The following is a 72,089-nucleotide window of genomic DNA, read 5'->3' as shown; positions in this document are numbered from 1 at the left end:
AAAATGCGATATGATAGTGCAGAATTTGGAATAAAGTGAAGGAAAAATACAACCCCCAAATTTACGTTGTTGCTCGCATTGTTTGTTGACGCATCCTGCTTTGCGGCGATCTACTGTCTTTAGATTGCGGTGACAGAATAAAGTAATTGCGTCTTCGTGTAACGCCTCCGCAATCGTTCACCTCGATCATTGCAAGAAAAAAATTGAGAGGGTCAAATAATATTAAAAAAAAATAGAGTTAACAAAATCTTTCACCGCAATCGTTCAGTGCGATCACATTTTTTTTAAAAGAAGTAAATATACGATAACAGATAACAACAAGGTGATGAAAGTTCATGAAGTATCGATGTAGAAAAAGGATATTCAAAAGGATTGCGTCCCTGATGAGGTTGAATAGCATAGTAACTCAAGGCCTGCTTATTTTTCGGTACAAGCTGGACTTTTTATGTCCATGACGGATTTTTCTTCTTTTCTATGTCCTCTGGAATCTTGATTTCCTTAATCCAGAGTTTTTCCCCATTAATGTTCATCACAATCTCCCCCTTGCGCACATTAATTTGAGCGCGACCGATCAAGAGGAATGGTCGTCCCAATATGATGGGTGCATCTTATTCCTCTTTATAATCCAAAATGATGAAGTCTGTCGGCAAGATGAATTTATCAATTGAGATTGCAGCATCTTTCAACTCTCCTTCAGGATGAATTCGGGATCTGTCCGTAAACAGGAGAGTCTCTGTCGTGGGCGTGAGTTTGCCCATATTCAATCGTTTGAAGATTGATAGCGGCATTACGTTTATACTCGCCCCAAGATCGCATAGTGCTTGGCCACTGTAGACCCCTCCAATGGAGCATGGTATCGTGAAGATTCCTGGGTCGCACATTTTTTGTGGGATCATAGCATTTTACGTTACTACCACTGTCGCAATCTTGTCTTCATTATTTTGTTTCTCTTTCAATCCTTGTAGGAATGGTGGTGGTTGGACTTCTTTTGTCTCATGATCTAAAGGCTTGAGTGTGGACGCAACTTCAGGGTTCATCTTCTCGAGCTCTTCTGAATTGTTAGTCAACGAGTCCTCGGTTGTTACTGCATTCGAGTTGGTCTTGATGGGTTTCTTCCCTACTTCCACAGTCATTTTGTCGCTTAGCAAGGAGACTGCTTTGTTCCTTCCCAGTACCCCCAACATTGCGAGGAAGCTCAATTGAGCTCGACAAAGCTCCTTACGGTCTATTTTTGAGCTCGCTTGCAATTTGTCCTTGTTGAATTTCGAGATTTTGGATGGATGATGCTTGATTTTGAAGCATTGATTCGTTCTTCTCAATGTACTGCTTCAACAAGTTCTCTAAGGACGAAGATTGCAGTGTCTACGAGCTGCTGGCTTGGTTATGCGTTGGACCGTCGGTTCGCGGGAAAAATCCGGGTGGCACTTTTTTTTGTGCCACTGGTTGAAAGCTTTGTTGTTGATTTTTCCACGTGAAATTTGGGTGGTTTCTCCACCTGGGGTTGTACGTATCAGAATAGGGATTATTCTTTATGAAGCATACTGACTGCGGATTTTCTGGGCATTTTTCCATCGAATGAGCATTTCCACAAATGACACAACTTGTGGTCATTTGAGCAATTGCGTTGACCTGCCTTTCTTCACTCCCGTGCTATTAATTGCGATGCCTTGTATCAAACTCATCATCGCAGTCATTTGATTCTGAAGGGATGCGATGGCCCTGTTATTTATGTCACTATCTTTAATTCTTAATCTTTGATCGCTTTCCCGCCAGTCCTCGTGATTTTTGGAAATGCGATCAAGTATACTTTTGGCCTCCTCATATGTTTTGTCAAGCAGACCACCAGTTGCTGCCGCATTGGCAGCGGTCTGCGAAGCAGGGTTCAGTCTTTGGTAAAAAATCTCCATCTGCAAGCAGTATGATAAGCCGTTATGTGGACAGTCTCTTACCAGCCTCTCAAACCTCTCCCAAGCATCGCTGAGGGATTCGTCAGTTTCTTGTTCAAAATTTGTTATTAATTTCCTTTTCCTGGCATTCTCGGTTGGTGGGAAATATTTCTTCATGAAATTTCCACGACTTGTTCCCACGTAGTTATCTCTCCCGGTTCGAGAGAATACGCCCAATTTCTTGCTTGATCGCATAAGGAAAATGGGAACAAAGTGAGTCGAACTTTCTCGGTGGAGATATTTGGGAACACAAAAGTGTTGCAGATTTCTATGAAGCTCTAGAGGTGGGCGTGTGGGTCTTCGCCACGCCTCACTCCAAATCGCCCAACAGTCTGGATCATCTGCAGCATTACCGGTTTCATTTCAAACCTCGATCCATCTAACGCTGGCCTCATGATTCCTAGAGAGAAATCATGGAGGTTGGCGACACATAGTCCCGAATGGGTCTATTGCGGTCATTCGCCAGAAGGATGGGGTTGGCCATTATATTGTTTGTGTTTGCGGCCCTTTCTTCCAGTTGTTCTGCTATTCTTGGGGTTCTGTCTTGTTGCCGTCAGTTGTCTTTTAATCGTCGTCGAAACATTCTTTCAATCTCCGGGTCGTAATTCACCAGAGATTGAGAGCTGGAAAGAAATCAGAAAATTACCGTTAGCACACTGAATTGTCGAAATCCTCGACAACGGTGCAAAAAATTTGCTACGTTATTTTATGTGATGAAGTTATGGAATGAAATGCGGTGATATAAATGCATTGAGCAATAAGTTTTCTCAGTGGAATCCAAGTATAAACCCTACTGAGTTACCTGGTAAGTCCAAGGTTGAACTCAGGGACTAGGGAAAAACAGTATGCAGTGATAATTTCTAAGAAGACTTTGCAGTAACCAAATAATCAAATAGTTGTTTTGGGTTGTTGTTTGCGGTATAAAATAAATGTATGCAACGGATTTGAGAAAAGGTCGATTATGGGATAGATACACTGAGTATGCAGAGGAATGGGTTGAGAAAGTCTTTAGCTAGCCTTTCCCGAGAATGCGTTCAAACTATGCGATCACGCTACACTCATGCGATAGCAAATCATTTTTCAATGCAAATGCGGTGCTCCTAGTTCTAGGACGAATGTGTTGAATGCAATAATGTCCATAGAGCTTATTCCTAAGTCTCTACTCTTTTACTATGCAATGATGCAAGATGCACACAAAGACAAGGTGACCACACATAATCATATCCCATCTCTAGGATGCATGCGATGCGTTAATAGCAAACAGTGCTTATTCCTAAGCTTCTATCTCTTAATTATGCATTCTGATCTGACTCTCCTGAGCCTAGATTCTAACCTAACTTTTCCAAGCCTAGATCCTGTCCTTAGACTACCCTCCCGAGTATCTTTAATGTACGAATGATGCATACATAATACAAGATAATCGCATAGAGTGAAGATCCCCAGTTATGCTAGCTAAGTGCTTCTCAACCCATTCGACAGATTTAGCTACTCATGCGTAACAAACAAAGAGTGAACAGATATAAAGAAGTAAATTCCATTTCTATAGATGAGTTTAAGTACAAAATGACAATGGAAGATAAGAATAGAGAGCCTGGTAGCAATCCCTTGCTTCCGAAGGCTTTTACACTGTCAACTCTACTCTGTTCAAAAGATATTCCTGCTTCCGCAGAAGCTGGCCCTCTCTCTGAGCTTGATGCTTTCGGCACTCTTCCAAGTTCACCAGAATGATCTCTCGGCACAATCTCGCTTCTCTCGCTTCCGCCTTAAATAAAAAAAAAAAATCTAAGAACAAGGCTATTCTATCTAAAGGAAAATTCTCTAACTATCCGAATTCATTTACTTAAGGTTGCTCTTGGTATTTATAGAACTTCGGGGTGAAAGGTGTCTTCTCTCTTATGATTGCACTGATGGGATGGCATTAATTTTCTGTCTGATGCACCGAAAAGTTAAGTGTACTTGCTACAGTAGTTCGTTAGCGACTTGTCAACTTAATTCGGACTCGACCGTCATCAACTTTCTGTCCCATCGTGATTTATTATGCCTTTCACCCAGATGCACCCACCAAGTTGTGGCGGCTTTATGCGGCAATCCTTCTTAAGCAGATGTTTACGAGAACAAATCACCACAAAGCCTTTCGGTAACGCTGCATCCGACCGTTGCATTCTTGTGATCGCATTTTATGCTATGCGTCAACGCATATTCTACACAAAAATACAAAAGTTAACTGTTTTTATGCGATGAACGCATGCAACCGCAATGTCATGAACTTAATGCTTTTTGGACACAATCTTATATATTTTATCAACGCAAACCTGCATTGTTTAATAACTTAGTACAGTAATACTGTGCATTTCTGCCCGTTATCAGTTACGCTTACACAGAATTGTTAAGGATGTTAACAAATTCTGAACCGAATAATGGTGACTGTTAGTTATAGTGACGTCACTGTCTAATAGTTAAGAATGTCTCATTTCAGTGAAGGGGCACTTGATCACCCTACATGACTTTTGTCCTGCCTCACTGAAATATCATTGCAAAATAGATGTAACTTAGGGTACACTGAACTATTTTGCTAAAAACTTATTGGTTTTCATAAGTAGTTTAATGTAAGTAGACTAAAATAGTTTGTTCTTTTCTAGCAAATTCTTTACATGGCTATTGCAACTTTAAGTTTATTCTCCACGGATAAGCTAATGGGAGAAAACTACGCTAGTTGAAAAAACACAATCAATGCTATTTTGATCATCGATGATCTTTGATTTGTCCTGATGAAGGAGGATCCCATTCCATCTGCCAATGCTTCTCAAAATATTCGGAAAGCATATGAGTGTTGGACACGGGCAAACGAAAAGGCCCGAGCGTACATCTTGGCAAGCCTTAATGAATTCTTGGCCAAGAAGCATGAGCCCATTCTCACAGCTCGTAAGATCATGGAGTCCCTGAGAGGAATGTTCGGACAACCGTCGCAGAGCTTAGGCATGACGCTTTGAAATACATCTTCAATGCTCGTATGCAAGAAGGGGTATCTGTTCGAGAACATGTTCTTAACATGATCGTCCACTTCAATGTGGCAGAGATGAATGGGTCAAGCATCAATGAAGTCAGTCAGGTTAGCTTCATACTGGAATCTTTCCTAAAAGTTTCCTACATTTCCATAGCAATGCTGTTCTGAATAGAATTGACTACAACCTGACCATTCTACTCAATGAGCTACAGACTTTCCAATCCTTGTTGAAAAGTAAGAAGCAGAAGAGTGAAGCAAATGTTACTTCATCTTCTAAAAAGTTCCATAAAGGTTCTACCTCTAGAACTAAGTCTATACCTTCTTCCTCCGGCACCAAAAAGTGGAAGAAAAAAAGGGTGAAAAGGGGAAGGCTAACCCCGTAGTTGCTACTAATAGGGGTAGACAACCCATCAAGGCTAAAAAAGAAAAATGTTTCCACTGCAATCAAGATGGGCATTGGAAGAGGAACTACCTCAAATATTTGGCAGAAAAGTAGAAGGTCAAGCAAGGTAAATATGATTTTCTTGTATTGGAAACTTGTTTAGTGAAGAATGATGATTCTGCCTAGATTATTGACTTTGGGGCCACTAACCATGTTTGTTCTTCATTTCATGGAATTAGTTCCTAGCGGCAACTAGATGCTAGTGAGATGACGATGCGAGTTGGTACTGGGTACGTCGTCTCGACTGTGGCAGTGGGAGGTCTCCGGTTGACTCTACAGAACAATTTTTTTATTTTAAAAGATGTATAAAAAGTTCCTGACTTAAAAAGGAACTTAGTTTCTATAAAATGTTTGCTTGAACATTATTATAATATCAACTTTCTTTCCAATAAAGCGTTTATTTCTAAGAATGGTGTTGATATTTATTCTGCAAAACTGGAAAATAATCTTTATGTGCTAAGAGTGTTAGCAACTAATGTCCTCCATAACATTGAGTTGATCGTTAGCAACTAATGCCCTCCATAACATTATTATTTTCCTCTGTTAGAAAATAATCTTTATTTTATAAAACCGTAAGCAAATCAAAGGACTGCCTTCATGAGAAAGAGTTCACAACTGACTCAAGAGTCAGGTCATGTCACCTATGGTCATCCTAGTGAAATGTAAGTTTCTATTATTAACGATGTTATATAAAGAGGCTAATCATTTCGTGGTCCGATCTTATACAAACTCTTTGTATAGGATACACCTGCTCACATGTCTCCATATGAATGATCAAGATCAGATTATTTGTAGCACTTTACAATACTTGTAACACCTACAAAGTGGGTCATATCCGTAGTGTCACCAGGATAAGGTATCTAACCTTATCCATCTACTAAAGACCATTTAGGTTATTATTTAAACAAGATCCACTTGTATATCTCTACGAAATAGTCTCAGATCTTAGTTTATTAGATTGAGTATATGCTTATAAAATAACACTTATTTTATTAACAACAATATGTTTATACGGAGTTTACAAACTACGAGATTACAAGGAGATTTAGGACACCATTCCCAACACTTTGTATTTTGACTATATTGTACACTTCACTAGCTTTAGGTCAAGTGGAAGATTGTTGAGGTTGATGTCCTAAATCTCGCAGGGTCCTATTGTTTGTAAACATTATTGAACAAACTCATTGTGTATTTAATAAAAAAAATATATTTTATTCATTGTCTATAAAATATATGATATTTTAGTTGCATTAACCACAAACCAATAAACTAACATCCAAGATTATCTTTATAACTTAAACATATATGTAGAGACATACGAATGGATCATGTTTAAGTGATAACCTAAATGGTCTATAGTAGATGGATAAGGCTGAGTACTTTATCCTGGTGACACTACGAGTATGGCAGCTTTGTAGGTGTTACAATTGTTGTAAAGTGCTACAAATGATCTGATCCAGAACATTCATGTATAGACATGTGAGCAGGGATATTTTATACAAAGGAGTTTGTATAAGACCGGACCACAAAATGTTTAGTCTCATTATATAACGTCGTTCATAATAGAGACTTACATTTAACCAGGATGACCATAGTTAACATGACCTGAATCTTAAGTGAGTTGTGAACTCTTGCCTATGAGAGGGGTCCTTTGATTTGTATAGGTGAGAGGGGACTCAACAAGTCTACCATTTTGGGGATTCGTCTGATTGAGGAGCTGGAAATACAACTACACAAGTGGAATTCACTCCTTTCCCGATATAGGGATAAGTAGATAAATTACTCCCATAAGGGTTGATTTCGGGTCTTGAACAATATGACACCATACCCTCTCCTTGCCCGAGAGGGGTTTAGTCATAGTTTAGACATACGGGTGGATCATGTTTAAGTGATAACCTAAATGGTCTATAGTAGATGGATAAGGCTGAGTACCATATCTTGGTGACACTACGAGTATGGCCCGCTTTGTAGGTGTTACAATTGTTATAAAGTGCTACAAATGATCTGATCCTAATCATTCATGTATAGACATGTGCATGGGGATATTATATACAAAGGAGTTTGTATAAGACCAGACCACGAAATGTTTAGTCTCATTATATAACGCCGTTCATAATAGAGACTTACATTTCACAAGGATGACCATAGATAACATGACTTGAATCTTGAGTGAGTTGGGAACTCCTGCCTATGAGGGCGGTCCTTTGATTTGTATGGGTGAGAATGGCCAGATCGCTGACTCAAAAAGCCTACCATTTTGGGGATTCGTCTGATTGGAGAATTGGGAATACAACTACACAAGATGGAATTCACTTCTTCCCGGGTGTAGGGATAAGTAGATAAATTGCTCTCATAAGGGCTAATTCTGGTCTTGAACAATGTGGTACCATACCCTTTCCTTGCCCGAGGGGGGTTTAGTCATAGTTGGACTATGATCTATTATTCATTAGAGGGATCAGTGGTACTTAAGGAGTTAGATGTAACTACAGAGGCAAAACGGTAATTTGGCCTAGCTGTACTTACGAGCAATTTGTGAAGAGTCATTGTACTGTTGATTGGTTATATCCAATGGACACAAAAATATATCGTAGTGTAAAAAGTGCAGCTGTCGGTCTTTAGTAGAGTGACCGACAGTTAACAGATGGTGAATAATTTAATTAAAGAGTTTAATTAATTGCTCATGTACTATTGGAGCTTCAAGCTACAGGTTCATGAGGTCCCCTTGGTAGCTCAATGGGATTAATTGAAAATCAGTTTTTGGATTAATTTGAATTGTTCAAATTAGTAGAGGGATTTAATTATATACGATATAATTAAGTTATTTCAATTTTATGTGATATAATTGTTATAATGTATTTGATACATTATAGCTTAATGGGAGGAAATAAATATTTGAATGAGATTCAAATATATTTTCTACGAATTGGATTCATAGTTATTAAATTTAATATAAATATGATTTATATATGTTATATTTGATATAACATATAATTTAATATATATATATATATATATATATATAATAGATAAGTTAGTTATCATATTTGTATTTATATTATTATTATTTTCATAATAAGGGAGGGAGTTACAATTCCCTTCTCCTTCTTTTATTTCCACCCACGTAAGTGGTAGGTGGTTATTTTTGGCAAGTAGAAAAGAACTCCTCAAAATTAAGTTTTCCCTCAAAACCAAAATAGCCAGAGCCCACCACTCCTGGGTTCTCACCCTGAGAATACCAAGGAAACATTCGTGGTATTGTTCGTTCTTGTTCGAGGTTATTCTTAAAGAAAATCTTCAAGGAGTTTCTTCGTTGGATTCGTGATGCGAGCTTAGGAGTGTATTGTATGAGGTAATTGGAAAAATAGAGTGCAAATGTAATTGATGCGTTGATGTGTTAGTGATGCGTTAGTGATGCGTGAAGGGACGCGTGACACTCCTCTTTATGCATTCAAGTTTTTCTGAATCAGATCTAAGTATAAATCCAACTCAGGTTCCTGGTAAGTCCAGGTCAAACTCAGGGATTTAGATTAAAGGTAACACAGAGCTTGCATTGTAGCTGATGTACAAGTATCCTAAGTGAATGTGGAATGAGTTATCTACACTAAGTTTTCTAATACGTGCAAGAATATACAAAAAGGTCGAGTAGAAAACAGGGGGTCGTGTGAAAATGGTGCAGTGCAAGTGGTATGCATCGATCTAATTGAAATGTACACGTACAAGAATGCGATGCGGATGGAAATGACTTTACTTGTTTATCTCTGTAAATGCGTTAGATTTCTGCTTACTTTCTGTTCAGCACTTCTCAATGCGAATGCCATACAATTTCCTATCTCTAGGATGTATGCGATAGTCACATAATGCAATAAAACACTAGTGTGTCTATCTCTAGAAGTACTAAGCGTTTCTAACTTAATGCTTGCTTGCTTATTCTCTCGAATAATTCAAGCTAAAGTAGCTTTTACCAAATGACTCAGTTGGCTTAGGTGTTTAGAAATGGATTTTGCATGAAGTTATAAATGCATCTAACGTAAAGCAAGAAATAAATAGTAGCGAAGTGTAGTAGATCAAATATGTGAATTCATAAAGAAACTGATTGTCTTTATAAGATTAATACTCAATCAAATGAGAAGAAGAGAATTAGAATTCGGATGAAAAGAAAGGAGTCAAGCCGCAGAGTACAATCTCTTGTCCTCTTTGGCTCAATTTAAATTCATGTACAACCAACTTGTAGAAGAAATGGAAGAAAATTCTCTCTCGAGCTAAGCTTTCTCCACTCCTTGATCGACGGTGGGGGTGGTTCTCTTCCTTCTCGTGTTCTTCTTGTCACCGCAGCACAACTCTAAGTCTCTAATTTTAAAAATTATAAAAATTGAGCTAATCCTTTCATCTGGTGAGATTTCTTCTATTTATAGGCGTTGTTCTTCATCAGCTTGATGATGGGGCAATATTAAATTCCATACCTTGGTCAGCCGCTTGACACTCAGACACTTTTCAGATGCCGCCAACTGTAGATGCCCATGCTTGCAAGTGGTGATTTGACACAAACAGCCCGAATCAATGAACCTTTCTTGCGTTGAAACCCCTCCGATGCATGCTTATGCGTTGACGTTGCCTGTGCCACTTAGAATCTTTGTTGAAATCTTGCAATATTATGCGTTAGTGCCGCAGTTTTTTAGTAATAAACACTCTTTTGTATGAGTTTGGTAGTGTTTGAGTAATTCTATGTGTTTTCTCTAAGAATGATAAGATTTTATCATTAAAAACCCTAATTGTTCCAACTTTTGAGAGACAATAACTTGTATTTCTACAAGTTATCAAAGTTCGTGAATTATTCAAGGGAAATTGTGAAGAAAGGTCTTCAAAGGTGAGGTTTCTGAAACCACTACTTTTGCATGCTGTAATTTATAATTAAATGCATATCTCATTTCTTATTTACTGTAAAATTTGTATCCAATGAAAAATGGAATTTGGTCGATTCGCTTCTGCTCAAGGTTCTCTTCCCCCAAAGAGTTCCTTCAGGGGGTGCGTGGGAGAGAAGGTGAATTTGGGGGATACAAAAAAAATTGGTTTAATCAAAATATTTGAAAAAATATTTTGTATTAATTAAAAAATGTGCATGAATTGAGGAACATTTGAGTTTTCTTTGATAGCAGGTTGAAGATAATCGGACACTAATACTTGTTTAATTAAGAAATCTACTCAAGCATTCTTGTAAATAACGAAAAAGTTAAACATAAATTGTAATATAGAGCCCTTATTAGAGAGTTTTATGTATTGTTATCCCTAAATTTAATTGTTTACCATCTAATAAAGCTCAATTGGGATTTTTCGAGTATGAAATAGAATCAGATTGGAGAATTGTTGTTTTTAACCTAAAAATGTTTTTACATTACAAAACTAACCTCTTTTCTAAAAATTACTTTTTCTAACTTCTTTTCTACTTTTTCAAATTTTAAATGGATGGCCTCACATAGTAAAAATATCATTTTGTCCCTTCTTCAATGCCTTTAATACATTCCATGCTACATTTTTTATGCACAATTTTAAGTTTCAACTTCAAGGTTAAATTTGAAACTTTATTTTTCCATCATCATCAATGTTCTTCCATAAGACAAGATCTGAAAGTTACATTTTGAAATTATTGTTTTTTTCCCTATAAGATTTGGAAGTTATTATTATTCTTTTTCCAAAAAAAAAAAAAAAAAACAATTGTAACATTAGAATGAAGGGTTTTGGAAGCAATGGCCAAGTATTGTTTATTTGAAAATTTCTTGGTAAGAATTAGAGACTCCAAACTAATTTAAGTTTAGTGGGGGAAAACTAATTAGCTTAGAAAAACAAACTGGAATCGAGTAAAAAAGAATTAAACTAACTTAAGTTTCAGGGGGAATGGAGATCGCTTGAAAAAAAACATTCTAGTCAACTTTCTAGGTAACTATGGGAAGCTACGTAGTGATCAAAATTACCTAAAAATTGGACAGAAACATTTTTTTAAAAAAAAAATAAAAAGTCAATTGTAATAGTAGAATGAAGGACTTGGAAAGCAAATGACCAAATATGGAAAATTTCTTGATAAGAATTAGGAGCTCCAAACAAATTTAAATTTAACTGGAAAAAAAAATTGGCTAGGAAAAACTTAAGGAGTTGGGTAAAAAAGAATTAAACTTTACTTAATTTTCAGGAAAAATGAAGATGGCTTAAAAAAAACATTATGTCCAATTTCTAGGTACTTTGGGAAGTTACCTAGAAATCAAAATTATCTAGAAATTGAACAAAATCCATATAATGGTTTTTAACCTTTTTTAATTAATTTTTATTAGTTAACTATTAATTATTAATTTTCATAATTAAAAGTAAAATTAAAAAGAGACATTCGGTTCAATTTCTAGATAACTTTGGGAAGTTACTTAGAAATTAGACAGAATCCATATAATGGTTTTTATTTTATTATTTTATTTTTTTTTATAATAATTAATTATTAATTATTAATTTTAATAAAATAAAAAAACATTATGTTCAATTTTTCGGTAACTTTGGGAAATCAACATTCCGTTCAATTTCTAGGTAACTATGAAATCGAGCAGATTCCATATAATGGTTTTTACTTTTTTTTTTTTTTTTTTTTAAAATATTTTTAATCATTAATAATTAATTATTAATTTTAATAATTAAAATTATTTTACAAAAAAGAAATAAAAACAAAAGCTTAATGGTTTCTGTCCACTTTCTTGATAATTTTTATCGAGAAAATGGACATAAGTTAGTTTTTTTTATATAATTTTAATTATAATTATTAAAATAATTAATTATTAATTATTACATTAAAATCGAATTTTTTTTTTATTAATTAAATTTTAATAATACTAAAATTAATGATAAATTATTACAACTAAAAAAATATATGTATGCATGCTGTCCATTTTTCTTGTAGGACTTACTTGAAAAATGGACGAAAAGTCTTTCTTTTTTAAATTTTAATATAAATTACAATCAATATTAAAAAAAATCTTTTACATCTTCCTTCCAATAGGTAAGATATCTTCTTCCCCTTCATATACAAACTTTTTTTACCAGAAAATTTTCAAATCCTTACTAGAAATCCCAACGACTTCTTTCCATAAAATATAAATTTGAAGTTGGGTTTGAAAAATTGTAATAGAAAAATATAAATGGAAAATACTTGAATGAAGGACAAAATAATATTTTCACCATGTAAGACTCTCCACTTAAAATCTCAAAAAATAAAAAAGTAAGAAAAAATAAAAAAGTAAGAAAGATGTTAGAAAAAGTGGTTTTTAAAAAAGAGGATAATCTTACAAGATGAAAACATTTTTGGGTTAAAAATAGCAACTTCCCAATCAGATTCTCTCTCTATCTTGTGAGTTGTCAAACTTGTTCATGAAATTAGAAATCTAATGAGGTGTGTTCACATTAAGAGCTTTCATTTTATCTCTAGATCTTTAAATTTTGAAGCCCATAGTACTGCTAGTTGGGCTTGGGCTAATAGGGAGAAGAGAGAGTGAGCCTCTAGTCCTCCCTCCTTGGTTAGCTTCGTAAGAATTTGGATGTTTCTTGTGGTTCTTTTGTTTGGGAGAATTGTGTTGATTTGTTTCTTTCGTCACAAAATAATAATAATAATAATAATAATAATTGTGATTTCAAATACTCTTTTAACTTTAATAACTAAACAAAATAAAGTGACCTAGACATTAGCTTTAGCTTATGTATAAAAATCTTTTAACTTCATTTCATACCATTTTTTTTAACCCGGGGTTAGTCCGTCTCATTTGCCCACCTACTGTCTTAGATTAAAAATCACTTTTAGTCTCTAAATTTTCATAGCAAAATTTATAATAATTTAATTTATATAATAAGTGTTAAGATTTAATAAACCTTCTTGCATAAATAAACCGTATTTTTATAAAATACAATAATTGTTATAGAACTGAAAGTACAAAGAACTAAATCCATGAAGATGAGGGACCAAAAGTATTTTTTAACTACAAAGAAGAGAGAAACTCGAGAAGTACCCAATGGCTGTGGCTTTTTGCATCAGATACTCTCTTCTGATATCTCAACTTTAATGGTTGGTCACAACTGCACAGAAGACAATCCCCAGTCAAACACTGTGTTCCTCATATTTATTTACTGAGCTCATCCTTCAAAGATCCTCTCCCTTGCTTCATCTGCCTGTAAGAATAACATGACAGGAAGAAATTCCCAGCACATCAGCTCAAAATAACTTGGCAAAGCTATAACAGAAGGCCATCTTATTTCACATTTTCTCTCTTTTGAAGTTGGAAATTAAATATGCTTGAGCCATTGTTAAAAAGTTCATCTTTAAAGGGACAAAATACCGCCATCCGTTTTATAGAACAAAAAAGACCAACAAATAAATTATTGTTTTAACCGTTTTCTTGCGTTTGTGACTTGACCCGCCTAATAGCCATTGTCAAGGGAAAAAAGTGTAGGCATTGTTATTCTTCTATACATGTTTTTCTTTACTTCCTAGTTTCCTCGACTTTTCATCAAACAAGAAAAGTATAAAATGGGATTAAAAAAAATTATAAGAATCTGAAATGGAAGATTTAGACCTGGTTTTTCCAATTAACATGGCTCATGACAATGGCAAGTAGAAGTGTCTGCACGAAAGCTCCGATTTGGATGCCAATCCACAGGCCCTTCCCTCTCATATTTGCCCAGAAACCAAGTGCTACAGCAGCTGGATTTCCACAGAGATAGAAAGCCGCTAAGTTCATATAAGCCACTATACGCTGCCAGCCACATCCTCTTGCAATACCTGATTCAACACAAAACAGATCAACTCTGCAGCATCCAACTGTGTGAAAAAAGTCATTGCCAATCGACATTAAACACACAAGTTTAACTACCTGAAAGGACCCCTTGAATGGCATCCAATATGATTGATATACAAACTAAGGGAGCCATGATAGCAACATAATCTACAACTTCCTTTTCACTGCTGAAAGCATAACCGAAAACATAACGAAGAGTGAAGAGAACCATGCTCACTATGATGATCCCCACAATTGCAAGAAATATTGCTGCCCCAGCAGCTAAACGAGCAGCTTGTGGATTCCCAGCTCCTAGCTCATTTGAAACTCTGGTACTGTAGCACCAATTACAAGAACAAAAGCAATTCTTTCAAAATGTGATGCAAATTTAACTGATTTACGCATGATAACAAGAAAATTTACAAAGGTCTTAGCACATACCTGCCTGCACTGCCGATCCCACATGCTAATGTAAATACCGTTGTCAAGGTATTGAAACTGTTAACAAAAGCTGTCAATTGAAAGAATCGTATTTCCTTTTTCACTCTTTTGTGGGTGATATCTTTCTTGTTAAAACTTCATGGTGTAACGTGAGTGATCTTTTTGTATTCAATATCTGATAGGTTAGGCTAATTGGAGGCTTTGTTTTTAAATTTCTAAGCCGTGAGGTTGGCTCTCCTCTCTAATGAAAGATTTGATTCTAACAAAAATTTAAAGAAAAAGTCATATTTTCAATCATTTTCCATGTAATTCAAAAGAAACTCATTTTTTTTTCACTTGAGGAGGGTAATAGAAGATTACCAAACAGATAGAACTGAAGATTCAAGCTCTGGATTTGGTAGAAGTCCAGACAGTAAGATAATCAGCTCAAACGACCACCAACTAAGGCTGCAAAATCACCAGAATTAAGAATAAACCAAAAACTCCATATTGATTATTTTATTTGAGATGAGAACCCAGAGAAAAGTGAAAGTAGATTACCAAGTCATTACTGCAGAAGGGATAGCAAAGTGAAGGAAGACCCTAATTCCTTTGAACAGTTCCATAGAAATTACACCACGAGTTTTTGCACACTTGGGAGAAAAATTCATATATAACGCAAGAAAAATCACATTCAACCAATATGAAATACTCATGGCTAAAGCTCCACCGAGGTTTTTGAGTCCTGCTTTAAACACCAAAACCCAACAGAGGGGTATGTGCAGACAAAAGGTGACCCAACTAAATATGAGCATGGGAATCACAAAAACTTGCATCTGAAAATATTTCATTAGTGGTTGCAGAAATGCATAAGCAATGAGCCCAGGAATAAGCCAAATCATGAAGTTCCCAGCTTCACGTGATATCAAAGGATCTTGGCCAATCAAAACAAGTAGCTTCCCCATGTTGATCCATAACAGAGTAATAGGGAGGCAAACTACTAGCAGACAAAATATAGCAGTGTAAATATGATTTCTAAATTTTTGATATTGTCCAGCCCCATAAGCTTGCCCACATAGAGTTTCAAGGGCAGTACCCATACCTATCTGCAAGTTTAGTTTAAAAGACAGTCAGGCATCTAGAGAATGAATTGCAGATGATAACTTTGCAAACCAAATAGACCATAGACTCATAACTTCTCATGAATGATAAAACATGGAAATCATCTTAATCACGGAAATGCAGTATACATATAATGTTAAGATCACATGTCTGTGGGGAAGTATTCTGAAAATTGGGACTGATGAGATTCTTTATCATGTGTAATTTGCATCATTTGGCATCTACAGAACTTATAACAGGTAAGTAACACCAAAGTTAATACCACTTCAACTTGTTGAGAAGTTCTCGTGCACAAATTATAACTATGAAAAACGTCCTCAATGATCTCTCTCTTTTAAACTTTTTTGGGGAATGGCTAATAAAGAAGTAGCATGGAATCCAAGTGAGTGCAATGTCGCATGGTCCTATTAGGTATCCATTACTTAACATTTGACAAGATGTCATCGCCTGGCTAATCTGTTACCAACTCCAGCTTTGGCTACAGAGAAAATCATCTTAACTTAGGAATGTGAGCAATGTCTTACATTTATTGAAACGGGGTTGTTACATATATATCGTTAAATCACCAATCGACCAAAAGCTTAAACTCATGAGTTATGATAAATTTAATCTTTTATATCAATACTCTATCCTTCTCTCCACTTGTGGGCTTAAAATTTAGTTGAAGGCCCAAGAGGTGGAAATCTTATTAATGAGTAGGAAATGACTTTATAGGAGTTGAATTCAACATCTCTTGCTTTGATACCATGTCAAATCATCAATCAACCTAAAAATTTAAATTTATGAATTAGGGTAATTTAATATTATATAATATTTTAATATATGTATATGTACACCATATCTCCTTTGGGTTTGAGTAGAAAAGTAAACTCAATTGTGCAAAAAGTCAAAGTGAATACCATCCTATAGTAGAGATATAAAGATAGGCATCGTAAAGATTGCTCAAATTACTTGTAAGGAGATAGTCAAGCAGGGGTTTGACACTCCCTCAATCTACTGGCTCCTAGCATTCAATCAAATAAAAACAGCGCCAAAAGATATGCATAAAACCTTCCTATTCCCTGATAGAGAACACCCTTCTTGACTTTTTAGTATCAATGTTATAATCTAAGATGAACCAAGAGGGAGACAGACCCAACTAAAAACTCTCAATCATCAAAGGGAGAATTCAAGTCATTATTTCAAAGCTAGTGAATATATAAGGAATCCATTTACACCCCATAACTGATAACCCACATATTACATGAAACTTGCAAATGAATCCATTTGCAAATCCAACATTGATGTGAAAAGGGCGGGAACTTACAATCACACTGAATCCTGTAACAGCAGCTAAAGAGACGGCTATGGCTGTGCTGGAGAGAGAGAGTTCATCGAGATGACCCACGATCATCAAAGAACCAGTCTGTATCAAGAACTGAGACAGATTGATAGCAGCCAATGGAGCCGCTAAGAACCCAACAACTTTCACCTCTCCAAAGAAAGCAACCCATGTCGTTTCTCTGCGATTATCGACACGTTCAAGCAATGGGAAGTCGGCCATGGTTAAAGCTAGACTAGAATAGAAAGCAAAAATCGAAAAGAACAAGAAGAAGAAATTCACAGAAATCAATGCGGTGGCGAGGAAACTTTTGAAGGTAAACAAATAATAAAATACAGGTGTGAGCAAAGCGTTGCACAACCAGGACACGTTTTGGCCGCCATTAAAATCTGCCCAACTTGCTTCTAGTTCATTCCATCTCTCTCTCTCGCTTGAAATATAAAGTAAAAGAGAAACCTAAGCCCCCATTTTCTTTTTCGCCATGAACAATGAGAGAGTATTATGCGCAGACAGAGAGCAACTCCATGCGGTTTCTTCAGAACAATCTACAGTGAAAAAGAAAAACTCAAAAAATTTGAGAAAAACATCCTTTTGTGCCGGCTATTTCAAGATGTTTTTAAATACATACAAATGAATCAAAATCTTTATAAATATGATAAAATTTTATTATCTATCACAAATAGAATAATAATCTAGGATGATATATTTTGGTATTATTTATAAATATTTTTAATAATTTCTCTTTAAATTAATTATTTTCCTATTTAGATTTTTAAAAATAAATTAAAAAGGTCTCAATACTAAAATAACTATTAAATTCAAAAAAATAATATATATTACAAAATATATTTTTGACCAAATTATTTTGTCATATCAATCTATTTTTTTATAAACATGAAGGGGACGTTTGGAGCAAAAATTATCATAAGATTATAATAACCATTTCTTGTTACGGTAAATACTATTTCAAAACTCCCCATTAGCTACAATAAATACTATTTCAAAATTCTCATTTGCTATCATTTTTACTATTTACTACAATTTTTACTATTTTACATTCATCATTTTCTTTATTCTTTACTGCAGTGTTTATTATTTCCTTCTCAAACTAAAATATTTTACACCTCAAATACATACTATATAACCCAAACTAAAATAATCTATATCCCAACTACACTCTCTTAAAACTCAACTATAATAACCTAGGAGTATAATAACCAACTCCTTGTCCCAAACGCCCCCTAATAGATATCTTAGTAAAGGGGTACGCCCCCTAATAGATATCTTAGTAAAGGGGTTTTTCTTAACCTATTTTTGAAAATTCTCAATGGTCAGTTTGAAACATCATAGGATTAGTATTTATTCTTTCAAATTTAAGGATTTTAAAAAGATATTTTTGTAATAAATAAAGATTAGATTCTCTCATTCTTCTAGTTCACATATTGTTAAAAAAATATTAAAAAATATATATATTAAAATTAATAGTTTAGTGCATAACATATTGTAGTTTTTGATTTGGTAAATAGTATGGAAATATAAATATAAATAGTCAAAACATAAAAAAGGAGATGGTAAATATTAAAGTTTTTCTACTTCACACCTTGTTAGAAAAAAGAAACTCTGAAAAATATATTGAAATTAAAAGTTTGATACATCTATCATATTCGTAAAATAAGTTTATAATTTGTCAAATAGGATATAAATATAAATAGTCAAACATAGAGAAAGAGATAGTAAACATTAAATAACTCCAAAATAAAGTATGAAAATATTAACCAACTCCAAAACGGTCCAAGAAAGAGAATATCAATGGTATGGGAAGGCATTAAAAACAATAAGTATGAAAAGCATTCGAATTAGATAAATCCACTTGAATTTCCAAAATGAAAAATTAACTTTACATGATACACGTTTATGAAAGGAAAAATAAAGTCGTCTCTCCCAGTTTTGGATTTAATTTCTATTTAAATTTTAAATTTCAAAATATTACATATTTATTCTTTAAATTTTAAATTTGATTTCAATTTAATCTTTAGATTTCAAAATACTATAATTTTATCATTTATATTTGAATTTTGCTTCAATTTGTCTCCTATGTTTAAAGATTTACATTTTTAACTTCAATTTTCTTTTTACTAATACTCACTTCCGTTTTTTTGAGTTAATTTATGTTAATAAATTAAATCGTTGAAAGAATTATAATTAATTAAGTTTCACGATTTTTATCACTTTTAAAATTAAATTTAAATTTTCACTTCATAATTATTTTTAATTAATTAATAGAAATTGATGTATATGATTGAAAGTGAATATTTAATGAAAAATTGAAGTTAAAAATGTAAAAATTTGAAACCTAGGGGACCAAATTGAAACAAAACTCAAATCTTTTTGGGTAAAATTGTTACATTTTGGAACTTAAGGACTAAATTGAAATAAAACTCAAATCTTAAGAATTTAAATATGTAATATTTTAAAATATAGGGACTAAAAAGAAACTAGAGTCAAAATTTAAAGACAAAAAGTATTTATTTTAAATAAATGACTTTAAAAATCTTTGAGAAAAAGAAAAAGAAAAAAAAAAAAAAAAGAAATGAAAGACTTTAAAAAGTTGCAAAAAACACGATGGAAAGAAAATGAAATGTCGTCTTGTCTCACTGTCTTCATAATCACTAGGATTAAGGGTTTGTTGCGGTGGTTTTCTGAGCTGTTGCAGCAATTTTAAACCGTTGGATGATATGTCGCAGTAGTTAACGATCCGGGTAGAGACTGTGTTGACAACATCCATTGCAGCAGTTTTAAGCACCACTCAAATCAAGTTAAAAAACTGTTTGCAGTTAGAGGTGAGCATGATAGATCGAAAAATCGAACTGATTGAAACAAAGCGAAGTTGGTCGGTCGAAGAAGAAGAGGAATCGGTCGATGCCGGTTTGAAAAAAATCCCAAATCGACAAATTTAAAAAAAAAAATTAAAGAATAAAACCTACCAAACTGATTGACCAACTTTTATTCCTCAATGGTCGAGATCGGTTTGAACATTTACTAAATCGACCATATTCGATTCGGTGGTGGTTTGATTGAAAAACTGACTCTGACCGACCAATGCTCACTCTTAGCTGCAATAGGTACCTCAATTGTAGTTGCTCTTTACATCAAAATGTAACGTTTTAGCAACTGTTGTTTCAGGTGCAATAGTTTAATAACTGTTGCAATCATATGTGAACTGCTGCAATTACAATTTTGATAGCAACATTTCTTTAAATAATTTTGCAGAGGTGAATAACCTCTGCTAATTTGAATCGATTAAAAAAACAGTAGTAACACTTCGTAATCGCTACAATATTATCCTATTGCAACAATTTATTATCGCTTCAATAGTTTGGCCATCTGCAACGATATTTTTTTTTTCTCTATTTCAATAGTTATATCCTATTCCAACAATTTATTATCGCTTCAACAATTTGTGTAACCATCAAAATTCTTTTATAGTTCTTAATCGCTAACATGTAGTTGTTATAGCCTTTTTGCCAGCAAATTTCTATTTTCCAAATTTCATTCACACTTCCAAAAATTATAATAAGTAAAATTGCAAAGGCAAGTAATAAATACTAATTAAGTATTAACAAAAAGAGTATACATTCAAATTCCTATGAAGTATTGTCGAAGAGTAATATCAAATTGTTATAAAATATGTCCAACAGCCCAACATCAATAAAACAAAACGAAAACAAACTACTTTACCACTGTTCCATTTTAAGTTTGAAACAGTTCGTTAAAGAGATTCGTATAAACTTGATCTACATCTTTTGTAATTTTTAAATACATTTTTCTTGTGGTCCTATTAAGAAATAAAGAATATTGAAATAATAAATAATAATATTAAAATAAACTAACTTATATTTCGTACCTCTCTAAAATGTTCCATTATTGCTACCAACTTGTGTAGAATTCATTCGTCCCAATGATAAAATTAGGAGTGTTCATGGGTTGGTTGAAACACTTTTTAGACCAACCCAATTATTCAAGTGGTAAATTTCTTCAACTTAAATGACTCTTCTTAAGTCATGAATCTAACCCAACCCAACTCAACCATGAAACATTTGTGTTAGATTGATTCGGGTTACTTTGGTCATTTATTTGAACTTTTGTTTTAAAATAAATAAAATGTTAATATATAAAAATTTTATTTGATACATTTCATATACTTAATTAAGATTAACAACTCAATTTCGATTCACCTAAATAACACATTTCAATTATTTTTAGGAGTAGTTGGAGAATAAATCATCTAAAAAATAATGAAATTAGATAAAATTAAACTAGATATATGTATATATAATATAACATAAGTAAAAAAAACATACTTTCTAAAATTAATAGTAAGTTTAGGTTGGTTTAGATTATTTTAGATGAAGTCATGAATCAACTCAACCTAATCTATAAAATTTTTCATTTATTTGAACCGAACCCAACCAAAACCAATTTAAGTTAGGTTGATCAGGTTTTTTAGGCATCGAGTTTTCTGAACCCAATAAATTGGAATAGAATCAATTATGTAAAGTAATATAGATGGTGAATAGGAAAGAAGAGAAAAAGTGTATATATAAATAAATAAAATATATTTAATGACCTATTGACTCAAAAATTAAGTTAATAGATGAATGTCAATTTAATATTATATTATTTCACAATATGCTTTATGAAAGTGACGTAAAGTTTGGTTGCTTTCCACACACAAATAAATAAAAAGAATTCACATAGGGCATTAAAAACAGAAGAATATTGCAAATCTAGCGATTATTCTTTAGATTTGTAAATATAGTAAAAAAAAAAAAATTAGTCCACTTTCCATTTTTTATTATAGTAATTATACCCTCATTTGTGTATCAGTATGTATATCAACAACATATTTGTTATATTTTATATTTTGTATATCAATTAATATATAAAATATGAAGTATATGAGTTATACAACAATATATCAAAACTTTAAGAGCAAATTGCAAAAACCATCCTTAAAGTAATGTAGCAGTTGCAATTACACTCTTAAATTTCTAATTTAAAAAATTGAGCCATCAAACTTATATGAATGCTAAAATTGGATCAAAATGAACCTTCAAACTTACATAATTATATAAACTATAACATTTGTATAAGTTTAAGAGTTCAAATTTTATTATTTGTGAGTTTAATTTCTACAATTATTATAAATTTGGTTAAATTTTAATATTTGTAGAAGTTTAGAGCCTGTTTGATAACGTTTCCGTTTTCTATTTATGTTTTTCATTTTTCAAGAAACGGACTTATTTGATAATTGTTACCATTTTTTATTTCTAAAATTTGAGGAACGTTTCTAAAAAATATGAGCAAATTTTGAAAATCTAGGAGAAGTAGTTTCTACCCGTTTTATTTTTGTGTTATATTAAACTATTTCATTTTTCTAACAAAATGCATTCTTGGCTTATTGATAGTTTTGTATGTAAATAATTTCTTTCTACCCTCTAGTTGTGTGTTATATTAAACTATTTCATTTTGTTTTGTTTTCTTTTATGTTTACATCCATCTTTCATATTTTATTTATTAATTTTATATTTACAAAAAAAAAAAAAAAACTGCTATATTTATATTTTATTTTAATTTTGGATTTTAAAATTCTCCAACGTTTAGATTTACATATTATTCTAATTTTCAATATATATATATTAATCTTTTTATATTTCAAAGTTCAACTCTCAACACTTTTATTTATTCTTTATTTTTTAAAAATTTATTTTCATCTTTTATATTTTTGTAATTAATTTTGCTATTTATAAAAATAATTCTGCTATATTTATATTTTATTTTAATTTTGAATCTTAAAATTCTTCAATATTTAGATTCATATATTACTTGTATACTAATTTTTTTATGTATATATTTCAACTTTTGATTATTAAATTTTGTAATATGCATGTTTATATATTATCTTAATTTTAATATTTTAGTATATTTGAAATTGAGTAGATTTTTACAATATATATAAATTTTATCGATTAAGACATTCATTTAACTTAATATTTTACAACCATGATATTTACGTAATAATATAATTAAGTTGGATTTGACTTGACATCATTTAAGAAAAATGGCTCAAGTTAGAGATGACAATGCCAATCAAATTTGGGCAACATATGAAGAATATGATGCAATTTGTTATTATATTAGTTTTAATCAAGACTTGTATTAGATAACACAAAATTTTGATAATATTTTTTTCGATGAAGCAGCCAGCTGACTGCCCCCTTCCATTCGGCCTTTCTTCGCTACCCAGTCTTCTCCCATAGGCGATGAAGAGGGTCAATACGATCCTTTAATGTATGACATATCTTCTCTTTTTATGTTATATTGTTAAAAAAATAATTAAAAAAAATCAAGAAACAAGAAATAATTGTTTAATGTATGACACATCTTCTCTTTTTATGTTATATTGTTAAAAAAATAATTAAAAAAAATCAAGAAACAAGAAATAATTATCAAACAAGTTTCTGTTTCTGGTTTTTTAATAAACGAGAAACAAGAATAGTTATCAAACATATTCCTATTCTTGTTCTAAAAAAAGAAGAAATAGGAAACAAGAAACGGAAAACAGAAAAAGGGAAATGAGAACGTTATCAAATAGGCCTTTAGGGCACGACTTTTATTATAAAAATTTAAAGGTGTTATTGCAACTACCATCATAATTCAGAGTGGATTTTGCAATTTGTTCAAACTTTAATTACGTTTGTGGGAGATATTGTTTGTTCGATTATGACAAATATTATTTTAGAGTTTTTTTCTTTTTTTTCATTAATTTGATTTTGATACTCTAATTTAAGAAAATTATTAAATAGCTTCAAAATAAGTATGAAATCATTAATTACGTCCGAGAAAAAAGAAAAACATCAATGGTATGTGGTAGGACATTAAAAGCAACAAGTATGAAAAGCATTGAAACAAAGAAAAATCCACATCAATGGTATGTGGTAGGACGTTAAAAGCAATAAGTAAAGAAAAATCCACATCAATGGTACGTGGTAGGACATTAAAAGCAATAAGTATGGAAAGCATTGAAATGAAGAAAAATCCGCTTGAATTTCCAAAGTGAAAAATTAATTTGATGTGATACATTACGACAGAAAAAAGAAATGGCTTTCAAAAATGTTGCAATAATCAATTGAAAGAAAGTGAAATGAATGGCATATAGAACTATTCACTGTCCTCGAGAATCCTGTTAGGCGGTGGAAAAGAATCGATTTAACAAAAGAAAATAGAGAAGAAAATGGAAAAAAGAGAAAAATATTTATGGATAACATAGTTCCATTGAAGTCACTGATGCTTGATTGCTTTCTGTCAACATGATTGTAATTCAATTGACATGAACTTGTTATTTCGTTCTTTGTTTGTCGAGTGACATCAAAAAAAAAAAAAAAAAAAGATGAGCGACACAAACCGAAATGAGGAACCTCACTTAAGCTTACCGAGACCCCTCGGGTAATAGCTTAACGACATTTTCAAATCCCATAACATAAGAAAGTCGTGGAGTGCATGACCTACATCTAGATGCTAGGTATATATATCTTGACTTATCTCAAGTAATGTCCAAAGACTCTCATGTGAGCTTCAAAGTGAATCTTCTTATTAAAGAAAGGAGAAAGGGCCTCATCATTGAAAGCGACTTCCAATTGCTTGAAAATTTTAAGTACTATCAATCTCGAGTCTTGAGATTCAAACTACACAGTAGGGTTTTGAAAAGAAAGAAAAGAGAGTAAAATTTAAGGAAAAAGTGAAACTTCTTCGAGTAGCCTTCGAAAGAAAGATAAAAAAAAATGGAGAAGAAAATGTTAGAACCATCTCAAAGTGGAGAGAAAGAAAAGAAAAGAAGAAGAAAGACACTGGAGCAAAGAAGAGTTCAAAACTTAATGAAAGTTATTGAAATGGTCGTGGCAACACCAGAATCCATTGAAAAATCATGGGTAAAACAAAAAATGGATCATAAAGGCCATAAGAAAAGTTTTAATCTTGGTAAGCTTGTTTTTCTTAAGAGAATTGTGAAAGTGATGATATACTGAATTTACCACAATCTGTTAAATTAATCTTTTGAGCCAATCAGTAATTTAACATGATATCAGAAGATCACATATTCAAACTTATTTAATGTCATTTCCTCCCCGATTAATATTGATTTCCACTTATTAGATCTTTTATAGATTTTCAAATTCACAAAGGAGAGTACTAAAGCATTGATATAATTAAATTTGTCATAACTTATTTTCTTAAGTTTTTGGAACAACAAGTGATTTAACAAAGAATACTTAGAAATGGATGGTTTATCTCATGGGTGTCATTATTTCATTATTTATGAGATTTTGATTGTTGTGTTAGCGTTGGGATGTATGTCCTAAAGTCTCATAGTTCATAAGTTATATAAAATAATTGTTGATTATTTTATATATGCAATTATCTATTAAGGAAAAATCCAAGGTTATTTTATGTGACTTGAATAATATGTGGTAGACATAAAGGTGAATCATGTTCAAGTAATAACCTAAATGGTCTGTAGTTTATGAATAATATTGGGTGTCTTATTTTGGTGACACTACTGATACGTTACACTTTGTAAATGTTACAAGAGTTATAAGTATTACAAATTATTTGATTAAAATTGTTCATGTGGAGGTATGCAAATAGAGGTATCCTATACAAAGCGTTTGTATAAGACCAGACTGTGAAATGATTAATCTATCTTTATAACACTGTTAACTGAAGAGATTAACATTTCATAGATGACCATAGATGACCATAGATAACTTGACTTTAATCCTAAGTAAGTTATGAACTACTGTCTATGAGGGTAGTCTTTTGATTTGTATGGGTGAGACGAAGGAATTGAATTACTTGTGAAAGCATGTGAATGCTATGCATTTGGTTTTCAATTTTGAAAACACAAAAAATATAGAGACGTTTCATACATAATATGAAATGCAAGATAAACGTACAAACTTCATAAGCATGTTGCTCTAAAGAGGCTGGGAAGAAGTAGACTTATCCTGGTAAAAATCTCTTATTCACTAAGTCTCCTCAACTGAAATCACAGCACGAACACTACTTTCTTCCCCAAAGATTAAGACATCACCACTTGGAGTCTTTGCTATTCCTAGGACAAGAGATGAGAGTGTGGTCCTTTAGTGTTTTTCAAAGAAGGGAAAGACAAAGAGTTTTAAGAGAGTAAGTGAGAATTCTTGGGAGAGAGACCTTTTCTCTAATGTTTCACGTTGTTTTTCATGCACTTTCTAAATTCTCAATTCAAATTATAAAAATTAAAAAAAAAAATTTTAAAAAAAAAACAAGAGGGAAGAGATGGGAGTTACTCTAACTCTCACCAATAATGAAGAATAACTCCCCTGTAGTGGAGAATTATTTTATTATAACATTAATATTATATTCATAATATAATATTAATTTTATAATATAGTTGATTAATTAGCCATTAATAAAAAAAATCATATAATATGCATCTTAATCATATTAAAATGCAACTCTCCTATAGTCTTAATATGAATCTTATTGATATTAATGTTAACCTAAAGTATTTATATGTATCACATTCATATAATTAATATTTGAATTTTATTCAAATATATCACTCTCATATATTATATAATAATAATAAATCATATTTACAATTAACTATATATTATAATGTATCGATATACATTATATTAATTCCCTTATACATAGTATTAATTAAAATTACATTCATAATTAACAATATTTTATAATGTATCAATATACATCATGCTGTTGGAGTTAGGAGCATGCAAGCGGAAGTAATTAGGATCTAAAACACTCTAATTTCATTAATTTAAGGTTCAAGCATGCTAGTTCAAAATTGTAAAAGGTAGAGTTCTTTGAGCAAACCTTGATATAGATCGAAATTGAAGCTGTCCATTGGTTGTTTTTTTTTATCACGAATATTTCGTAGACTTGCTAGAGTCTTCCCCGCTATTCTCCAACCTTAGAACGGATTGTGAGATCCAAACTTGTGATGAATTTGAATGGAAATTGGAATTGGAGATAATTTGGGGCTAAGCAATTTGAGAGGAAAATCGTAGCTTCAAAAGCCAAAATTTCCAATCCAATTTCAACATTTATTTCTTCTATTTAAAGGAGAAATCATGCACCATGAATTCATCTCCAATTGATAATAAATTAAGCACTAATATAATGGGATTTGAGGTGTTGATGAGGGGCAAAAATTGGAAAAAACCACTAACCCAAATTTCAAAAATTAAATTAATTCAAACAATTAATTTTAATTAATTGAAAACCAATTTTAAATAAAATTAATTATAATAATTAATTCTAAATAAAATTAGTTTTAAATAATCAATTAAATACTTTAATATCAAATATTAAATTATTTAAAATTAATTTTGAATAATTAATTAAAAAATTTAATCAATAGTATTAATTTAATATCAAACATTAAATTAATTATAAACACCAATTCCAATCATGAATCTCTATTCATGTGTACAATATTTAAATCATATTTAAATATTTTTTTTACTCTCCAAATTGTTTAATTCATAATTAGTACGTCGATCCTTCACAGGTTTTTTGTAATTATAGTTGGGTCAAAATTATCATTTTACTCCTGTAACTACATCTTGTTCCTTAAGTTTCATTGATTCTCTAATGAACAATTGGTTTGTAGTCCAACCACCAAATCAAGTCCCTCTCGGGCCAATGAGAGGGTGGGCACTTAAAAGAACAACCTATCTACTATTCCTAGAATCAGGTAGGAGCGAGTTCCATCTTGTAAGACTATGTCCTCAACTATCTATCTGGTCTTGTCTCGGGCCAACCGTTTTGGCTATTACTCGAACTCGATCCACTTTTATGTCTCCACATATAGTTCAAGTATTCATGCTATAGTCGGGGTTCTTAGTTTATTGGTCCTCAACTATCTATAGTCGGGGTTCAATAACATCTTTACTGAATAAACCTCAATAACAACTTTATTGAGAAATAGAATTCGTTTATTATTTACAAACCACGAGTTTTAGGACATAAAACCCAACAAACACCCACTTGGACTAAAACTCCAATGGGGTGATTTACATATCATGTTGAGTGTGAGAGAAAAAAACATAAATACGATAAACTATGGCATTATATACCTATGACTTCTCCCACTTGCCCTAGATTTACATAACTTATATTCCTAGACTCAATAGGTGACTCTCAAACACTTTAGCTGTGAGGGCCTTTGTAGACGGATCAACAATGTTGTGCTCCGAGGCTATCGATTTGACGATCACGTCTTCTTGTTGCACAATCTCCCTGATGAGACGATATTTTCGCTCAATGTGCTTTCTACGCTTATGGCTTATAGGTTTCTTAGAATTTTCAACTGGGCCACTGTTATCACAATAGAGGGTGATAGGTAGATGCATATTTGGAACTACTTCCAAATCTCTCAAGAACTTATTAAGCCATACAACTTCCTTTGTTGTTTCACATGCAGCTACGTACTTAATTTCCATGGTGGAGTCAGCAATACAACTTTGCTTTATACTCCTCCAATCTACTGCTTCTTTGTTTAGAGTGAACATTAATCCTGATATAGATTTCTTGGAATCTTTATTGGTTTGAAAATCAGAGTCAGTGCATCTTGTAAGGATCAGATCCTTAGCACTATACACGAGCATATAGTCCCTCGTTCTCCTAAGATGCTCGAAGAAATTTTTAACGACAGTCCAATGATCATATCTTGGATTGGACTGATACCTGTTGACTATTCTCACTACGTAACATATGTCAGGTCATGTACATAACATAACATACATTAGACTACCAACTACTTATGCATAGAGAATACGTCTCATATTCTCAACTTCTTGAGGTGTCTTAGGATACTGTTCTTCTAACAGATGAACTCTATGCATGAAAGGTAACAAACCCCTTTTGGAATTCTTCATCTTATATCTAGACAGCATCTCGTCTATATATGATGCTTGAGACAGGGCTAACATTCTGTTGGTAGCCATTGCTTAACATCAGTTAGGAATCTTATATCATTCCCAATGAGTAGGATGTCATCAACATAGAATACTAGGAAAGCTACAGTGATTTTGACAATTTTCTCGTAGACACAATGTTTGTCAATATTTTGTTCAAAGTCATAAGATTTGATTGCAGCACCAAATATTATATTCCAAGATCTACGTGCTTGTTTTAATCCATAAATGGATCGTTTACGCTTGCAAACCTTTTGCTCTTAACCCTGTTTAATGAACCTTTCTAGTTGAATTATATAGATACTCTCTGCAAGATTGTCATTTAGAAACATTGTCTTGACATTTATTTGTCAAATTTCATAATCATAAAATATGACAATGAACAAGAGTATTCTAATGGACTTCAATATGGCAACAGGGGAGAAGGTTTCTTCATAGTCCACCCTCTCTCTCTGGGTATAACCCTTTGCCACTAGTCAAGCCTTAAAGGTCTGTACCTTACTGGCTTGGTCTCTTTTCCTTTTGTGATCCATTTACAACAAATAGGTTTTACCCCATCCGACTGATCTATAACTTCCTAGATCAAATTGAAGTACATAAACTCCATTTCGAATCCATGACTTTCATCCACTGATCTCGGTCTACATCATTCATTGTCTGTTCATAGGTCAATGGATCTTCAATGCTATCATCGGGTATGACGACCTGAGTTTCTGTTAAACCCATGTAACGATCGGGCTGATGGGCAACCCTCCCACTACATTGAGGCACTCTCGACTTTGAGAAGGATGTGGCTGATCAAAAGTGCTAGCTTCATCAACAACTCTTGTTGAAGGACTGACTTGATCAACAACTCTTGTTGGTTTATCTATAGCTTCTTTTGAAATTTCACTCAATACTAGTTTATTACGAGGTTGATGATCTCTCATATGGTCTTCCTCTAAGAATGTAGCATTTGTTGATACAAACACTTTATTATCTTGAGGATCATAAAACATACCATCGTCCATCTTTTTGGGGTATCCTATGAATAGACACAATTTTGACCGACGTTCCAATTTCTTTGGATTTTTCACCAACACATGTGCAAGGCATCCCCAAATTTTGAAGTGATGCAAACTATATTTATGCTCTATCTACAATTCATATGGTGTTTCAAAAACACTTTTTGAAGGAACCATGTTCAAAATATATACAAGAGTTTTTGCTGCATACCCCCCAAAAATGAATCAGGCAATTGAGCATAGTTCATTATTGAACGAACCATGTCTAACAGGGTTTTGTTTCTCTTTTCTGATACACCATTTTGCTGAGGTAAATCAGGTGCTGAGAGTTGATACTGGATTCCATTTTCTATCAAATAGTTTTGAAATCTCAAGTCCATATACTCCCCACCTCGATTTGATTGAAGTGCTTCAATTATTTTACCTAACAGGTACTCAACCCTTACCTTGTACTCCTTTTTCAAGAGCTTTGAACTTGTGATGCATTAGGTAAACATAGTCATACCTCAAATAATTATCAATAAAACTGATGAAATATACATACCCATCTCATGCTTTGACATTTATTGGACCACAAATATCCTAATGCACGAGTTCTAAGGGTTCTTTGGCTCTAAGATCTTTTCCAGTAAAAGATCTTTTGGTCAACTTATATGGAGGTAAAATGCTATCCTCTAACTGACTTAGGAGGCTACTTTTGGCCAATCTCTCAATCCTATTGAGATTGATGTGGCCAAGTCTCAAATGCCAAAGATAGGCATTAGGAGAAACTTTTTGCCTTTTATTTTAAATTTCAATTGTTTTAAATATCTCAATATTTAAAATAGCTTTTGCCTTGGTTGATCTTAACACATATAAGTTGTTTTCAAGTTTTGCAGGACAAATTTGAACATCCCTCGAGCTAACAAACACTTCATTAACTTCAAAAGATACTTTGTACATTTGTTCTAACAGACAAGAGATTTTCCCTTGCTTTTTCAAGTTGCAGGAGCCTTAGCTTTCCCTCTTCCATTCTTTTTCATTTGAATACTTTTATTCTTTGAAGTGGAAAGTCCAGACTTAGTTCCTGAGGATGATCCCTTTTGGAACTTCTTTAAGGTAGCAACATCTGCTTCCCATTCTTGTCCCTTAGTCTTTATAAGAGACTGATATGTCTGAAGCTCGTCAAGAGAATAGTCAGATTGTACTCAATCTTGTTCATCATCTCGTATGTGCGAAATTGTAGGAAACTTCCTGACTTTTCTCATAAATGACAACATCGTTTACCTTCACTATGTTGAAGTGGACCATCATATGTAGAACATGTTCTCTAACAGAGGTTTCTTCCTTCATGCAAGAGTTGTAAACATATTTGAGAGAATCGTGCCTAACAAATAAGGACAGTTGTCCAAACATTGCGTGCAATGAATCCATGATCCCCTTAGTAGTGACCATGCTCTCGTGTTTCTTAGCTAGAACATCAGATATGCTTGCTAAGATATAGACTCGGACCTTATCAATGGTTCTAATCCGTCTGTCTTAGGATTCTCGAACTTTTTGGTTTGTTGGCGAGCCGAGATTCGGACATTTCTTTGTTAGAACAAATCTAAGATCATTGATTACTAGTATTGTGTTTAAATTTGATTTCCAAGTTGCATATTATCGTAGTTTAATTTTTCAAAAGCGAGTAATTTAACTAATGATCTAGTCATGCTGGAAAATAAATAAGTTCTTTTAGTGAATTGCTAATAAAGCCAATCAAGTTTTAGCAAAAGTAATAATGTACCCTTATAATTAATTTTTCAATGATACTTTAATGCGTAAGAATAACCGCTACCGAGGGACAGTCAATTACTCCTTCACTAAACTAAGACATTTTTTACTAAATACTAATATCAGAATAACTATTATTCCTATAGCATTAAATTACCGCTTGTTTGGTCAAGAACATACTACCACTTAGTAATTCTTGTAAATGTAACTCTTCATTTTTAGATCCCAGAGATCGGTCCCAACAAGCTACCAACTGGAAAACAATGTTGAGGACAGACTTAAGAGACCTTATTCATTTATGAAGTTTGTAGTGTTCCAACCCCCATGTCACAGCCCTCTGAATGGGTAGCCGCTCTAGGACAACACACAGGTAGAGTATGGGAATCTCATAATGCAACCTAATGGAGGTGACCATAGGATGTGTTAACATACTTCCTTCTCCCACTTACTATGAACAACTTCTTCTATTCACCTTGTTATTGACCTATACAAACACTTTTCGAAAGGAGGTCACACCTAGGGTGATCTAAAGTCGAGCATGGATTTCATGGTATGAACTTTTAGAGATGTGAGAGCTAAAAATAATATATTATATATATCACTTTTCTCCCGCTGAAGTGTTCTAAACGATTTGGATATATTTTTACTTAGATATATTTTTGCTAATTAAATACAACCTAAGTTTAGCTGTTTATCCAAGTATAACTTTTATATTGGATTTAACCTACGATGTCTAAGTGATAAACTCTTTAAAACCTCACATCGCTCATGCATGCTCATTAAATCGGGTTTAATATAACTCAAATACCAGCTCAATCCCCAGGTAGTAGTTGTTTCGTAAACCGTCAACTTAAGTACCTCCAGCCTTAGACAGGATATTGTCGGGTGAGTTATTTTGTAACCTTAGTTTTACAAGTTATCGACCTATTTTAACTATTAAAACAGGTTGTGGTTGTTAACCCTATGTGAACAATTATCTTTGTTATAAAATTTAAAAGTCTATTTCATTTTATAACACTTATAACTTAGACAAAATTCATAACACATATCAAACATTTTATAAATCAACATAACAACTTATGTAAGTCTTTTCAAAGTATCTATGGTCATCCTAGTAAAATGTAAGTATTTTCAAGTAATAGCGTTGTAAAGAAAAACTAATCATTTCGCCGTCCAGTCTTATAAGACTCTTTGTATAAGATACCACCACTCACATGTCTCCACATGAACAATTAGGATCAAATCGTTTGTAACACTTTACAACTATTGCAACAATAATAAAGTGGGTTGCATCCGTAGTGTCACCAGGATAAGACAACCTTATCCATATACCACATACCATTTAGTTTACTACTTAAACATGATCCACTTGTATGTCAACCACATACATGTTTAAGTTATGATGAATAACCTCATATCTTGTTTATTGGATTAAGTTATAAAATTCTAAATGTCAAATGAAAAAACTCTCTTATTTTATTAAATAAATAAATTTCGTTTATATATTACAAACCACTAGGCTTAGAACATAATCCCAACATGAGAATGGCCCAATTCGTCGACTCAATAAGCCTACCATTTTGGGGATTTGTCCGAGTAAGGAGTTGGGAACATAGCTACACAAGATGAAATTCACTCCTTCTCATATTTAGAATAAGTAGATGAATTGTTCCCTTAAGAACTTATTCAGGGTATTGAACAATGAGACATCACCCTCTCATTGGCCTGGGAAAGATTTAGATTATAGTTGGACTATAAACTGATCGTTTATTAGAGGGCTTAGTGGTACTTAAGGAGTAAGGGGTAATTATAGGGAAAAACATTAATTTTACCCAGTTGTAATTACGAACAATTTGTGAAAGGTTGACTTACTGATAATTGGTTATATCCATAGACATAGAAATATTCTACAGTGCAAAGAGTGTACCTGTTGGTCTTTAGAGGTGTGATTCACAATTAATAAATGTTGATTGATTTAATTAAAGAGTTTAATTAATTAATCTTGAGTCATTGAAGCTTCTAATTTGTAGGTTCATTATATTCCTCTACTAGCTCACTAAGGGTAAAACAAGAAATATTTAGTTTTGGAAGAATTTGAATTGTCCAAATTCTAAGGGAATTTAAATTAATTGTATATAGATATATTATATTAAAAAGTTGCTTCTGAATGAGATTCAAAATTAAATTATATATGAGAGAATAATGTTTTTGAATAAGGTTCAAATATAATAATATGAATGAGATTCATATTATGACTATAGGTTAGATTTAATATGAATAGGATTCATATTAAAAATTATATGCTAAATTTAATATGAGTGAGATTCATAGTAAAGTTATAAGTTAAATTTAATATGAATGAGATTCATATTAAAACTATAGTATATGAGAGGAAAGTACATTTGAATATGATTATTAATATTAATTAATTTGATTATTGAATATTAATCTAATTTAATTTAATTAAAAATTAACACTTCTACAATTACAGGGGAGTTAACATGGTTTATTCATTATTGTGAGGGAGAGGAGTTATCTCCCTCATCACTGCAAATGCAGACTGGTTCTACATTGATGAACACATAGAAGAAGAAAAGTTCTTCTTACTAAAAAATTCTCTCTCAACATTAAAAATCTCTCATCACTAAAAAGTTATAGAGAAAAGTTTTTTGTGCATAAACTTCTTCTTCTCTTAATCTTCCAAACAGGTAATTTCTACAAACTTTCTTTTCTAGAGAATAGTGGGGAAGATCTTGGTGTGGTGTCCTGTTTGTGATCGACAAAGAGATGTTGAGATCATATTCACAATGAGGATTTGGAGAAGACTGAAGAAGTACTCTTCAAAGGCAACTCTCTTTCCCTAGAATTTCTTATGTTTACAACATGCCTAGTTAAAAAAATAGGTTTAAGACTTCTCCACTTTTTCTGCACTTTAGCTATTGGATTTGATTTCTTCGGTTTGTAACGACTATTTTTGTGGTGGAAAAATATAAAAGGAAAGTAAATTTTAGGAAGAGATAATAAATGAATGGAAAGATAGAAAAATGTTATAGAAGAAAGAATAGGTGTTTGGAAAGAAAAATATTTAGGTACATACATTCCAGGTGCAAACTACCAAATTATCCAATTATAATTTGTCATGTGTCAGATTCTTATTATTTCCTTTTAAAAATATTTTGATTTTTTTTCTTTTCTATATGAGTGATGAAAGCGAATGCATAAAGATGTATCTTGGAATGCACTCAAGTATCATCTTTTTGGAAAATAAAGAAGAAAGAGAACAATGTCAAGTAGAAGAGAGAAAATAAGTAAATAAAAGACACATAAGAGGAATATAAATGAAAGGAGAAAATAGAACTATTTTATTATTAGAAAGTACAGTGAAAGTACAAAAAAGTTAAGGAAGAAAGAGGAAATCATATTGCATGTCGGATATGGATTCTGTCTGTTCCGATGGAGAAAATTGCATCGAGGACCTTTTTATAGGGATCTAAATGAAATTTAATTTCGACTTTAGAAACCAATGAAATTTAGCCTTTTTCTTGTGTCAGCATTGTATGAAATGACCACTTTAACTCTAAATGACCTTTTTCCACCTTTCTTCTTTCGTTCCAGTTTTGTGCATTTTTCTTTTCTTTTTCTTTTTTTCTTTTTTCTTTTTTTTTTCTTCTCCTTCTTCTTCCTTTTTTCAGCATTTCTCTTCTTCTTTTTCCCTTTTTTTCTATGTTTTTCTTCTTTTCTTTTTTTTTTTTATGCATTTCTCTTCTTCTTTTTCTTCGTTTTTTTTCTTCTTCGTTTTTTTTTTTTTGTTTTTCTTCTTCATTTTTTCTACGTTTTTTCATTTTTCTACTTCCTTTGTGTTTTTTCTTCCACCCTTTTCTTCTACCTAAGGAGCAAAATCAAGCATTGAGAATCGAGAGCAATAAGCAAGAAAAAGAACAGTATAAATAAATTATATTTCTACAAGTTATCACACCCCCAAATTTAGATATATGCTTGTCCTCAAGCATATATTCACTAAGGCACTATTGTTCAGTTCTTATACTAAATTTTGCGTCGATTAGCTGCTCCGAATGCTCCACCTAAGCAACATTACTTAACAATGCAATTTCCTTATATCCTTGATAATTCATAACAAAAGCCTACTTTATTCTTCTATACAATAAATTTCTACTCAAAAAAATTCCCTTCTAGTTTTAAAAAGAATGTTTACCTCTTTTTGTAGAAACAGCTTGGTGCGTCTTGAATGCGGTAGTCTGATTTGCATCATTTATTAGAGACTGTTGATCATGGTTACACCCTTTGTTTTGGCTTGTTCTCACGGGTGTTATGCGAACATCCATCTACGGTTGTGTGCCAATCTCAACTTCAACTTTTGATTTTCAGCTAAGTTTAACTTTTGTTGGTCAAAGGAGTTGTCTCTTATGCTCTTATTTTTTTTTTCTCATTTTTCTCTTTTCATATTGCGTCGTTCTTGGAAACCCACCTTTGTTTTGGCTTGTTCCTACAGGTGTCATGCGAACATCCAACTACGAGTAGGTTCCTTTCATGACTTACTCTTACCAGGTTGGGATTGTAATTTTCCCTTGCGCTAACAGTGGAGTTTATATGATTTTTTTTTAATAATGGAAATGAAGGCATTTTTCTAATGACCGCATCCACTTGATCGCATATGCTCAGATTTTCCCCACCCCCAAATTTAGAGATGCGCAAGGTTCTCATTGCATTTTTTTGAACAAAATAAACAAACACTTAGTCAAAATTTTGAAAAGAAGGTTTGAGCAGAATTTTGAAGGATAAAGGTAAAGCAGTATTATTGCTACGAATTATCTAAGTGTTAGTCAAAATAAAAGTGTGGGAAATGTTTTTAAGGGTATGCATATAATTCATCATGGCAGTGCAATGAATAACGCAAAATAAAAGATAAAGAACATCGCAACAATTGACAAAGGATGATAAAGAAGAGGCTAATGCATACGGAAAGAATTGTTACTCAGTTGTATTAAAAATTAACCAAGTATACAAGAAATTACAAATAACGCAATACAAAATTTTAGCATGTACAAAGGATCAAATAATTAGCTTCTATACATAGAAAAATAATGAATGAAATTATCTTTTGTTTTTTATTCAGATGGGTACACGATTAAAAATTAACACCACGCTTCCATCAACGCAAATGCATAGTTGTCGAGGACGGGCAACAATGCATGTATAATCGCAACACCCCCCAACTCAACGCATTTCTGGAGGACGAGCGCACGGTATTTCTACTGGTGCAATACTACCTCAACATAGTGCGTTTTCGCTAAGGACGGGTGAAAAATACACACGAGCGCAACACACCCCTCGGCGCAATGCATTTGGGTAGGATGGATGCAAAGTGTATCTTGTTCCCACAAAATGCACCCATCATCGCAATGCATACCAAATTTTTTTATTTTTCTTTTTAATCCATCAAACCTGCAAGTCGATAAGACTTTGCGATGTTCATCATTTTATTCAGTCATTCACAGAAATTTTAAGAACAGCGCTACTAATGCATAAAAGTAAAGAAATTAATCACGACATGGAAATACACAATTGAATTAAATTGAAAGTAAACGCGTAAAATAGTAAAGGCTAATTCTAATAAGTAGTAAATAACGCAATTTAAAAATCAGTAAGTGAAAGCTGTAAAGAAAACATTTAAACATAGATATAGGGATGCTGATTGAAAGAAGTTTTTTAGAGTTACCGCAATAGCATCCCCGCAAACGGTCAATCCTGCTTGCCTAAGTCGATGGTCTCCATGCGTCAATCCACATCACCCCCAAAGTAGGGCTTAATTCGTTGACCATTGACTTTAAATGTGTTGCTCCTGTCTTCGGTTGTTAGCTCCACTGCGCCATGGGGAAAGATAGTCTTGATGCGAAATGGCTCAGACCAGCGGGACTTCAACTTCCCTAGAAACAATTGCAAACGCGCGTTAAACAGAAGTACCTGTTGACCCTCGAAGAATGTCCGGTTGCTTATGTGGTCATCATGCCATTTCTTGGTTCTCTCCTTATAAAGCTTGGCATTTTCGTAGGCGTTCATTCGCCAGTCGACCAGCAGGTTCAATTGCAACTTTCAAACTTTCCCCCCACTTGCTAGATCAAAGTTCAGCTTCTTGCTTGCCCACATTGCCTTGTGTTCCAACTCGAGAGGCAGAAGACAAGCTTTTTCAAAGACCAGAGCATATGGATACATGCCAATTAGAGTTTTGAAGGCAGTTCTATATGCTCACAGTGCTTCATCGAGCTTGGGTGACCAATCCTTCCTAGAGGTATTGACTACCTTCTCTAAGATAGTTTTGATCTCTCTGTTAGAAATTTTTGCCTGCCCATTGGTTTGTGGATGATATGCGGTTGCAACTCTATGGCTGACGTTAAACTTAGTCAACAGGTTGGTGATTATACGGTTGATGAAATGTGAGCCTTCATCGCTGATTAAGGCCCCAAGCATCCCATATCGGGTAAAGATGTTCTTCTTGAGAAATTTCGCCACCGTGGCCGCATCGTTCTTAGCACATGCGATGGCCTCAACCCACTTCGATACATAGTCAACCGCGACCAGAATGTATTGATGAATTTCTGAAGGCGGAAATGGGCCCATAAAGTCGATTCTCCATACGTCAAATAATTCGATTTCCAAGATTGACGTCAAGGGCGTTTCATTTCTCCGTCCTCTGGCATCTATCGCATTGCACAACATAGGCATGGGCGTCCTTGAATAGTGTTGGCCAGAAATAGCCACTCTGTAGGACTTTTGCGGCAGTCCGCTGCCCCCCAAAATGTCCTCCATAAGGGGACTCATGACAAAGCACCAAAATGTGATCAGGTCCAAGTCGATACAAGTAGGGATCGTCCCAGAAATAAAACTTGACATCATGTCTCAGCTTCTTCTTTTGCTGGTATGTGTAGTCTTCTGGTATTTGGTTGCAAACGATGAAGCTTACAATGTCCGCATACCATGGAACATTAACGCATACCGACATCAACAGTTCGTCAGGGAATCTTTCTTCAATGTATTTTTCTTTCTCCTGAACCTCGCAATTTTCTAATATTGACAGATGATCTGTGACTTGGTTCTCGGTACCTTTCCGATCTTTAATCTCTAGGTCAAATTCTTGCAGAAGCAGCACACACCTTATCAATCTCGATTTCGCATCCTTCTTTGTCATAAGGTATTTGATCATAGAATGATCAGTATAAACCATAACATTTTTTCCAATCAAGTACTGTCAAAATTTCTCCAGCGCAAATACCACTACGAGCATTTCTTTCTCCGTGGTTGTATAATTTTCCTGTCATCATTCAACGTTTTACTAGCATAATATATAGGATGCAAAACCTTATCTTTGCGCTGACTCAAGACTACGCCCATTGCGTATCCACTAGCGTCACACATCAATGCAAAAGATTACGTCCAATTTAGTGCAATCAGAATGGGTGCGGTGATGAGCGCATTTTTTAGTGTATGGAATGTTTCAGCGCATGCATCATCAAAATCATATTCGCGGTCAGCTTCGAGGAGCGCACTTAGGGGCCTTGCGATCTGAGAAAAGTTGCGGATAAATCTTCGATAAAACCCCGTATGTCCCAGAAAACTCCTAAGCGTTTTCACATTTACTGGTGGTGGTAACTTGGAAATTGCGTCGATTTTCGCTTGATCAACTTCCAATCCTTCCTTTGATATTTTGTGACCTAGGATAATTCCTTCTTCAGCCATAAAGTGGCATTTCTCCCAGTTCAAAACGAGATTTGTTTCAATGCATCTCTTCAAGATTTGATAAACAGGAGTCATAAGTATTGCCAAAAACTGAAAAATCATCCATAAATACGTTAACTGTCTCCTCCAAGAAATCTGAAAATATTGTCATCATACACCTCTGGAAGGTACCTAGTACATTATAGAGTCCAAACGACATGCGACGGAATGCAAATGTGTCGAAGGGGCACGTGAAATTTGTCTTATCTTTATCTTTCGGCGCAATCGCAATTTGGTTGTACCCTGAGTAACCGTCAAGAAAGCAGAAGAATTCATTCCCAGCAAGTCGGTCTTACATTTGATCAGTAAATGGGAGTGGAAAGTGGTCCTTCTTAGTAGCCAGATTTAATTTGCGGTATTCCATACATATCCTCCATCCATAGTTGTCCTTGTGGGAATTAACTTATTCTTGTTGTTGGTGACGACTGTCATTCCTCCTTTCTTTGGAACGCATTGCACTGGGCTTACCCAACTACTATCAGATATAGGGTAAATGATGGCTGCATCAAGCCACTTCGCTATCTCTTTTTTCACAACCTCCCTCATGGCAGGGTTCAATCGACGTTGCCTTTCTATAGATTCCGTTTTCCTTCTTTGAGACGAATCTTGTGCATGCAATACGAGAGACTGATTCCTCGAATGTCTACCAAGGTCCATCCCAAGGCTTTTGCGTTGTTTCTCAGGATTTGGATTAGTGCTTCCTCCTTCTCTTTGCTTAGTGAGGCAAATATAATAACCGGTAAAGTGTTATTGCCCCATAAATACACATATTTAAGGTGCACTAGCAGCGACTTCAACTCTAACACGGGTGGTTCTTCTAAAGATGGCTTAGTACATCGCGTTGTTCGTTCAGATAACTTGAGTGCTTCAAAATCTGACTCAATTTAAATTGTGGCATAATTTTCCTCCCACATTGCGTCGATCCCAAAATCCTCGTCCTCCGATTCTTCTAGGAGCTCGTGCCAAGGTTCTTCCTACAATTCCTCAACATATTGACAATTTTCCATATCACTCGGGTATTTCATCATATTGAGAACGTTGAACTTAACTTGTTGATCATCGACCCTGATAGTAAGTTCTCCTTTCTGTACATCGATCAATGCCCGCCCTGTTGCGAGAAATGGGTGACCCAAGATGATAGACACCTCAACATCAGCTTCATAGTCTAATATGATAAAGCCAGCATGGAAGATGAACTGGTCTACTTGCACAAGTACATCCTCTATTTTTCCCTCAGGATGCATTATTGATCTATCGGCTAACTGCAATGTAATTGTGGTTGGTCTTGCATTGGCGATATTTAACTTTTTGAAGATTGACAAGGGTATTAAATTTATACTCGCCCCCAAATCACACATCGCATTTTCGACCTTCTTTCCCCTATTGAGCAGAGCAATGTGAAACTCCCGGGATCTTTCATTTTGGTGGGGATGTTATTTTGAAATAGCGCACTGCACTCATATGTTAATGCAACTGTTTCATTCTCCCCAATCTTCCTTTTGTTCGCAAGTATGTCCTTGAGGAATTTCACATAGCTCGGCATTTGTTCCAAAGCTTCTATTAAGGGAATGTTGATGTGTAGTTGTCGAAGAACATCCAGGAACCTCTGAAATTGTTTACTATCATCTTTCTTCCTCAGCCTGGATGGGAAAGGTGGAGGATCCCGCCATATTTCCTATTCAATTGGCTGTTCGTTGGGGTCTTGTGCTTACTGTGTTTTAGAAACTGGAGGTTGCGGTGATTTTGAATTTAAGTTTTGTTGAGACTCGTCCTTTGCAAATGTACTTTCTTCTAAATTGGTGATTCTTTCATTTATGGTTGAATGGTCATCATTGATGGTTAAATCTACTGGTCTTGTAACTGAATCTGGTACAGGCGGCACAGGGACTGTTGTCTTGCCACTTCTCAATGTCATTGCTTGACATTGTTCTTTACCGCATGGCCCCGATGCTCCCGAACTGTTGGGTAGTGTACCAGGCATTTTACTCTTAAGTTCAATTGCAAGCTGTTCAATCTACTCCTCCAAATTTCTAAGGGAAGAAGCTTGCGGTTATTACCTCGCTCTTCTCAATATAGTGTTTCAATAACGATTCCAAAGACGAGATACTGCAAGAGGTGTCAGAAAAGAACAGTTCGTCGTAGGGTTTTACACTTTGAAAATAACTTGGGCTTTGATCCTGATTAATGAAAACCGGAGGGTTGCCTTGATTCCCATGATAACTGCTTTGATGATTACTGTGGCTCCCCTGGTTGTGATTCCCGCCCCAACTGAAAGTTGGGTGATTCCGCAAACTAGGGTTGTAAGTATTGTTGAATGGTTCATTGTAGATAGAGTATACAGATTGTTGATTCCATAGACAGACTTCCACTGAATGTCCCTTTCCATATTAAACGTAATTTATTGTGGCCACATGTGTCAACGCATTGGCTTGCACTGAACCTTGAGAGAGATGTCCTTGCTGAATAGCCATAGTCTGAAGGAGTGAGGTCATTGTGGTCATCTGGTCTCCCAGGGTGTTCATTGTATCAGCTGGTACAATGGCACCTTCTACTCTTCATTGCTCCGAACCTCTTTCCTCATACCCATTATCTAACCACTCATCTATATTTCGCAAAATGCGATCTAAGATGATCTTGTCTTCCGTATACTTCTTGTCCATTAATCCTCTTGCTACGGAGACATCAACAATTGCTTGCGTTGATCGATCCAAGCCATTATAAAAAGTCTTCATCGGAATGCAATCGGGAATCCCGATGTGCGGACAGTTCTTCACTAATTGCCTGAATCGCACCCAGGCAGTGCTCAAAGTTTCATAGCCATTTTGTTCAAAATTCAACTCATCCCATGCGTTAATTTTATTTGGCTCTAAGGACTGAGCCCACCTAATTGCCTCATCTTGCAGTGTATACGGGAAGAGATACAATCTAATTCCTTCTAGAGTCACACCAGGTATGGAGAATGCGTTGCATATTTCCACAAAACGGGTCAAATGAGCATGTGGGTCTTCTCCTTGTAGACCTTCGAATTGTCCCGCATTTTGAATCATTTGAAGCATTATCGGCCTTATCTCAAAACTTGCATTCTCCTCAACCGTGGGTCTTGAAATTCCAGACGAGAAGTTATAAAAGTTCCGTGCCGCGTAATTCCTCATTGGGATGTTGCGATCAACAGCAAGAAATACAGGGTCTTGCGCTGGCCAGTTCACCTCTTGATTTCCTTCGGGTGCCTCGTTATTATTTGCCATGTTAACTCTTTGCCTAACTTGGTCCTGATGTGCTCTTGCGCGAAAAATACACCTGATCTCTGGGTCAACTTAGAATTTCTGGATCACTATAGTACTCATAAACCGTCAGACTGCTCTTCACGATAAACAGCCAGTACAAAGAGATTTGTCCTGAAAAATACCAAAAAGTATTCAACACTAACCGTTACCAATCCTCGGCAACGGCGTAAAAAACATGATGACATGAAATTGGAGTGTTGTTACGCATGCATTGTGACGATAGATAATGTGCTACAAGTTCATGTCCCCGGCAACGATGCCATAAACTTGTAACGCTAAAGATAATATTCTCTTTTTATGCGTGCACTGTGCCATAAACTTGACACGATGTTTTTATATCTTTAGTCTTTATGCGATACTACTTCTAAATATGCGTTGTTAATGATATGCTTGTAGTATGCGATAGAGTAATGCGTGTCATAAGTTTCCTTGCGCTGAAACCAAGTATAATTCCAACGCAAGTTTTTCAGAATAATCCGACGTCAAACACAGGGATTGTTTTCACTAATGCGTTACTTTTGTGATACATGCGACTGGTTTTACAATTAATAAAGAATGGTTATTTATACTGGACTCTAAATTGCGATGAAAATAAATTACGTTGATAAAATAAAACTGTGTTGAAAATAAAATCCTAAACTAATATGATACAAGATACATGATACTGAGGTCGAGACTAACTATGAAGTTTTACAAAGGATCGTGGTATGCGATGACAAGTCTTTATGGATGAATCAGAAAGAGAAAAAGTAAATAGTAAAAACAATGCAAGTTTGTTAATTGCGTTAAAGATGCAACTAAGGTTTCGCTTTCCCTTGGCGTACACCTCTCGGTGATTGGCCGCGTTCCAATATCTCTATGGTGAAACAAGGATGAACGTGATGAACGCAAGGTTGCTTCCATCTCTGGAAGTACTTTTCGCTTTAGTTAACGCATTCTTCCAACCCTCTCTTGATAGGCGGAATAACATCTTCACTTCTACTCTCACAGGTGAAGATGCCGTCGAGCATGCTTTAGCTAAACTTAATTATTTCCTTAACACGATTAATTTACTCACTTAATTCGGGCTAACTACCTAGGGAATTAGGAAAACATCATGGAGAAAATAAATTATGGATGAACGGAAATAGACAAAGAGATGTTAATGGAAATGATCATAACATTTAATACTAAGATTAAGTGTCTGATACATGGTTTGAATGATAGAGCAAAGAAGATGAATACAAGTGATGAAATAGAGATGAGAAACAAATACAGAAATAGTGCCAACGTCTTGACACAGATCTGAACGGAGATATGCTTGTCAACGTGTGGAAGTAATAGAGAGGAGAGCTTCCTTCTCAAGCTTGCTCTTCTGATAGAAGTGACCTTCGTACAGAGCTTCAACAGTAGGGATTGGAAGGATTCTTTGCCCGGAGACTCACCTCTTGGCCTTCTCTCGTGGTTCTTCCTGGATCTACTCTGGAAATCGCTTCAGATCAGTCTCTCTCTCAAATCAGTATATACACGTTTCTATGTATTCAAGTATATCTTTCAATGAAATTGCAGAAGCTATTTATAGGCGAAGCTTGACTCTTTGCATTGTGGTCCCCACTATATGGTTAAGGTAGTTCCTGGAATGGCGGAATGAAAATTCCTTTTGTTATGCAATCAATCCCGTCAAAAATGCATAACTGAAAGCTGTACACTCGTCAGAACCCTCCGCAATTGCGTTGCTCTTTGCATCTTCGATCTATCGCCCCATGCAGTGTTGTTTTTTATTACTGCATGCAGTTGAAATTTTGTTGATCGCAAAGCTCTTGATCGATTGTCGCATGCGCCATCATTGCATTGATCATCTTTTCATTCCTGAATGATGGGCGCAATGCGACGTAGATGCGTTGTTCATTTTATCTTTGAGCCATGAATGCATGCGGTGACTAATTTCCTGCAAAACAGAACTAAAACATTCTCTTCTACCATCGCAATGCTGTTAGTGGGTGTATTGACGACATTTTATAATTCTCGCATTTCTTAGCCAATTTCTATACTATCGACGCAACTTTTCTTTCTTTTAGTCACAATATCTAAATAAAACAGTATAAATAACTTGTATTTCTATAAGTTATCAATGATGAGGAACTAGAGGAAGGAACGAGAAGTTAGAGCAAGTAGCTAGAGCGAGAGGAAGGCCCTTGCACACGTTTTGAAGTCAAATGGGTACTTTCACATGTGGCTTGTTGGGGTTGATGCCCTAAAGTCTCGTGTCCTGTAATTTGTAAATAGTTTGTACGAATGCTTGTGTTGTATAATATATAATATTTTACTTCACATCTTGTTTTTTGCTCAGTTGCATGTTTTATTTGTTTTACCACAAACTAATAAACTTAAAATCCTTGGTTATCTGTATGTAACTTAAGCATGTATGTGGTCACATACAAGTGGATCATATCTTGAGTGATAACCAAAATGGTCTGTAGTATATGGATATAGGAGGGAAACCTTATCTTGGTAACGCTATGGATGCAGCCCGCTTTGTGGAATGGTCACAAATGTTGTGACTTATCACAGATGGTCTGATCCTGATCATTCGTGTTGGGGACATGCGAGCAGAGGCGTCCTATACAAAGAGTTTGTATAAGACCTGACCATGAAGTGTTAACGTCTCGTTATATAACACTGTTCATGACAGAGACTTCACTTCACTAGAATGACCATAGGTAACATCACCTCAATTCTAAGTAAGTTGGGAACTCCTGCCATTGAGGGCGGTCATTTGATTTGTGTGGGTGCGAGTGGCCAAGTCGCCGATTCAAACCTACTAGTTTGGGGATTCGTCTGATTTGGGAGCTGAGAACTCAGCTACACAAGATGAAATTCACTCATTCCTTGTAGCAAGGGTAAGTAGATAAATAGCTCCCTTAAGGGCTGATTCCAGGGCTTGAACGATGTGGTACCACACACCTTCTCTTGATCCAAGAGGTGTTTACACATAGTACAAACTATGTTGTATTGTTCATTAGAGGAATCAGTGGTACTTAAGGAGTGAGATATAACTACAGGGGCAAAATGGTAAATTGGCCCAGTTATACTTACGAGCATCTGTGAAGGGTCATCGTACTCATGATTGGTTATATCCAATGGACACAGAAATATATTTGTGGTAAGAAAAGTTCAGCTGTTCGTATTTAATGGAATGCTTGATAGTTAACGGATGGTGGATCTCGTGGCTAAAGTTTAATCAGCTATTCACGGACCATTGGAGCTTCGAGCCACAAGTCCATTAGGTCCCCTGGGTAGCTTGGATAAAGTCGAGAATCAGTATTTGAGTTAATTTGAAATGTTCAAACTGACAAAAGGGAGTTCGATTATATATGATATAATTGGACTGGTTAATTATATATATGATATAATTGGCTAAATGTATGAGATTCATTATTTTGGAGAAAACTAGATATAAATATGATTTATATCAAGTAGAGGAGAAATTACTATAGTAGATATGTGATATCAAACTATAGGATAAAAAATAAAATATGATTATATTTATTAATAATTTAATTGGCTAATTATATAATAATTAACCTAAAATTTCTCTCGGATGTGCGTTAGTGGGAGTAGCCGCGTCGGTTATTGTAACAGAAGAATAAAATGAAAGTTTGTTTCATTTTACAAAAGTTCAAAAAAGTTTGGAAATTTGGCATCGGTGTGGAAACGTTAAACGATCGCATAGTCGAGAGCCTATACGATAGCCACTCAGCGCCTAAACGATCGCACACCTCGTATCTAAACGATTGCACGCTAGTTTCTAAACGATTGGATAACTTTCCTAAACGATCGTATAGTGTGTCGTATTTTCTAAACGATTGTATACCTTTTACTAAACGATTGTTTAGTAAAACCTACACGATCGTGTAACTTTTTCTAAACGATAAGCATTTAGCTATATGATAACTTCTTTTCTCTCCCACTTGCTCATAGTCTATATGATTAGTTCTTCCTACTACCTCTACCAAACTCACCAAAAACTACACTTTGGGTTCTCACTCCGAGAATACCAAGGGCTCTATTTTGGTGGTGTCGTCCCCGCTACGTTCACTTATTCATGGTTGATCGTGCTGCTGCAGACGATGCGTTTGTTGGGCGATAGAGTACGGGTGGAGGTTCTTCCGCTGCATCTGAGTTTTAAAGCTTGAAGAGGGTCTTCAACTGGTATGAGAACTCTCTCCCTTTGTATTTTAGTGTTCAAAGCATGCCGGTAGTTACCGTTTGTTTGCATAACTGTAGGTTAGAATGTATATGTTTTATTTCGGTCACGGTGAAATCTGAAAGATCCGAACGCGCTCATGGATGCTCTTCATCAAGAGATCCTTCAGACATCAGTAGAAGGTCATTTTCCATTCTTCTTTGAACCTTGGGCCATTTTTGGACCTTTGAAAAGAGGTCATCCATACGAAAATCTTGTTCAAATGATCAGTATTATGTTATTGAAAATTAAGGAATTACTCAAATTAATTTCTTAATTCTAGGTCAAATGGAGATTGAGATGATCAATTATGATATGTAGTAATTGTGCCAATAATTACATGAGTAGTTACTTTACTAAATAACTATACTATTAAGCTAATATTGTTTTATTTCAAGACATAGATAGTTATATATGAGTTTGGAGAAGTTATGTTACTTTCTAAAATTTCTAAGAATTTTTCAAAAAGTCTATATGACTTTAGCAGAAGTTATAGTTTTAGAAATGTTCGAGATATTTTATGATTATTAGAGTATTTTATGTTCACTCAGATTAAAAATCATAAAACGTTTTAGAGAAAATATGTTTCTCGTAAAGATAGGGCTGCTTGGGACGCTGAAATGATATAGGATACGGGAGTTCTGATGTCTGGAGAATTATGATGTCTAGAGAGTTTTGATCGAGTATGAATGATCGAGTATGTTCAAGCACTGAGATGATATACGATACACAAAGGAAAATGGTGGTAAAATACGAAACATGTTCCGAAAATGGACCTACAAACAATTAGAATCGATGAGATAGGATAATGTGCCTCAAAACACTAAGATAATGGACCTTTAAACAACCCTTAAAGTTTATGAAATGTAGTTCTAGGAAGACTATTCCTTTACAATGGTTTTAGAGTTGTGAGAAAGTATGATTTTTAGAATGATTGAGAATTAAAAGTTCTATGTCCGAAATGGACCTACAAACAATTAGAATCGATGAGATAGGATAATGTGCCTCAAAACACTAAGATAATGGACCTTTAAACAACCCTTAAAGTTTATGAAATGTAGTTTTAGGAAGACTATTCCTTTACAATGGTTTTAGAGTTATGAGAAAGTATGATTTTTAGAATGATTGAGAATTAAAAGTTCTATGTCCGTATCCATGTTGATTTTTAATATGCTAGGTAATTGTGTTTTGATAGTATACAAGTGATGAAGGTCTTTAGAACACACTTTGTTACATACATAAGATTTGGATTGTGTGTGTCTGGATTCTTTGTCCTTTGGAGACCGTTTTACTCTGCGTGCATGTATGATAGAGATTTTCTAAGTTATGTATTTTTGGAGACTTTTCGGTACATAGTATGTCACACCCCGACCCAAGTTATTCTACCAAACTTTGGACGTGACATGACGACAATAAATTTCAATTAAACTATGAAATCCATTATCAAACTCTAAAATCATTTTAAAAAAACAAGTGGCTAGAAAAATTTTCTTTATAAAATTGTATAAAAATCTCAACATAGTTTACCCTAAAAATAGGATAAATCACACCTAAAAAGAAATTTCTTATAAACAATTACAAGTAGAATATATATATATATATATATAATTCAACAGTACTACCAAGATTACTTTATTGTACCCTATTCATAAATCAACTAAAAAACTATCGACCACAACAAAATCAAAACTAATGAAAAAATAAAAATTTTAAATTTACAAACTAACATAAAACTCGCTATGATGTTAAAATTATGCCAGCCACCTTCTTCGACATAAAATCAACTTTCAATACTACAGGAACATGAAATTGCTACAAAATCTAGATACAACTGGTGGCAAATCTTAACATTGTAGACTTGTTGAAACCTCAGATGCTACCTGGTGGAAAAATTTAAGAAAATGATGAGCTAAAAAGTCGAGTGACTCGTAAGTTATTAAGAAGAATACTTTCAAGAAAATAATTTAAATGTTAAATTGCACATTCTCAAATGGAATTTAAAACTCTGTAAAACAATGTGAATCACGAACAATTTCAAAACTTGAGACAATTAAAAACATATAGAAATTTTGTAAAAGTAGCTCTTGAAAACATAATCATGAGCAGATAAAAGTCATCACCAAATCTATACCTAAATCTCCGTCATATTGGCATAGAATAAACTCAACACGCATAGTAGAACAATCTCTGTCATACTATGTTATAGTACCATAGAATGATATTTCAGCTCAATACATTGTAACCCTCTTCTTACTTCTAAACTGTCTCTACATTTGCAACAAAATAACATAAATCAGTTTTTATGTTGTTACTGAAATTTGTTCTATAAAACAAAGAACAAAAATAAGAAAGGATACTACTTGTAAAAGAGAGTGTGAGGAACTTATCTCTGCCTTGTTTTGGTTGAATAAACATCTTCTGAATGACTTGAGAGTGGATGTAGTTGCTACACCGAGCAATATACATCTTGTGTTCATCTTTTTCATCTCTTCTTGATTCTTTCATTGCATGTTTGATTCACCTACACGTTTGACATAAAAAAACTCATTAAAATCAGAAAACGAAACAGAGAAGCAAAATTTTTTTTGTTAGCAAGAAGATCAGAACCAAGAGAGAGGGAGAGTTGAAGATGACTTTTCTTTCTTACCTTTTCAAAATGGAAAAGACTGAATAGAATTCATCAGAGGCCTTTTACTCCACATGTCAAAGTGAGTAGAAGTGGCACATTTTGGATCAGACTTCATTTTGGGTTTTTTCTTTTCGTGATTTAAAGCCCATTTTGTTTCACAACTGGTATTGGAGCCATTATTATCCAAGAATTAACAATGGGTTCTACAAAGTATGAAATTGAAAAGTTTACTGGGAATGGGGATTTTACTCTGTGGGCCAAGAAGATCAAGACTATTCTAATGGTGCAAAAGGTAGCAAATGCCCTTGAAGATCCAAAAGAAATTCTTGCAATAATCACTGATGAACAAAAGCAAACTATGGAAGAAATAGCCTACACAACCTTGGTTCTAAACATTTCAGACACTGTACTTCGATAGGAATTGATGAAATCTCAGCCCATGATGTTTGGAAGATGCTAAACTTGCTCTATGACAAAAAGGATCTCTCCAATAAAATTTACATTTGTGAAAGGCTGTTTTCTTTTAAAATGAATCCATCTAAATTCTTGGATGAGAAGTTAGATGAGTTCAAAAAGCTTACAAATGACTTAAATATTTCGTTTCTCTAACAAAAATTCTAAGCAAGAAACATTGTAAGAAAACATTCAAATATCCCGTCTTGCATACCACTAAATGAAAAAAATCATTGATGTGATGTGAATTAAGAAAGATCATTCAAGTATATATATATATATATATAATATATATATATATATATATTTATTTATTTTAAGCAGGGAGAAAATTTTCTAGCTGCAATTTGAATACTAAATTTTCTGAAACATTTATACCTATTCTAAAAAATTCAAGAACTAAAAATGTATATTTTGAAAATTCAAGAACCAAATGCATATATTCTTCGAAACTCTGAAACTAAAAAACTATTTTTTCTATTAAATACTATTGGAATTTATTTCAAAACTTATTTACTAGTGATGTGGAATTTTGAATTAGGAGTATAGCTTTTAACTAACCTCAAAATTTAAGTACATTTTAAATCATTTAGCCTATTTTTTTTTTATCTTTGCATAAAAAGCAATCATACAATACATTAATTTTCTGTCGAACTTGATTGTGTTATTGATATCGATTTAAAAAATAAAAAAATATTTTAAGAATATTATGTTTATACTCACCTTTCAATTTGGTCCTTGAAATCTAGAAGGTTTCTGTTTTGATACCTCAAAATTTGAAGGTAGGACTTGTTTAGTGATTTACAATTATATTCTTTGTGAATTTAAGCAATCTTATTCCATATATATCCTTATTTTATAGGACCTAAACAATGTGAGCTTTCTAACACACATAATATTTTTTACACTTTTTTAAAAAATACATGTATATTTTCTTTTTACACAAACATTCAAATAAGAAGAAGAAGACAGGCTCCTCAAGGAGAGAAATAAATGGCCATTAATTGTTGCTAGTTGAAATGTTTTCTATGGCGGAAAAAATTATAGAGTATGTTATAATGATCTTGTGACTGTGATAAAAGTTTAAAATAGCAAGAAGATATTATCGATGAAAGATGAAGAACGGCGATGACGGGGCTAATCGAACGGACGAAGAACGGCGATGTGCTATCTCTCTCCTCTGGCTGAACTAGGGTTTTGAAGAAGAAGACAGATCGCCTTCTTCGGTTTGGAGATTTTATATTGGATCTCGAGAGTCGTGGGGAGATCCGTCGGTAGTTCCTAAAAAAACTAATTCGTCGGGAGTTTGGATAACTCCTGACGCGTGTTGTCCTATTGTCTATCTACCCGCCAGGAGATATTTCCAATCTCCCGACGTCTAATAATTGGCGTCGGGAGTTCTCTTACATAGTCAGGCAAGACTTTCTTTCCCGACGACGGATCTGTCGATGGTGGTTTTAGACATCGAGAGAGCCTCTTTTTTCTTGTAGTGTTTTTTATTTATAATTTTTAGATAACATGGTTTTTTTCCCTTTTAAATTTAGAAAAACCAATATATATGTTGAAACTAGATTTGATATCTTTTTTAATAACCAAATGTATCTCTTAAAACAAAATTTGAAATTTTTTGTAAAAAGTGGATGTTTAACCAAATTTGATAGATTTTTTTTATTAAAAAAAATCAAATAAAACCCAAATTTGAAACCAAATCCAGGTGAATAATAAGTAAATGGTTTAAAACTAGATTTTTTTAAGGGATCTTTTTTAATATAAAAAAAAATTTCAAAAAAATTATATTTCAAAAGGTTCCAAAAGTACAAAACACTTTAATAACTTTTTACTATAAAGTGTACATATTTTTTGAATTTTTCTATTTATAAGAATTTTCTTATTTTTTTAATTGATTTAGGGTGTGTTTGGAAGTAGTAATTTTAGAAAAAGAGATTTAGATACAATTGATTTTGTGAAATTGATTTTTAAATAATCAAATTTATGTCTAGTACCAAACTCTTAAAAGTGATTTTCGTATATTTAGAATTGATTTAGAATTATTATGTTTGTTTCCAAAAGTGAATTTAGAGTTACCCAATTACTCAAAATTGTATTTTCTATTTAAGATATTATTATTTAACTAAATAATCATGGTAAATATATATTTCTATTTATTTTATTGTTAAATTCTTATTATCGATATTTTTTGTAAGGTAAATTTTTATAATAGATATTGAAAGAAAATTCAAAACGTATATAATTGTTTGTTTTATTAACCATTTAATGACCGGTAATGTCTATCATATTCTAGTCTAACATTTAAAATTAAAGTTGTTTGTTTTAATTCATGTCAAACGCCATCATTTTAAGAAAAAGTGATTTTGGTAAGAGAAAAGTGATTTTGACCATTTTATTTGAATATTGTTGATTTGAAAACTTATTAGAAAAGTAAGGTTGTTTTAAAACTAATTAGAGAAATATGGTTGTTTAGTCTGTTTGAGGCTAGATATCAAGGGTTAAGAATTCGACGAAGGTGTATGTCGAGGGTTGAGAACTCGATGAACTCGGCAAAAAGCTTCTTCAACACTTGTCGAATGTTAAACATTCGACTTACATAAGTCGAAAGTTCAACCATCGACAAGCTTCATGTCCCATCCCATCTGCCGCTGCCAGCCTTCATCTGCCACTGCTGACCAAGAATCTGGGCAACTTTAAATGCTTTAAACGCCTATCGTGCCTCCCCAACTAGCCGCTTTTAATTTTCCAACCCGTGGGTCGAGTGTTCAACACTCAACCTATGTGTTTTTAAACACATTCTCATATCACAGTCCCTTTGCCCTTTCGAAATCATCTGGCTTCTCCCTCTACTAAATCCCTCTCCTCCCATTTTTCTTAGTGCTTTCCGTTTCCACTTCTCTTCTTCTTAACATCCCTCTCCTCCCATTTTTTACCTCACTGCTTTCCATTTCCATTTCTCTTCTTCTAAATTGTTCCTACACTTCTCCCTTGATCACAAACTATACTGGTTCGTTACTTTACTAAATTTTTATTTTTTAAGAATAATTATAAATTATATTTTTGTTCTTATATTTTTTTTTTATAGATTCTATTTTTTTTTTAATTTTTTGTAGTTGTTGCCAGATAACAAATAACAGAAAAAAATGGTGAGTTGTCACTTTAAAGGAAAAAAAAGAACTACTGTTGAATTTGTGAGTTGAACTTTAACTTTTATTTATTAGTAGTTTTTTGTTTTTAATATTTGTTTATGCTAAATATATCATTTTTATTCCTTATATTGATGTCTACCATGATAATGTTAATTTTTTAATATTATTTTTTAATTGAAGATCAATAAGTAATTTTATTTATTTGTCGTTTTTTTTAATAATATTCTATATTTTAGTATTATTTTTTAGTTAACAAGTTTAGTATAGTTTAAAATGTTTAGTTTATTGTTATGTTTAAAAAATTGATATTTATAGTTTAATACAAAATTATTGTGATAGTTAACAAGTTTAGTATAGTTTAAAAAGTTTAGTTTATTCTTATGATATTTAATTTATTTAGTATTAACTTTGATGTTTATAGTGTTAAAATGTTTAGTTTATTGTTATGTTTAAAAAGTTGATATTTATAGTTTAATATAAAATTATTGTGATAGTTAACAAGTTTAGTATAGTTTAAAAAGTTTAGTTTATTCTTATGATATTTGATTTCTTTAGTATTAACTTTGATGTTTATAGTGTTAAAATGTTTAGTTTATTGTTATGTTTAAAAAGTTGATGTTTATAGTTTAAACATTTTAGTATTTTTAGTTTAATACAAAATTATTGTGATTTTTTTAAATATATTTCTTATGATATTTGATTTTTCTAATATTAATTTTGAAAATATAGTTTAAAATAGTTTGAAAAAGTTTAATTTTATTTTGTATTAAATTAAAAAAAATAGTTTCAAAAAGTTTACCTCATTGTAATTTAAAAAGTTTAATTTGTTGTTATGTTTAAAAATAGTTATACAAAGTTTAATTTATTGTTATGTTTAAAAATAGTTATAAAAAGCTTAATTTATTGTTATGTTTAAAAATCGTTATAAAAAGTTTAATTTATTGTTATGTTTAAAAAGTTGGTGTACATCAAACTTAAAAAGTTTATGTTTATAAATTAAAAAGTTTAATATTTTTCATTTAATACAAAATTATTGTGATTTTTTAATATATTTCTTATAAAAATTATAATACAAAATTATTGTGATTTTTTTTTTTAAAAGTTTAATATTTTTTAATATACTTCTTATAAAAAGTATAATACAAAAAGTTGATTTTTTTTTGAAAATGGTGGACAAATGCTTGGGATTTTTTGTTGTTTACAAATGGTAATATGATTGATGGTTTTGATGGAGTTGACTATGACCAACCACCAAGTGGGAGTTTTAGCATAAATGTGAACAGTGGGATTGTATTTGAACAATTCATGTCACTTGGTGTAGATATAGGAACAAATCAGATAGAAATAATATATAGACATCCTAACTTAGAACCATCAGGATCAATAAGGCTTATGTCATTCCCTATTTCGAATGCACAAGCTATAAACTTGATGTTCTCAATGGCAATGTCACTGCCGAATTTAGTGCATTTGTATGTAAATATAAATAGGATAGGGGTGGATATAAACTTGAATACATCATTTAGCCAGTTTGAAGATCCAACTGAATGTATTGATTCTGATCTAGAGTCAGTTGCATCGCCATATGATAATGAAGATATGGCGGCTAACAACCTGTACAGAGACTTCAGAACTGAAACAGATGATGAATTTGAAGAGTTGGATTTCGATGGTCGTGAACATGAGATACTTTCAGATACATTCAACGATTTGAATATGAATGTACTGGACATCATTCGAGAATAGGACCCAATTGTAGCCCCTGTGGACGTTGACAATGCTCAATTGTATAAAGGGATGATTTGTCAAGACAAAAAAATGCTACAACACGTGGTCAAATATTTTGCAATAAAATGTAAGGCACCATATGAGGTTGTTGAATCGACACCGACGATTTGGACAATTCGGTGTAAGAAGTGGGAGAAAGGTTGCAAGTGGAAACTTCGTGCAATAAAGAAAAAATCGCATGGCTTGTTCGAGATCACTAAGTACGATGAGCTGCATACATGTTTTTATTCAGAGTGGAGAGTGAAAGAAACGTTTACAGGCCATGTTATCCCAACTTCTGTATTTTGGGCATTTTTTCATTGTATAGAAGCTTTTAATAAATGTCGGCCGATAATTCAGATAGATGGTACATACTTGTACAGCAAATATAGAGGAAAATTGCTGATTGCTAACTTAGTTGACTCGAACTGCCATCTTCTTCCACTTGCATTTGCCGTTGCTGATGAAGAGTCCACAGACTCATGGGGATGGTTCCTGAAACATCTGAAAGAAATTGTAACACACGAAGAGGTGTGTTTAGTTTTAGATCAACATGTTGGTATAATTGCAGCAGTGAACAATCCAGCAAATGGTTGGACGGGACCAAAATGACACCATCGTTTTTGCTTACGACATATCGTCAGCAACTTTAATAAAAAGTATAGCACTGAAAAATTATGTTTATTGTGTCGGGTGTCAGTTTCAAATTCGGAAGTTCAATAAAGTAATTGAAGGTATAAAAGGAATAAATCGGAGCTGTCTGAGTTTTTTTGACAACATTAGTTAAGAGCAATGAACTCAAGCACATAATGGAGGATTTAGATATGGGTGGATGACGACAAATCTATCAGAGTGCATAAATGGAGTCCTCAAAGGAACTCGAATGTTGCCTATAAATACTCTTGCTCAGATAACATTCTTCAAATGCATGAATTATTTCGAGAAAAGAAGAGAAGAAATAAGGGATGCATTGGAGCGTCAAGATAAATACACCCGCTAATATTATTTATATATATATATATATGTTATTAACAATTTATTTCAAGCATATTTTTATAATACTAAGTGGAGTAAAAATTTAGGTACGCACATGAGAAAATAAATAAATGGGCTGCAAGATCTAGTAAACATGAAGTACAATCATACGTATGAAGGTGTGTTTCATGTGAAGACCGGATGTCATAGTCTCAATGCCAAAAGAGGAAACGTTCAAATATTAAGGCTAAACAGGTCCGAGCGGTACTGTTCATGTAACAAGTGGCAAGCATTCGGCATTTCATGCTCACATTTTATGGCCATTTGTTCACATTTTAACATGAACTACGAAGACTTTATTGAGAACTACTATAAATTGTCAACGTATGCTGAATGTTACTATCCTCAATTTCAACCTGTACCTCATGAAGATTACTAGATCACGCATCCTAGTATGCCCGTCTTACATCCTGATCCATCGTTGTTGAGAAAACCTGGTAGACCGAAAAGTTCATGTTATCACAACGAGATGGATTGGACAGAACCAACTACTTGATAACGATGTGGATTTTGTAATCAGTTAGGCCATAATTGAAGGAAGTGTCATTCGTTACTAAGACGAGTTCCAGATAGTTAGGGATTGAAAAATAAATATTTTTTTATTATATTTTCATTTTATTGTATATTCAAAATTTTTTTATTATAATTTATTCTATATTCAATTTTTTTAATAATAATTTATTGTATATTCATTTTTTTTATTGTAATCTATAAAGTTATACATTATTCTTTTAATTGAGAAATAAATACTTCTTTTATCATGTATATTTAATCAAGTGTAGATACTTTTATTGTATATTCAATTTTTTTATTGTAATTTATAAAGTTGTACATTATTCTTTTAATTAAGTTGTACATTATTCTTTTTATTTAGTTACGTTGTATATTAGTTAATTAAGTTGTACATTATTTTTCTAATTGAGAAATAAATATATTTTTTTTAATTTAGAAATAAATATTTTTTAATTGAGAAATAAATATTTTTTTCTTTCAGATCATGATTTTAAACCCAAGACCTGTTGATCCCAATGTTTTGTACGACCAGTCCATTCATCGATCATTTGTTGTATGGCGAGATTGTACTACTGGGCGTCGAGAGGCAATTTTCCAACGCACTATCCCACTCCACCCTCGAATACTACCACTACTGCCTATCTGAATTTTACGGGTTGCCAGATTGGGATTTATTTAGTTGGACTGGTATGCATCTGATCACAGCCTTGGTCGAGAGATAGAGGTCTGAGACGCATACATTTCATATGTCTGTTGGAGAGTGCACTATCACTCTACAAGACATAGAAGTGTTGTTGGGGTTACCTGTTGCGGTGAGCTAGTCACCGGAGTGATGTACGATGACTGGTCACAAGTTTGTCAATTGTACATCGGTGCGACCCCACCTGCCGATAAAATTAAAGGATCGATGTTAAATTTAATATGGTTATGAACACAATTCCGTGAGCTCACAGATGATGCAAACGAGGAAACTGTCATAAGATATGCGTGAGCATATATACTACAAATGATGGGTGGAAGTAAGTTTTCAGATAAATCAAGTCATTTTGTTCACTTGATGTTCTTGCCACTATTAGCTAACCTCTATGATGCGGGACGGTATTCGTAGGGTAGAGCATGTTTGGCATGGTTGTATAGACAATTATGCAAAGCAACAAGATTTGTGGTTCGAGAGAAAGTTGGGCCTCTCATACTTTTGCAACTATGAGCTTGGGAGTGATTTCCAACCATGGCTCCACATCTACAACATGTTAATGACACTCAGTTAGCTGTACGAGCCTACGGCTTGTATGTTGTTTTAATTCAATTTAATTTTTATATCACTGATCTAGTTAATTTAGATTCTAAATTATCAATTTAAAAATTTAGGTGGAGAGACAAATTTTGTGTGACTAGGACAACCACACATGTAGTCAGCCAGTATAAATACATGTTCATGTTTGATCTGTTTCAACCTGATCAGGTACATTACACTGAACCTAATTGATTATTTTATACACATTTTTATTGTATTTGTCTTTAATGTTCTCCAATATAATATTTTGTGTTTCAGGTTATTTGGGAGCCGTACAAAATTATTATGCATACTTTGCCTAATTTTGTACGAATAGTCAAAACATATGGCGAACGATGAGTCCTCTCATATGTTTTCACATTGGTAAGTGGCATCTTTCTGACAGGGTGATGAGACTATTCGGTTTTTAGCAGGATGTCCCATTGTCTTGTAATACTGCATGATATTGACTTAAGGACTGGAGATTGGTCCGAAAAAGTTGCACATTTGGTAGTGCGATGACTCTATCGTGCAAGGTTTATTGCAGTGAGGGTTTCCATTGAACAGTTTGACAAGGATATCGCTCAAGAATATATTCATTGGTATAATAATATCACAAGGCGCTATGTCACTCGTCCGGAAGCAACTGTGAGTCATCTGGTAAATGAATGAATTTTATCTAATTATTTTTAATTTAAATTTATTTTAAATATTATCTAATTGTTTTATAATTCACAGAGATCGAACAACAGTAGACTCCGTGAGGTTGCGAATGATCCGAACCAGGTTCTTGCTATATGTAGTGACAACCAAAGCTATGTGGAGGAGATACATTATATGTACGATATACCTATTGTTCATTTACCAGCTCCTAGACGTAGAGGACCTGTTCGGGAAGAGGATGAGTTTGATGAGGTTGCACATAATGTTGAAGAGTTGCCCCCTGTGATGTAGAAGTATAATCAAACTGATTATGTTAGTCCGATGATGAAGATGCCAGGTGGAGAGTATAATGAATATTTATATTATGAAGCGCCTGGAGAGGTACTAGAGTAATATCAAGAAGAACCCGAGCAACCTCAAGTTCGAAGTCGACGATGACAACCAGCTCGAAATCGACGACGTCCGCCTTGTGGGACACATTGATTTTTGTAATTATTTTTATATAAATGAGATTTTTAATTTACACATTTTTATTTTTATGAGATATTATTTTTTTTTTAATTTATTCTTTTTAGAGTTTAAATAAAATAATAAAATATAAAATATTTTTAGAAATTATTTTTATAAAATAAAAAATAAAAAGAAAGAAGAAAGAAGAAGGTTGAATGTCTAAATTATTAAAAAGAAAAAAAATAATCTAAAGGTCGAGGTCGACCTATTAAAAAAAACAACAATATTTTTCTAAATAGTATAAAAAATACCCTATTTTTCTAAATAGTGTTTGAAACTACAATATATTTTTAATTTTCCCCTCAAAATCACTCCTAAACATATCCTTAATTGTAAAATTATTCGGGATAACCCTATAATCATCATCTAAAATGAGCAAAAGGGAAAAATGAATATTTCTCCCCCTCAACTTTTTAGATAGTATAGATTATGGTTGGATTAAAAAATTTAAAAGGACACAAACTTTCCATTTTTAATTGAATAAGACTTTTTCATTTTTCATTTTAAAAATTGTTGTCTAATTTATTTAGTTCACAACATTCTATATATTTAAATAGGCAGATCTTTTGCCCTATTTCACAACTTTAATTTTATTAGATCACACAATTCATTCATTCCGCATATAATAATATTATAGACATGTATCTTTTTTTTTCTCTGAAATGGATGGAAAAAAAAGTAGTGAGCAGTCAATGACATATACCTATGTATTAACAAGAAATTTGTGGTTCGAATTTATCTATTATCTAGAGTATTAAAAGAAATGATGACAATTATGACTAAATTATTAACATTGATCTCCATTTTCATCATTTAAAAGTATGAGTTTTTTTTTTTTTTTTTTAAATATGTGGGGTGAGAAATCAAACATTTAATTTTAAGATTGATAATAGAAACACTATATCAATTAAATCATATTAATTTTAGCAAACTTACACGTTGTTATAGTTCTATATATATGAATATTTTTTACATTAATTTTTAAAGTACTTCCATAAAGTGTTATGAACCTTATATCATAATAATTATACATACATGCACCTAATTTTTCATATAATTACCCCAGCTCACTCATTTCTGTGAAATAGTCCCACCACAGAAAAAGTTGTTTAATTTCTAGACAACTTCTTGCTAGACATTGTAGGTAAAGGTGGTTTAATTTAAAGTTTGATTAAGAGTTGTGGAAAAATGAAAGAGTTTTAATTATCATTACAATAACTTGCATTCCAACTGTTATTGTCTATCTATATAAATAAACTAAACTAAAAAAAATAATAATAAATTTTTTTTTTAGTGTTTGTACAATAAAAATTAACATAGTGACTAATTAAGTTAGAGGATAAAAATTAAATTAAATTAAATAAAGGTGGTTTAAACTAAAATGAAAAATTTTAACTAATGGTAGTTTTGGTAGTGAATGACAGTTGTTTGACCGAGAGAGTGTATAGTGGTGGGTGACGGATGTCAAACAAGAACGACTAGCGAACATTAACAACTTAACTTTTTTTTATTGGTGAGAGCATCCAACGAGAGAATATGAGAAGAAACAATGAGGTTGATTAGTTTACCGACTAGGTGAGTGCCAAATAAGAGAAGAAACAACGAGAAAGACTTATTTATGTTTAAGTGATTAGTGTTGAGGGAGAATAAAAGAGAGAGATTTACAAAAATAGAAAAAAAAAATATTAAGATTTTTTCTTGAAAATATGAGTTAATTCCAAGAAAGATACGAGTGAACTCAAATCAAACAAAAAAAAATATTCAAAATTCGATTCTTATAATTCAAGTTGGTGGGTTGGTCAATTTGTTTCAAATTGCCAAGTTCGTTCAACTCCTCTACTCACTCCTAAATAATAATAATGATAATAATAATGAACAATGTGGATAGATCTCATCTTTCTCTCACATGTACGATATTAAATCTTGGTTGTCACATTAAATGCATGTAGTAATAAAATAATTGTTGGGATCTCAAATTCACAAATTTGAAATTATTATTAAAAAAAAAAAAGATAGGATTTCAAGTATTTATGAAGTCAAATGAAAACAATATTAAAATAAATTACACGTCGGACACGCACGGGAAATTTTCTAGACAGAAGAAGAAGTCAGACATGATGGCGCCAAATAACGTGTCCGTCGCGTTTCGAGTTTTGCGTACAGCTGTATTTTATTGCTCAATTTGCCTTTAAAACTACCTAATCGCTGCACCCAGTTTCTGTCCTAAATTCTTTCTTCTTCTTCTTCAGTGTTTTGTTTCTTCTAGTTCTAGCAAATCGCCCATGGCCGACTCGCCACTGCTGGAATGGGCGGACAATCGCAGAGATTCGACGTGGGCTGCTTTCTTTGGGGAGGTCAAGACTGTTGCCTTCTTAGCCGCTCCATTGGCTGCTATCAATCTCTCTCAGTTCTTGATTCAGACTGGTTCTTTGATGATTGTTGGTCATCTCGATGAACTCTCTCTTTCCAGTACCGCTATAGCTGTTTCTTTAGCTGCTGTTACTGGATTCAGTGTGCTTGTAAGTCCTTCCTCCTTCCTCTTTTCTCATCGATCGTAAGTTTCAATGTGCGTTTGATTCATCTCCACGTTCACTTTGGAAATAAGCCCTCGATTTCAGTAGAAATGCTTCATACTATGTAATTAGATCTATATTTAGCCAATGTGAATCGTCATTCTAACATTTCTTCGAAGTACCACCAAGTTTTTACTCAAATGGTCATAGCTAGCTCAACCACGACTATGTCATGGCTAACAACTTCTTTGTTTGGCAACTGAGGATATTTACTATTAAATGATCCAGACAAATAACAATCTTCAATGGCTTCTTTGGAACAATCATTTATAACCATGGCGGTAAATAAGGGACATGATCCTGATAAATGACTAAGAGATCATCTACCTAGAATATAATATTTTATAAATTTCCTTGTCACCCAAATATTATAGGATCAGTTGGATTGTTTCGTGAGATTAGTCGTTAGTCTAGGCTCGCGTAAGCACGGCTTGACACGCTCGGATTTTTTAAAAAAAGAAGAATGACTTTATGATGATGGAGTAGGTCTATGTACAATGACAGTGGGAAGAAGGTAGGAAGGAAGAGGGAAAGTGCCTCCCTCTTGATTAGTCTTAGATTATAAAATTAATCAAACAAATTACTAATGATTAAAAGAATCTCATCAGTCCCAATTAATTTTCAGATAGTTCCCAGCGGGAGCTGTAATATTCACATTATTATATACTGTATTTTCATTGAATCCTGTAATTTATGCAATCAATTAATATTCCATTCACGTGAAGTAATGAATCTATGGGCTCTATTTGGTTTGCCAAATTATCAACTAAATTTCGTTGCCTGATCTAACTGTGCTCTGAACTAAACTTGCAGATAGGTATGGGTAGTGCCCTTGAAACTCTATGTGGGCAAGCTTATGGCGCAGGACAATATAAAAAATTTGGGAGTCATATTTACACTGCTATGGTGTGTCTCCTAGTAGTTTGCCTCCCTATAACTCTGTTATGGATCAACATGGGGAAGCTACTTGTTTTGATTGGCCAAGATCCTTTGATATCACGTGAAGCTGGGAAGTTTATGATTTGGCTTATTCCTGGGCTCATTGCTTTTGCATTTCTGCAGCCACTTATGAGATATTTTCAGATGCAAGTTTTAGTGATTCCCATGCTTGGAATTAGTTGGATCACATTTTGTCTGCACATACCCCTCTGTTGGGTTTTGGTGTATAAAACAGGACTCCATAACCTTGGTGGAGCTTTAGCCATGAGTATTTCATATTGGTTGAATGTGATTTTGATGGCCTTATATATGAAATTTTCTCCCAAGTGTGAAAAAACTCGTAGTGCAATTTCTATGGAGCTTTTTAAAGGAATTGGAGTTTTCCTTCACTTTGCTATCCCTTCTGCAGTAATGACTTGGTAATCTACTTTCACTTTCCGTGTTCTCATCTCAACTAATCAATATTTAGTTTTTGATTTGTTTATTCTAATGCTGGTGATTGCAGCCTTAGTTGGTGGTCATTTGAGTTGATTATCTTATTGTCTGGGCTTCTACCAAATCCAGAGCTTGAATCTTCAGTTCTATCTGTTTGGTAATCTTCTATTACCCCTCTAGAAGGAGTTTCTTCTGAATTAAATGGAAAATAATTAAAAATATGACTTTTTCTTTAAAGTTTTGTAAGAATCAAATCTTTCATTAGAAAGGAGAGTCAACCTCACGGCTAAGAAATTTAAAAAGTAAGACTACAATTGGCCTATTATATCAGATAAAGAATTATTACAAAAAGATTACTCACCTTACACCATGAAGTTGTAACAAGAAAGACATCACCCACAAAAGAGTGAAAAGGAAATATAATACTTGACTTTCTGTTAATCTCTTCGAAAAAGAAAAAAAAACGTTTCAAGTGACATTTGGCTTTTATGAACAGCTTCAATACCTTGACAACAGTATTTACATTAGCATATGGAATCGGCAGTTCAGGCAGGTATGTGTTAAGGCCTTTGCAAATTTTCTTGTTCTCATGAATAAATCAGTTGGATTTTTAATCACATTTTGAAAGGATTGCTTTTGTTCTTGTAATTGGTGCTGCAGTACCAGAGTTTCAAATGAACTAGGAGCTGGGAAGCCACAAGCTGCTCGTGTAGCTGCTGGAGCAGCAATATTTCTTGCAGTTACAGAGATCATCATAGTGAGCATGGTCCTCTTTGCACTTCGTCATGTTTTCGGTTATGCTTTCAGCAGCGAAAAGGAAGTTGTGGATTATGTTGCCATCATGGCTCCCCTAGTTTGTATATCAATCATATTTGATGCCGTTCAAGGGACCATTTCAGGTAGTTAAATTTGTGTGTTTAATGTCACTAAGCAATGGTTTTTTCGCATGGTTAAATGCTGCAGAGTTGAATTGTTCTTTATTGAATCAGGTATTATAAGAGGATGTGGTTGGCAGCGTATAGGGGCTTATATAAATTTAGGGGCTTTCTATCTTTGTGGAAATCCAGTTGCTGTAGCTCTTGGTTTCTGGGCAAATTTAGGAGGGTGGGGCATGTGGATTGGCATCCAATCTGGGGCTTTCTTGCAGATGCTTCTACTCGTGGTCGTCATGAGCCGAATTAATTGGAACAAACAGGTCCCTATCTTTCATTTCAGATTCTCTTGACTTTGATCCCATCTTATCCTTTTCTTTTAAAGAATAAGTTAAAATTATAAGAAATACTCTCGAGTATTTCTATACTTTCAAAAGTTGCAATATTACCTTTTAACTTTTTCATAAATATTTCAAAACAATCTTTGGAGCAGAATTTCATACGGGAAATGAGACTTAGAACAGTAGAATGGAGTAACAATCTAAATTTGAAGTAAAACGAGTTTCTTTTACGGGTTTGCCGAGTTCTTGTGCTGATATGCTGGGAATTTCTTCCTGTCATGTTTCACTTACAGGCAGAAGCAGCAAGGGAGAGGATCTTTGATGGAAAAGACTTGGTAAATAAATATGAGGAACAAAGTGTTTTGTGCTAGTTTTGACCAGCAGTGAGAAAGTATCTGAAGCAGAGACCCATAACCATTGAGTACTTACTGGAGATTTTTTTGTTTTCTTGTTTTGTTTGACTGTAATAGTATGCAAAAGAGAAAAAAAGCCAAGTTAAAAGAGTGAGAGAGAGCTTCCTGACTTTGGCTTGAAGCCATTGTGAGTACTGCTTCAGTCCAATTTTTTCTTTTAGAAATTCTAAAAAATGTGGAGTGAAAATCTGCACTTCTGACTTGTAAAACCTATAAAATATGAAGTAAAGATTTGATAGGCAAAACTAATGTTTTGTGTCACTTTATTTCATTTAATTATTTACTTTTTTGTGTTATCTTCTGTCATGTCAAATAAGTCAAATATAAACATTATTTTAACTTATAACTCTATTTGTCAAATAAACATTATCATTTAATCGTAGTAAAAGCAAAGTGGGGGTATGAAATCACTTCTTTTTAAATTTTAGATCACAATTTAATTTTTTACTCTTTTTTTTTTTTTTTTTTTTTGTGTCATCTTCAAAGCCTTAATATATAATCACAAGTTGAAGTCATTCTAAGCTATAAATGTGTGGCGATTGTGAGTATGAATTGCAAATATGTATAGTTTAAGACACCATTTATCAAAAATTCAATATTCGCATCTACTATTGTCAATGTATTTAAATTTAGTTTCCCATTAAAATTAGGGCTTGTCTAATTTAAATGAAATAAAAAAAGGAAGAAAAATAATAGTTAAAAGAGAAATTATGAAATGTAATCACCAAAATATGATTGTCCTCCAATTCTAAGGTCATTCAATTTTTGTTTGAACAAAAAAATATATTCAATTTTACTTCCTACTCTTTGAACAAGTCTTAAAATATTTATGTTAGTTTAATTATGAGTTTTCTCTCTTTGCTAAATAATTTTTGAAAATACATTTATGTGGCATTTTTTCTTGAATAAAAATTATTGTTGTTGTTGTTTGATATAAATTAACTTTAAATGGCTAAAATTAAGATTTATTGAAATTAAATGACTAAATTTGAACAATTGAAGATGCATGAACTAGACCAAGATACATGTGCCAAAATGATATTTTAATCAAATCTTAATAATTGTTAGATGTAACTGAGCGTCACTTAATTTGTTGACCTATTTCTTAATATTTTTTTTTTAAAAAAAGATAAGCTCTTTGTTATCCAAAGCTGTGTTTGTTTATCATAATTTATCTATAATGAGTTTCATCTTTATTAAAGAATCATTTGATAACTTCATAGCCAATTTTTCATTATTTCTTTTATTTTTTAAAATTTGACTTGATTTTTTTAAATATATATATATATATATATATATAACTTTTTACTTAAAAAAAAATGTCAAATTATTTACAAAAATAACAAAAAAAAAAGCACTAATAGACATCTATAGACTTACAATGTCTACAAATGATAGACTTCTATCAACGTCTAATACTAATAAACATTGATAGACTTCTATTAGCCTCTATAAAAAAAGATTAAAAATTTGTTATTTTGTGTAAATAATTTCCCTTATTATTTTTTTTATTTTTCAAAATCCTCCTAAAATACTATGGATAGAAATATTGTTAAAAAGAGTATCGGACCACTAACAAATAATAGTTAACCCCATCCCAGACAAAGTTAGTGAGTTGTGTAATAGTCTACTAATTCGCACAAATTTTCAAAAAAAAAAAAAAAAAAAAAAAAAAAAAGTAATCATACAAGGTCTTGGAGATTAAAATTACTATATTTGATTTGTTAGATGATATATAATTAAATCTATTTTTACTCACTATCTTAAACTTTTGGATTAATTGATAATTTAAGATGGTATTAAACCCTTATAATATTATTTGGTTATTTGTATAAAAATACATTGTATGGTTATTTTTTGGGAGAATGTAGAAATGTTTTTTTTTTTTAAATCATATTACAATCATTGTGTTGCTCCATGTTCCAACTAAGGAGACACAATAGAAACAAGTGGTCCGACATTGAATCAGAAAATATATTCAACATTCGTGGGAGAAAACTGTCCACGTGGCGTGTCTTCACTTTTAACTCAGATGCACCAATATGATTTATTTTCAAGGTAGAACTATTACCTCCAATCTTTAAACTAATTTGGAAATTAGTTGTCTTCATTAAATTTAACTTCTAGAGTTTACTAAAATAGTAGTAATAGGATTTCGTCATAATGTACATTTATTTAAAAAGTAATATAATATGAGAGCTATTAAATTTGGGATTTTAAAATATATGAATTAAAATAAAACACACGTCGTATAATTAAGGTTTCAAATATTTCTGTTTAATGAAAAGGTCTCAGTTTTTTAAAAAATATCAATAAAAGATATCAACGTACATGAATATTTTTTAGAAAAAACTATAAAAAAAATAAAAAATAAAAAGTATTTAAATTAATAAATAAATAAGTTAAAATTTTTATTATTCATATTATATTTACTTATGTGACATTTTGTTATTTAGTTTTATGTTTCATGATTTGTATGATATAATAGAAATATCGTCGATGTTGAATTAATGACAATGTAGAAATATCAATGAAAATGTTTGACATGTCGATAAAAATTTAATATCATAAATATAATTGAGATTTTAACATTTTCTTTTAAATCATTTGCAATGATTTATTTTTATTAAGAAAAAAACAGAAACAAGACAAAAACAAAATTCTCAGAACATTTGGTAAAGACAAAGTTGGCATATGAGTGATGTGTTTGAGTCCATGGTGGGAAGCACGGTCTCATAAGTTATTACTTATTAGGGAAGGTAGACTAGTCAACGCATTTGCTACTTCATTTCCTTCTCTAGGTGTGAAAAATAATACTCTTTATATATTAGGTAAGAAGCTTGACATCCTCGTACCGTTTCATCTATGAAAAATTTTCAAGGGATGTTTGACCTAAGGTGTCGGGACGGTGGAATTATGAACACTACTACTTATTTAGTCTATAAAATTTATGGACCTATGACTAAAAAGCATTAATTTTATGCTTTATTAACTCTTTATACACGATGAACTCTAAAAGTTCACAAATTTTCAGACTTTATTATTTATTAAAGTTCATAACTTCATTTTCTTGTTCCAAAGGCCCTTAAATCAATTTCAAAATGGAGTTAGACCCGTTTCTTTGCTAAGAGCTTGACTTTCTATATATTCAACCACCCACCATTTTTAACTAATGCAATGCAAAAGGTAGTTACCTCTTAATGATCGTCAGATGGAACATTTGAAAATCTAAGTGCCTCCAAATAACTCTCTTAGATACAAAATTTATTACCTGCATAATTACATGTTGCATTGTAGGCTAGTGTTATTAAATCTATGCCACCATGAGAAAAATTTTAAGGAAAAGATGACCCAAAAATTCCTGTGAGTGGTGAGTTAACAACAAATAACTGTAGTAAAAAAAAACTATTTTTATACTAAACATAAGTTCAAAGCTTAGTAAAACATCATAAATCAGGTGTGGTTTAAATGCTTGAGTTAAATAAAACATCAAGGAGATTCATAACAATAACTCTTGAAAACATTCAATCATAGACTGGCTTCTCTTCAAAAAAATCGATAGCTAAATTTTTGCCTTACTTTCATAGAGTTAAACTCAAGATGCATAGTAGAGTAATCTTTTTCGTCATACTATATATCAACTAATCTCTAGATATGCATATCATAACAAACCTATATAGTATTTGGTTTTTGGGAAAAAGAGAAAAAAGAGTATTGTAAGAAATTTTCCATTGAAACAAGGACTTTGGTTAATTATTCAATTATGGTTAATCTCATGAATTTTTGGTTAGCTCATGAGTATTAAAGAGGTTAAGATGATGGGTTAACTAGTGTTAGATTCTATTTTGGGTGATTAAAGAGTTATTAATACTTCGACGAAATAATTATTTCAGGCCAATCGAAGATTAGAGTAGCCTACAACCCACATTTCCACGTCAAGAGTATTGTGGGTGGTTATTTTATAAAATAGTTTAATATATGTTGAATGTTATGAAATTTCATAAATATATATATGTTTTACCTATGATTTTAGAGAAATTGTTACAAATTTTCAAAGATTGTTATGCATTTCAAACAATGTCATGTTTTATTTGAGATTATGATATTTAGAATGTTTGAGATATATACCATGATTACTTGAGAATTTATTAAGTGTTTTACCTTTATTGAAAAAAAAATTTCAAGCTTGTGAGACAAATTTTCAAGAGAGTATGATTTTCAACCAGAGTTGAGATTGACAAAAAAAAAAAAAAAAAAAATGTTTTATATTGTTTTACAAATTGTTGGAAAATTTTGAGATGATTTATCTTCATGGAGAACATTGTTCGGAGATCGTAAAGTGTTTTAGAGAAAATGTATTCCTGGTAAGGCTATGAAATTTTTGAAAATTTTGTTCTAGAAAGTGTATGATTTTTAAGAGCATTTAAGAAGAAATACTTCTTCCTTGAAAGTAGTTTTCAAACCACTAGATTATGTATCCATGGTAATTTTCTTATACACTTACAAGAAGGTATTTTCGTAGCGTATGTATGATAGAGAGAGAGGTTTTTGGAACGCACCTGGGCACACACATAGACTTTATGTGTGTCGGAATGCTTTGTCCTTTGGGGACTGCTTTGCGTACGCGTATGACAGATATTTGCTCTATTATGCATCTTGAGAGTACTCAGTGTATAGTATGACAAAAATTGCCCTACTACGTACCTAAAGATTACTCAAGATATAGTATGACAAAGATTTGCTTTGCTATGCATCTTGAGAGTACTCAATGTATAATATGACAGAGATTACTCTTCTATATACCTAGTGATTACTTCGGACTGAAGGAACTCTTATTCAAGAGTACCTATGAGTGGAAGCGGATCTTTCCAATTCATTGTAACAGAATTTCCACATATACATTCAAACATACAGATATGCATTCATAACGCTAAATTACTGACATGCTCAAAGGAACAATAAACAAGACACCGAGAGATCATATCAGTTGAAGACTTTTCCTTCACAACAAATCTCACTTTCGCTGGAACGGCAAGCTATCGTTCAGCAAATCCCAATCGTCTACCTCAAACAGTCTCCACATGGACAGAAAGAAACGGGGACAATACCACCACTCAGAGCCCTCAGTATTCTTGGAGTGAGAATCCAAAGGGTGGGCTTTGTTCGGATTTGGTAGAGGGAAGAAAGAAGGGAGATTGTATACAACGATCAAGCAAGTGGGAGAAATGCTCGTCTATCGTATAGACAAAATGCTTGATGGTTTAGGTAAAGTATACGATCGTGTAGGAAAAGGTAAGCGATCGTCTAAACAATCGTGTAGGAAAAGTTAAGCGAACGTCTATACGATCATTTAGTAAATATCGCTAAATGATCACTTAGTAAAAGGTAAGCGATCATTTAGTAAATAGCGTGCACGGGTATAAGCATTAAGCGATCGCCCAGCATTATCGTATAGGTAAGTGATCGTTGAGCATTATCGTATAGGCTCTGATTTTTATTCAGCGATGACACACTTCAACACTATGTTCGCACATCCAATGCTTAACACACCGTGAGCTATTTAAGCGTCTCAAATCGATTCTTCATCTTACTCATTCGTTATGAAAACATAAGAGACGCCGACCAATTATCCTTTAACCATCCAATTAATAGACAATAAATATAATCACATTATATTCATAACCTATGAATTGATATCATATATTAACCATAGTATTTTTCCTCCACTAGATATAAATCATATTTATATCCAATTTTCTCCAAATTAATGTATCTCATACATAAAATTAATTATATCATATATAATCGAACCCACTCTCATCAATTTGAACATTTCAAACTGACCCAAAAACTGATTCTCAACTTTTATCTAAGCTACCTAGGGGACCTTATGGACCTATGGCTCGAAGCTCCAACAGTATGTGAATAACTGACTAAACTCTTTAGCCACGATATCCACTATCCATTAACTGCCAGGCATTCCACTGAAGACTGACAATTGAACTCTTCTTACTATAGATATATATCTGTGTCCATTAGATATAACTAATCATTAGTACGATGACCCTTCACAGATGCTCGTAAGTACAACTGGCCAATCTACCGTTTTGCCCCTATAGTTACATCTTACTCCTTAAGTACCACTGATCCCTCTAATGAACAATACAATATAGTCCTACTATGTGTGAACATCTCTCGGGCTATGAGAAGGTGTGTGGCACCACATCGTTCAAGCCCCGGGATCAACCCTTAAGAGAGCAATCTATCTACTTACCCCTGCTTTGGGGAAGAAGTGAACTCTATCTTGTGAGGCTGAGTTCCCAGCTCCCAAATCAGATGAATCCCCAAAGTGGTAGGTTTGAGTCGACGCTAAAGCCACTCGCACCCATGCAAATCAAAGGATCGCCCTTAATGGCAGGAGTTCCCAACTCGCTTAGGACTGAGGTCATGCTATCTATGATCATCCTAGTGAAGTGAACTCTCTGTCATAAACAGAGTTATATGATGAGACGTTAACACTTTGAGGTCAAGACTTATACAAACTCTTTATATAGGATGCCCCCGCCGCATATCTCCTACACGAATGATCAGGATCAAACCATCTATGACAAGTCACAACGCTTTAATTATTCCACAAAGCGGACCGCGTCCGTAGTGTTACTAGGATAAGGTTTCTCTTCTATATCCATATACTACAGACCATTTTGATTGTCACTTAAGACATGATCCACTTGTATGTCACTACATACATGCTTAAGTTACATAAAGACAACCAAGGATATTAAGTTTATTGGTTTATGGTAAAATAAAAAACATCTAAATGTGCAAAATTAAGAAGTGAAGTAAATATCATATATATTATACATCACAAGCATTCATATAAAATTGTTTACAAACTATAGAACATGAGACTTTAGGGCACAAACCCCAACAGGGACATGGTATAACAAAGATTTACTCTGCTATATGTCGGGAGAATTCTTGATGCATAGTATATGAAAAAAAAATGGGCTTTAAATCACGAAAAGAGAAAGCCCAAAATGAAGTATGATCCAAAATATGTCACGTCTACTCACTTTGACATGTGGAATAAAAAGCCTCTGATGAATTCTATTCAGTCTTTTCCATTTTGAAAAAGTAAGAAAAAAAGTCTTCTTCAGCTCTTTCTCTTAGTTTTGATCTTCTTGCTAAAAAAAATTTTCTTCTCTCTTTCATTTTCTAATTTTAATAAGTTCTTGATGTCAAATGTGTAGGTGAATCAAACATGCAATGAAAGAATCAAGAAAAGAAGGAGAAAGTGAACACAAGATGTATAGTGGTTCGGTATAGCACCAACATCCACTCTCAAGTCATTCAGAAGATGTTTATTCA

At 33.1% G+C, this 72,089-nt stretch overlaps 2 protein-coding genes, 1 non-coding gene and 1 pseudogene across 4 annotated transcripts; 2 read left to right on the top strand and 2 right to left on the bottom strand.

Moving 5' to 3' along the window:
* The first annotated feature begins 1,923 nt into the window (after positions 1-1,923).
* LOC120082296 (small nucleolar RNA R71) lies at positions 1,924-2,030 on the top strand. Its single transcript, XR_005483127.1, has one exon. It is a non-coding gene; the product is annotated as a small nucleolar RNA R71 (small nucleolar RNA).
* An 11,245-nt stretch (positions 2,031-13,275) lies between these two features.
* LOC120081174 (protein DETOXIFICATION 12-like) lies at positions 13,276-17,670 on the bottom strand (annotated as a pseudogene). The gene is made up of 7 exons (XR_016530797.1): positions 17,036-17,670; positions 15,169-15,713; positions 14,989-15,075; positions 14,629-14,685; positions 14,284-14,522; positions 13,987-14,192; positions 13,276-13,582 (listed from the first exon to the last, which is right to left on the bottom strand). The product of XR_016530797.1 is annotated as a protein DETOXIFICATION 12-like (transcript).
* Positions 17,671-40,609: 22,939 nt separating this feature from the next.
* LOC150035218 (uncharacterized) lies at positions 40,610-42,880 on the bottom strand. Its single transcript, XM_090315270.1, has 5 exons — positions 42,519-42,880; positions 41,693-41,903; positions 41,348-41,649; positions 40,990-41,275; positions 40,610-40,897 (listed from the first exon to the last, which is right to left on the bottom strand). The coding sequence occupies exons 1-5, from the start codon at positions 42,878-42,880 to the stop codon at positions 40,610-40,612; spliced, it is 1,449 nt and encodes a 482-aa protein (XP_090171396.1).
* Positions 42,881-61,346: 18,466 nt separating this feature from the next.
* On the top strand, positions 61,347-64,967 carry LOC120081241 (protein DETOXIFICATION 12-like). The gene is made up of 7 exons (XM_039035950.2): positions 61,347-61,664; positions 62,532-63,076; positions 63,163-63,249; positions 63,589-63,645; positions 63,753-63,991; positions 64,082-64,287; positions 64,599-64,967. The coding sequence occupies exons 1-7, from the start codon at positions 61,428-61,430 to the stop codon at positions 64,674-64,676; spliced, it is 1,449 nt and encodes a 482-aa protein (XP_038891878.2). The 5' UTR covers positions 61,347-61,427; the 3' UTR covers positions 64,677-64,967.
* Positions 64,968-72,089: the final 7,122 nt, after the last annotated feature.

This window comes from Benincasa hispida, chromosome 7 (genome assembly GCF_027475165.1).
Source record: "Benincasa hispida cultivar pf3 chromosome 7, pf3_genome.v1.1, whole genome shotgun sequence".
NCBI classification, from domain to species: domain Eukaryota; kingdom Viridiplantae; phylum Streptophyta; class Magnoliopsida; order Cucurbitales; family Cucurbitaceae; genus Benincasa; species Benincasa hispida.
Note: the sequence above shows the minus strand (reverse complement) of the source record. Positions and strands in the feature narration are given on the sequence as shown.

Excerpts from the sequence above, each read along its gene's own strand:
- LOC150035218 (XM_090315270.1), bottom strand. The coding sequence starts at position 42,880 with ATGGCAAATAATAACGAGGCACCCGAAGGAAATCAAGAGGTGAACTGG. Across the intron at positions 41,904-42,518 it reads CTGCAAGATGAGGCAATTAG|TTGGGGCGGGAATCACAACC; the intron begins GTGGGCTCAGTC and ends CCCAACTTTCAG. Across the intron at positions 40,898-40,989 it reads GAAGGTCGAAAATGCGATGT|TTAGCCGATAGATCAATAAT; the intron begins GTGATTTGGGGG and ends ATTACATTGCAG.
- LOC120081241 (XM_039035950.2), top strand. The coding sequence starts at position 61,428 with ATGGCCGACTCGCCACTGCTGGAATGGGCGGACAATCGCAGAGATTCG. Across the intron at positions 61,665-62,531 it reads TTACTGGATTCAGTGTGCTT|ATAGGTATGGGTAGTGCCCT; the intron begins GTAAGTCCTTCC and ends CTAAACTTGCAG. Across the intron at positions 63,646-63,752 it reads GGAATCGGCAGTTCAGGCAG|TACCAGAGTTTCAAATGAAC; the intron begins GTATGTGTTAAG and ends TTGGTGCTGCAG.